Source organism: Hylaeus volcanicus, chromosome 1, assembly GCF_026283585.1.
Source record: "Hylaeus volcanicus isolate JK05 chromosome 1, UHH_iyHylVolc1.0_haploid, whole genome shotgun sequence".
In the NCBI taxonomy this organism is placed as follows: domain Eukaryota; kingdom Metazoa; phylum Arthropoda; class Insecta; order Hymenoptera; family Colletidae; genus Hylaeus; species Hylaeus volcanicus.
Genome location: NC_071976.1, coordinates 16,519,359 through 16,591,447, shown reverse-complemented (window position 1 = coordinate 16,591,447; position 72,089 = coordinate 16,519,359). Strand labels below are relative to the sequence as shown.

The 72,089-nt window shown below is 36.9% G+C and overlaps 2 long non-coding RNA genes across 3 annotated transcripts; one reads left to right on the top strand and one right to left on the bottom strand.

Moving 5' to 3' along the window:
- Window positions 1-15,949: 15,949 nt before the first annotated feature.
- LOC128873962 (uncharacterized) lies at window positions 15,950-19,446 on the bottom strand. 2 transcript variants are annotated; one of them, XR_008456533.1, is made up of 5 exons: window positions 17,996-19,446; window positions 17,757-17,910; window positions 17,427-17,624; window positions 16,558-16,661; window positions 15,950-16,457 (listed from the first exon to the last, which is right to left on the bottom strand). It is a non-coding gene; the product is annotated as an uncharacterized LOC128873962 (long non-coding RNA). The 2 variants fall into 2 exon arrangements; XR_008456532.1 differs by having other exon boundaries at window positions 15,950-16,661.
- Window positions 19,447-43,997: 24,551 nt separating this feature from the next.
- Window positions 43,998-48,908, top strand: LOC128873438 (uncharacterized). The gene is made up of 3 exons (XR_008456417.1): window positions 43,998-46,917; window positions 47,030-47,255; window positions 48,421-48,908. It is a non-coding gene; the product is annotated as an uncharacterized LOC128873438 (long non-coding RNA).
- The last annotated feature ends 23,181 nt before the right edge of the window (window positions 48,909-72,089 follow it).

The window sequence follows — 72,089 nt, the reverse complement described above, 5'->3', positions numbered from 1 at the left end:
AATTACATGAACATTACTAACAAAATTTGTATTTATTTAAACTGGTTAATGAATAACTGTAAACCATTTCGTAATGATATGAATGAAACATAAGTATTATGCATTCGTTATTTCGTTAATCCTGTTTTTCTGCTAAAACAATTGGAACCAAAATTTGAATTACCTGAAAATATAAAATTATTGGTAAACAGAAACGATGATAATAGATTCTGTGCTCGTTGAAAGATCCGTACGGAATTTATGAGCTTTCAGTTTATTGTCGCACACCTGTTCACAAATACGAGCGTTTAGTTCGCGCAATAATTTCCGAAAGGAAACAAAGCCCCGCCTGGTCGCTTTATTGTAAACGAAGTTCATGCTTCTATCTAGGACCGTTATTGCGCGTACAATGAAAAAAAACAAACAAAAATAAAGAATGCGGTTTAATATTTGAACGAATATTACTCACATACGGTGGCCATTGTTGTCCACGCCAAACTCATTTGTTGTCTGGCGGTCGGTATTTTCCCGGGGCCTGGCTCACCGGGGACGCCATTATTAATATTTTTAATTAAAGCCTCAACAAAGAGAAAGCGCACGCACCACCGGGGCTCACAAGAGAATGAGATCTACGCGTGTTCTCGCTTCATATCTTCCCAAATACGGGATTTCATGCGTGGTTGGATACGAATTCTATAACAAAAACGACGGACCGCCCCTCTACAAAAACAGCGAATTCATTGCAAACGGATTATTAATCAGCGGGTATTGACCGAAGGTTGAAAATCATACGAAAATCGAGACAGAAAATACCGTCGAATATTCTGTTTGAAATTCTCTTACTTTTATCTTCGGCTTCAATGATTCATTAATTTAAATTAATTGATCGGGATTGCGATTTACAAATAATTTCACAATTATACGCGAGAGATATCAGACAAATATATAATTTTCTGTGTTAAATTAAGGATGAAGTTTTCTAGCGTTTATAAATTAAATCGTTGTTATTCTCTTGATTTCGGTACCAGTGGTAAAATGATTTAATCCAATACCTTGATTCTAGCTTTAATTCTCGTCAGAAATAATTTAATAGTTGCAATGTTAATGGAAGAACAAGAAATATAATTTACGAACTTGAGAAAAAGTAAGCCAAATAATTATTAAATATAGAAAAACAACAAACAATATCGTATCATAAATAAAGGGAATGTGATCAGTGTCGAGAAATTTTTCCATACGATAATTGTTAATTGCAAGTCTTCTACGACGACTGCTTAAATATCAGTACGACTTGCAATTCATTCTAGGTTTGTTCTTTCAATTTTCCTACAATATATTTGGATAAAATTTAGGTTTCGAAAGTTAATCAAAGTAGAATAGATTCATATAATCTTTCATGCGAAGTAATTTTTCTTTCACTTTAAGTATGACTCAAAACATCACAAAAGATTAAGGTCTAACTGTGCAAGGAACTTGGTTTACCAACGGAATTATTAAGAGCACGTTTTAATAATTAAGATATATATTAAAGATTAGTAAGAATACACAGACGTGCGGAACTCCCCGCGCCATCTCTCCAGCCACAGTGCTACCAACATAGTGTATTAACAATGAAAATAACCCTACACTAACCACATGATATCCTATTATGTAAAATGTCTCTTGTGCGAACACTTTTGTCGCTCGACAAGTTCACATAACGGTTCTACTGCAGTTTCGTTACTGCCAGTCACTGCGCTATATTTGCTACATAAATCCATCTATATTTTCCATTGTACTGATCCAAGACCAGCGTAAAGTCTATCAAAAATACGATCCATTTGTTATATCCCCATCTTATTTAATCACTCGCTGGAAACAAGAAGCACTTTCATTTTCAGAGAGACTATTCGCTACTTCCATGCAAGCTCCGTAACCGTTCGAAGTTCCGCGAGCTTAGAAGCGCCATTACCGGACGTTAATGGATTGTAGTTTCATATTAACGACACCGATTTCGGATCTTCCGTATAGGATCCGAAACTGCCATTTCGTCGTGGAAGCGGGAAGGAGCGAAGAGCCTCCGTTCCTCGCATTCGAGGAACAGAGACCAGCGGAGATCTGGGAACGATACCGTAACGCGGGTAGGATTATAATGCGGCCTGTAGGTCATAATGAGGTGCGTGGTAGTCTCATGGCTGGCTGCGGGAGATAGCGGCCTCCTGTCCACTTAATTGACCCCGACCTTCACCCCTTCTCGCGTTTCCACCCCTTACCGGAACCCAGCGACAAATCCTGCGAGTCTCGTGACGCTTACTGAATTCTGCACTCTGAATTTCCCGTCGAATCGAGTTTTCCGCTCGCTGGCGCTGGTTTCGTTTCGACGATAATCAGTTCAGGTTTCACAGACTGACACGGAACGATAGATTCATCCACAGTGTTAACGTCGGCGTCGGGAAAACATATCAAGTCTTTCGTAGAAGAATAGATTTAATTGATTTTTGTACGTTAAGTTTTTCGAAATGTGATGTATATGTAGTTACCCCATCAGAATCGCTGACCAACTTCTCATCTCTACAGAGTATGCGTCATAGATTTTTAATACTTTTCCTTCTAAATAATGTGGCGTTTATCGAAATGAATAACAATCATAAATCACATGATCTATGGCGAGCACGTTGAATGCCAAGAAAACTTGTCTCTTGGTAAGTACAAGACATCTCTTCGATTTCCAACGATTTACGTCCGTACTAGTGCAAGAAGACATTTTCCATCAATTCTTGAGAATGCTGACTCGAAGTGAATTCTTGTCTTTTTAGTTACAAGCCCCACGTCTTAATTATACTGCAACTTAAGGAGATTCACTGTAACGTGTTAGGAAATATATCGACAGCGGCTTGGATCGTGGCAGCGACATTGGCTAATGTCGATTGTTTTTATCGTTCCTTATGCGTTCTATGCGTACGATCACGGCAATAGTCGAGGTTCATTTATATATATATAATAATAATACATGTATATAATGCATATAAAATAAAATATTAAAACGACTTAGCTGATCACAACAAAAGATCGTACTGGCTAATTCTTTAGTTTTCATTAGTCAAAAATATATCATGCCAAAAATATTCTACGATAGACAGAAAAAGAGCATGATAATGATCTTCTACAAATGTTGGTACATTTTGCAGATCTAAATTATCACTGTGAAATTTCAAAAACCAATCTTCATCTATCTTCATATGCAGATAGTTCATCTACGAATCATAGACGTTTTGTATCCTACTTCTTGTGCCACTATTATAAATAATTATTGTTGGCATGTAGCAGGGAGACAGAAAACACATGGTCGGTTTTCTGACTTGGGACTCTTCTCCAACAACCACTTGAAACCTCCAGGCTCCACAGTCAATATCCACAGTTTTCCATAAAATATCATGATTCATTATTTCACTTATTTCCATTTATTCTATATTCATCGCCATTTTCGATAATGTCTTTTAATAAATATTGTACTACATATATCACAAAACATTAACAAGTGTCCACTAAAATATTTTAACCTATAACCAACTATTATAAGATTCGAAAACTAAAATAAGAGCCATGCAATTGAGGGTAATGAGTATTTACTCGACGACAAATACTTTCACCTTTAATATAACCTGGCCTCGTCACGGACAGAAAAATTAATCAAATCACCGATCGAGTGCTCGAACAAATGGAGGTCCATAACGAATTGCTACCGAATCTGACAAATGGATTGTTTGCTCAAAAACTGGAGAAGTACGCCGAGGACACTTCGCGTTCATTCGGAACCGAAGCACCAGTCTTCGACTCGCCCTTCCAAGGGGGAAGAGTTTCTTCATTTTCTCCGTAAGAATGTCCAGAGTTTTTCGGGGTGGAACGAGTTTATGTCTCGAACGGACATTCGAGGAGGCAAGTTGATAAGAGGGCGCGCAGAGCAGGGAAAAGAAGGGGACAGGGACACGAGTTCGTGCTCCCGTCCACGACAACATCGGAATGCATGCATCTCCCGCTTTCTTTGCGGCGCTTGCTTCAGGAAAGAGGAGAAAACGCGAACAAAGCAACGAGCAAAAGGCCGAAACTGCGAGGTAAAAATAAAAATGTCCGTCGTCGGACGAAACCGCATTCCGGATTGTCGGGTCGCTGGACAAAGCGGCTCGCTGCTCGTCGTTCCCTTGGCTCACGACTCGAATCCTCATCCTCCGTGCCCCAAGCTGTTATTCTCGCTCCCTCCCCTAGGTCGTCGTCCATTCGCGTCCCCTTTCTTCTTCGTTCCACTTCCATCCCTTTGGATCTTTAGTTCCACTATGTCTTTTGCCGGGTGTTCCTGTTATCAATCGCTGACAATTCATCCGCCTATTTTGCCGTCTGTTGCCGTCTGACCATGAATTTTTACTACACATATAACACTTAATACAATACTGTACAAAGTCTCAGATCACCATGTTAAACTTGTATTATACTTAAAACACTGTATTATAATAAAGTAGAAATGATGTTGTTTGTTATTACGTTTTATACGTGTATACATATACATACATACTACATATAAATACAGGACTTCCAAAAAGTAACGGGGCCAGCCCTTATCTCAGAGTCTATGAATTTTTAGAAAAAAACTCGACACCAATGTTAAGGTTCAGAAAGTTCTATTTTCCAGTAACTTCACATTTGACCTTGATCTTATGTCTGCCTAGCTGGCCCCCCCCCCCCACTTAAATAAAATTTAAGGAAAAAATTGCATAAAAATATACTATTTATGCGCTCTTCAAATCCGTAAAAAAAAATTTTGCGCTCGCTCCGTTTAATGCAAAAAAATTTATTTAAATGGGGAGGCTGAGTAGGCTGCCTTCTTACGGATTTGAAGAGCGCATAAATAGCGCATTATTATGCCATTTTTTCCTTAAATTTTATTTAAGTGGGAGGGGGGTGGGTTAGCTAGGCAGACGTCTTGATCTTGGCCATTCGAAGATCAATTTTCACTTTTCAAATGGGAATCCCTATTTTTGAGTCCAGATTCGAAGAAGGTGGAAAATTTTAAGTTCAGATATGGTCTCGTTTTGGACGTCCAAGTAGGACGTTGTGGATTTCCGCACAAGTAGGTCATGAGAGACGACCGGGGAAAGGTTGCAGTGGTCAAAAGAGGCCGTAATGTGATGTGAGTTTTACTTCGGGATCAATTTTAGGGATCATTCTAACGTTAATTCGATTTTTTCTCATGGACACCCCTATTGATTACACCGGATTCGGACAGAGATGTAGGAACTCATGTTATACGAGAGTCTACTGTAGCTACAATATTAAAACATGAAATGTTGGTCCTGGATGGGGTATTAACTAAAGCGATTGATTACAAAGAATAACAGATATTTAACGAGATGGATCATCAGAGATTAAAGAGAAACATGTTAAGTCTAACTCTGGAAGATAATAGTCTTAGATTCACATTTTATTTTCCTGCATTTACACTTTATCAATGTTTGTATGAATGTACGGTGCAACGCTACACGTGAGATTTTAATTGACCACTCTTTTTACGAAACTTTAAACACGTTTTTCTCGAACTGTTGTTTTTCGCAAAAACCACAGTGAGATTAAATTGAAATTGTACAGACATATAAAATGCACTTCAGGCTAAGTTCGATAGTAGAATATTTTAGATATTTCAAAAATTACTATTTTATTAGGTCACTAAATGTATAAATTGTGTGAAGAAATCGAAGACATAAGTTTAAAGTGACGCCATATTAATAATTTTCTTATAATACTTTTTTCTCTAGTTCGCGCCTTAACCACATTCGTAATACATAAAACAAAATTATTTTTTATTCATTCCAGTCATCAAGGTAGACGTAAGGTGGAATAATGTACGTAACTTTGAATCAAATTGAGCAGGACAGTTTAAATTTAACAGAATTTTATATTTTCGTGTATAAATATGCGTATCAAATTTCAGAAGTTTGTGTCAATTACTTTGGGTACAATAAAATCGTGATAATTAGCTCGAAATTGGTAAAAAATAAAAGTACGGTCTAACTGGACACATTTTTGTATTTTTTTCCATAACAATAAGCCTTTACTTTTCTTCCAAAGCTACCGAGTTTTCGAACGTCCACAAACCATACTTTGAGAAACACTGATCCAAAGTATAGGTTTCATAAAGATGACGTTATGTATGCTATCTCTTGCTTTCTGTTTAACTTTGGTTAGTTTCATATTACATTGGAGATGTGTTTGCTCAAATGGCGTGAGGTGCAAAGCGATAGAACCTGAGAAGATTGACCTACGATATGTGATAACCCAGGGGAAGTCTAGGTAATTGCACGATACGAGAAACTTTGGCTCTTCTTTGGTCACATAAAAATAAATTCATTTACACTCAAGAGTATATATAATCCTTATTAAATGAGCAACATATTAAATGCCATATTTACTCAAATAAAGTAGGCACTAATCCATGCTATACTCCCCTATATTAATATTTACAAGATAATTGTCTTGTATTTGTACTCTAACTAAGTTATTTCCAAGATAGCGCAATCACATATAAAAAAAAACTATTTAATACAGGATTGTAATTGCATTGGTCCTATTATTTATGTTTAACTACATGTTTAACACCATATGCAATTAAGTGATTATTAGTGATAATCTTTCAAAAACAATATTATTTTCTTATATAATATTAAAAATATTGTCTGGTCAGAGTTATTTTACAATCATATATTTGTGAGTATATTTAAATATTGTGCAGCATTCTATTTCCTACATTTCACACCTACTTCGCATCGTCCAAAAGTTCTGCGAGTCTCGTTTCAATCCCGTATGTTTCGTCTATTAACATTTCGATTAAATTAACGCGCGCAGGGGTTGTTATATTCGCTATGGAACGTAAAAGTTTTACGTTCGCGAGGGAATAGCTTCTACAATTTCCCGCGAAGGAGCCCGTTCAGTGGTAAATGCACTGCAGCCTTGGTTATTCTCTACCTCGTCAAATTTTCTCGCTCTTTTCATTCGTCATCTGCCCTGATCTACTTCGTTATTTCCGTCTCGACACCGAGTGAGCACTAAATCCCTCTATCGACCAACTTCCTCTATGTTCCTTCTACACGATGAATGCGCATTTTTCATCTTCTATAGCAGTGGTCATCGAACTTTTTGAAAATTTAAAGAAAATTCTTTTTACCCTCTTTCATAATTAATGTTTCTCATCACTTATTTCTCAAGTGGATTAATTTTTGTTTAACCGTAGGCATTTTCTTGAAATAAGTTTAGATATGATTTCCTAAATTCAACTAGTGATTTGCTATTTATTTGAATTATTAATTTCTATGGTAATGGTATATAATTTTTCAAAGTATTCAAGATGTGTCAAGCACACAGTTGAAAAGGTATCAATCCTAGATCCCAGGTTTCTCTTTTTCATTTAGCATATTTTGGCGGAAAAAGGTATAAATATATCTTGTGAAGCAATTCGATGTCCTCTATATTCCCATTACATAAAACAGCAAAGTACAAATGAGAAATCTGTACTGTCCGATAAACACGTAGAAAAAAGAAATTTGTGGGCACAAACCGTAAATGGGGGAACTAATTTTTTCCGTTGTAAAACACTGAAGGTTTGTAGAAACAATGTGGAAAATGCAGCAATTAGTTTGACACATTCGTCTAATTTGGAAGTCGTTATTCAAAGAACACTGCGAACTAGTAACAAATGTGCATTGGAGATACCAGACAATTATCGACAACCATGACGATCGGACGTCATACTAATGTAAATGCGTCGTAGTGCTGATTTACTAATAGGTATACGTGTATTTGTTTCATTTTTTTTACAACAAATGAATTTTAATTTATAGCTACAGTGGGTGTAGAATGTATTCGTACACCGATCAATTTCCTAAAAAACTTTTGTGTGGAATTGTAGTTTCTTAACTTCTCTTTTTACAATCAATGATATTTTACATATTCTCGGAAGTTTCTAAGATAGATATAGTCCAAAAAACATTTACTAGTTAATATAATTTGTGAAATTAACAAAAAAATGCGAAAAGTGGGTAAAAGTATAGAAGCAATAAGTATTTGTGCGATTCTTATGACGAACCATTTACAGTAGAGTTTGTAACGTAAACACATTAGTTTATTGCTCCGTACGAATGAGAAAACATCAAATTTTCAGTAAAATACTTTTAAAAATGGCTCTAATAGAGGAATTGAAGAAGATCCCACTTCGAATAACTAATAATTTAGTTAATTTAACGTTTAGAAGAGTTACAATAATTATAAAATCAAAAGAAAATCTCACGAAGGAAGTATTATATTCTTGTAAATTAATGGAAATTTCCTTTTTTTTTAAATCAATTTTTAAAAATTAAACAGTTGTGTGAGTACTTATTGCTTCAATATTTCTATCGATTAATTGTTTTTTTCTTGTTAATTTCGCAACTTACATAAATAGCTTTTTTTTGTAATCTATCTATTTTAGAGATTTCCGAGAATATGTAGAATGTCATTGTTTATCAAAAATAAGTTAATAAATTACAATTGTACATAGTTTTTTTGGAAATTGATCGGTCTACGAATACTTTCTACACCCACTGTATCACGCTCTTATTAAATAGAGAGTATTACAAGCTAAGAATACGCTACGAACACACCAATATTATACTTCCATTCGTAGCAAGTCTCTACCTGAATTAGAACCTAATTTTTACTTGTGCAGTAAGGCTACCTGAAGAAATCGCATTATATTTAAAAAATTCTAATATCTAGAATAAACTGGTTTACCATGTCAATCCACACAGGAAACTCGTCACCAGAAACGTCCTCGAGGAAAGGATCGATACGCTCGAGTACCAATCAGCTCGTTTCCGCGCGAATCGGAAAATTATTCGAGCGGTGAGCAGAACATTCACCGACGGGGTAACGACTGGGAGCTCCGTGAAACTTTCCATCGCGAGACGCGCGCCGGAAAAAGGGCGAATCGAACGAGTAAGAATAAGAGGGAAGAAAAAAGCCTCGATTAGAAGGTAGACGAAGCGAGAGGACGAGAGTAAACTTCCGCTTCGTCGCCCCGTGGAATCAGCGGCCGAGTCTGGATGTTTATTCGCCGATAGCTCGCTCGATCGTGGAATTTCGACGCAAGAAACGGGCAAAAAGCTTCCAAGCGCGAAGGCTTATCGTCGTCGATTTCTCTCCCCTGCTAGCCACACTTGCTGGGGTGAATCTCTTTTTAAATTAAATCTATATCCCATCGGTGCACTGATACAACCCTAAGAAATCACATATAGATCCCTAGGACAAGCGAAAATAAGTTTTGTGAATTTTTTTGTGGGTAGAGAATTTGTTTCTGTTATGGAATTATTGTATATGTTTGAAACTTTATATGTTTATCTAGTCAATTGGAAGCTTCAGTTTAGAATCAATGTAGCATCGGAACTGAAGTTATTTCTTGAGTCCCGTAATTCAGATAATAAAATTCAAATAAACATGTTAGTAAATAAAAACAACCGTCTGTTGGAGATACTGTTTCAAGCAAAAATTTAACAGGAATATATTAAACGTTTCAAGCCACCATTTGAATTCTTTTTGGTCACTAAGTTTGACCTAATAATAGAGTAAAGATTATGTAAAAACATTTAATTTGTTGAATTGCCAAAACGACCCCCAACGTGGATCCTGAATTCGCGAGGAAATGTTGCCTCGTGGTTCTCGCTACGAACAGTTTGCAGCAGAATTATGTCAGAACGCGCTCTCTTTGTGCCACGGATGATGTCGCGGTTAAACCAACGAGGCAATGTGCCCCTCGCTCGAGCGGGCTTAACGGTTTCTTTAAAGGGTGGAACGCCACGCCCAAGACGATTTGCATGCCACGAACGCATCCTGGAGGGAAGCGTAAACGAGCATAGTGCGTTACTTTAGGGCAGAATTTGTGCGGAAATTGTGGAAAGTTAGGCGTCCCGTGCACAGGAAAGTCGATAAGCTACGAAATTGTGACGATTGTCTCGTTCGACCATGTCCGTTAATCTTTTAATTGCTTTAGTATACATATTCGTGCTTGGGTAACAATGCTATTTTAAAAGTACGATTTAAAAAAACGTACGTAACTTTCGTGGACAATTCTGTCAGATTTTTCACCTCTTTATTTCATTTTGTGCATATATACATAAGCATAGATGGTGAAATATAAATTTTATATTTAAATTTTAATAAATTTTAAAAGAATATAATCTTCCATGAGTATTGGAAATGCACAATTTAAAAGAAGTTCAAAACATAGGATATATTACCTTTTTATTAATGTGAATTTAATTTCGCACAGAGGCTTTCCTTTTATTGATTACGTAAACAGTGAAAAGATTAAGAGCTCGTAATGGTTTTGTAATGCATTTTCTGTGTAGCAGTTCCATTTCACTCATTTCTGATAAGAAAATTATGAAATTCTAATTAATCATATGAAACTCCCATTCGCATATAACATGACAAATGATATACGGTATTTGAAAGTCATAAGAAAAATTTCACTCTTAGATTAGGAATTAAATTAGGATAGCGAAGCTGCTCATAAATGGTCATTTATATTCGTAAAAAGCTTTTTTAGATGAATTTTTCTAGATCAGATGTGTTCGAAATATATCCGCCTGAATTATTTAAGTATTCTGATGGGATTCTGGTTATAGTATTGTTTCATTTTGACTGTTCATGATATAACATGGAATTATAAGTCAACTATGAACTGAAGTTCAGCACTAATATTCTATTCTATTAAAGTATTAATAGTCAGATTCTCGGACATATGTATTTACTTGTCTTTTACAGCTACGTAGTTTGTCAACCTAATGAGTATTTAATTATGATGAGGCTATTATACATATCTACCGAGTCATTCTACAATGCAAAGTAACGGCTAGCGGCGATTTTAATTAGTCTAAGTCGCAGTACTGGCTTTTTTCGTCATGTGTCGAGTAACCATTAATATAAAAGATGTTTTGCAAATCAACTTGTGGTGTTCTTATAATTCGTATTGTATTTCATTGATTATTTGGTGTTTACAGACTTATGGAAAAATTATAATGACGTAGGCTAATACACGTAGGCTAGACAAGACAAAGTAGAAAATACAATTTCTAATTAGTGTGTTTCATACTGACTCGTCAAAGACCTTCCTGCTTCCTTCTGTAAGTCCTTCGAGAGGGTTGGCAACTGTTATAAGGTGATCAAAATGGCTTAAACGTTTTCTGGCTTTCTTGAATACCGTTTGAATTGGTGTATAGTATGTTGCCATATATGTTGTATGTATCAATAACATTGGAAAATATATTCGAATGTTACATTGATCTCTGTCTTCTGAAGAAAGCCTTATAAGTAGGCTAAGACAAAACCTATCATCATAATAAACTATCAGGTTGTCCCAAAAATTTCTTTCGCTATATTAATAAGTAATACATGCACAATAATTTATGTTTTATGTTCCATTACTGAATTGTGCACAATTCATTTTGCTCCATTACTGTTACACCATGAATATCTATGAAATTAGATTGTCTATTTATATAAACACGACCACATAAAATAATTGAGTGCAACTCGCGAAAGAAACTTTCGGGACAACCTAATACATCCATACTGCTGATTAGACAAGAGATCTAGATTTGTTTATTTTTTAAATTATTCTATGCATTAACCGAATACTTGAAATCGTGCATGGGACCTTGCATATCGACATCGAATTCAAATCATTCTTAAACTGCATTTGACCTCGTATCGCCTAACCGGGAGACTCTTCTTCTCCCTAAGCGCTTACAGTTAGAGAGTCTTCCAATTTATATCCATACAAATTGGCGTACAGCAAACAGATTTCGTGAAACTAAATTATTCATAGCTTCCGTGGGTGACAACGATGGTTCCCCCGAAAGTTGAAGTTCCCATACGCGTTAAGGTTCCATCGATCCGACGCTCACAACGGCAAAATCCCCAGCAGCCATAAAAATGATTTTCCACCCCCTCCCCCTCATATACGGGGTTAGAAAGGGAGAACGAGTGGGGTGTGCTTATAAAACATAATTTGTAGAGGCAGCTTGAAGTTGCATAAAGCAAGACGATATTTACGACGTCGTCTGCTTCGAGCCGTGAACGACAAGCGGCTGAGAACGGGGGCGACGCTTTGCATCCTCCTTGCGAGGGAGGGTTGTACCCTCCAGTGAACACGATTCGGGTCCCGTCTGGTCACGACAGAGTAACAGCTCCAATTAATCCTTCGAACTCGAGTTACGAGCCAGCGAAATGAGTCGTTATATAATGTGGACCGTTTTCCCCAACCCTCGTCGAGGCTGGCCCGTTCTCGCTGCGTGTTTGCGCTCGTCGAAGCACGCATTTAACCCCCTCCGTCCGCATTGTTCGCGCTTCTGCCGTACCGTTGATCGTAAAACCTCCATGGCTTGGCAATCACTCCACCAGGATATCTCTCTCCCTCTCTCGGGGTGATTTAATGGAATTTTGGGCGAAAACGATTGCCCCGCGTGGCTGGACGTAAGGAGATCCCGCGGAAGAGGACGCGACGGGTAAACGGTCGCCTCGTAAAATTTACTACTACCGTGGGCATAAAGTGTATCGCGGGGAACCCAGCAATTATTTGTCAAATAATTTATTTTCCGACAAAAAGAGAGGGGGCGACTCGAGGCCAGGGCGACGTTTATACCACCCTGGAAGTAATGCACGGTCGATGTAACGGTGATTTAGTGGTAAACGAGCTAGTATAAAGAGAAGAAGTCGTCGGGAGTGGCGCGACGAGGACGGAGGTTTGGCCGCGGCTCAAAGCGCGTATCACGTCCACTCGGGGAAGCAGCCTTTCTCTTGGAAAGGCTCCCCAGCCACCCTGGCAGAGGTGCAACGAGCGTGTAATGCACCTCCTGCGGTTTCTACGGGATCAAGTATCCAGATGATTCGGTCTAGTCTCGCGCGACCACTCTCGTCTCACCGACGCGGTTCCTCTTCGACGGTCAGCGCCGGGAGTTTAGGCGGCGTAAAGTTATCTCGAGCTTAGGGTCGCGTTGGCGAGTTTCCCTGACTATGTTTGGCGACATGTCTTCTATCGACGATATTCTTGTTATACGCTTATTAAGCGAGTAAACGGCTGGAGTAACTATGACTCGCTTGGCAGGATAGATCAGGGTACGCTCGGCAGGTGTAAAGGGGTGCTAGTACGAGGGTCGATCAAATATAAACGAGACTTTTGTTTCTGATCGCGTAAACTTAAAGGGAGCGGGTGACCGCTTCTACAGTGTATTGTTTAGGATGTCAGGAGTGGGGAAAGCATTGCATTATTGAGTTCAGACAAGTTTGACAGTAACATTCACAATATCAGAGCAACAAGTGCAATTATTAAATTTCTTACCCATGTAGGCGTCGAATCAGTTGAAATTTTACAAAGATTGATGGTACAGTTTGGGTATCAAACGCTATCAAGGGCTCGGGTGTTTGCCTGGCATAAGAAATTCAAGGAAGGACGTAAACAAGTTGAAAATGTGGAACATGATCGCCGTCCTCAAAGCAGCATTACGGAGGGGAACATTCGCACGATTCGAATCCTTCTTGAAAATGATCGACGTCTGACACTTTCTGAAATTACAGCGCAGGTTGGAATAAGTTATGGGAGCTGTGAGCTTTTAAGGGAGGTAAAGGTTGCTTATCGTTTCAAAAGACCTGACCAACCGATTCGAGACTTCATTCTCCTCCACGACAACGCTCGGCCCCATACTGCAGCTCTAACTTGCAAAACATTAGAGGAAATGAAGTGGACGCCACTTAACCATCCTCTCCCTACAGCCCTGACCTATCGCCCTGGGATTTTCATCTCTTTGGACCACTTAAAGAAGCACTAGGAGGACAACGGTTCCTAGACGATTCGGCGGTGGAGGCCTTTGTGCGCAATTGACTTCTAAAGCAGCACTCTTCGTTTTACCATACTGGGATTACAAAGCTTCCAATCCGCTGGGAAAAATGCATTTCCAAAGCAGGAGATTATGTTGAAAAGTGATACGTGCTTGGATATTTTATTACACTGAATAAAAGTATTTTAAAAATAAAGTCTCGTTTATATTTGATCCGCCCTCGTAATATGTATACTACAGCCGTGACTCTTCGGAGTCGGAGCTCCCGATTGGGGTGAGGGTGGTGATTACGGTAACCAATTTGCCCCAACGTAAGGCGGAATCGCTCGGTGCACGGTATGCCGAATTATACGTATTTATTGGATGAGTAATCTAGTTGCTCGGACGACCAAATCGGTATAGCGATTGTTGGTCTGGAAGTAAAATATATGTTTCTTGTTGCGCCGTCCTTACAACGGAAGAGAAAGATAGATGGAGGACTCTGGTATCTGCCTCGATGAATCGAATAACGAAGAGAGGGCTAGTTATTACAATTATGGATTGAATTCTCAATGCAGAACGGTACTAATGATACGCTTATTAAGGAGGGATTCCAGTGAAACAGCTTTAAAAATAGGTCATTTTCATGAATTTTGTTTGGAAAACAATTAATAATGTCTGAATAATTTTTGGGGGATATAAAGAGGCATCCATGAAATAGTGAACAAAACTTTTACGAACTTACATTTATCTATCTAGCGCTGTCCGCGCTAGGTTGCACACTGCACCGTTTTGATGTCTGACCGGTCTCACGGAATGAATTGTAATTTCATTATTTAAATCTTATTTACGATGCTACTTTTGGAATATATTCTTGGAACATTATACATTATTATTTATTGGAAAAAAAATTCGATCTTTTGAACCTGTTACACTAGAATTTCCCTATAAGTATTCTCTGACGCTGTTTGTGCATAGTTTCATGAGTAGAATAAGTACGTCTTTTTAGATTTTAACTACAGACGGGCAAAACAGTGTCCCAATCGACAACACAACATTCGCAAATAGTATTCTTCTCTACGTTTGATCTGAATCGAAACAACCTAAACGTGTATACATATACTTGTATCATATCCAAAACTCGATGAGGGGATCGTGGCTGGCAAATGGGCTCCAGGAATCACAGTAACGAAATTGCTCAAAAACCGTGTAGTCGGGATTTGGCTCGTGAGGGGACCTCTCTATTACATACTTTGAATTCAAACGTCTCGCAATGCATTCATGGTTCCCGTATGCAAAACACCCGACGTTCGAGTTCGACCGTCGAGGTTGCTTGCAAGGCGATGGAGGCAGCAAGTTTAAAGTAGGTACAGAGAATACCAGAGTTGGGGCACCAGGAGGTGCGCGGGAAGGGGATGCATTTAGCGCTTAATTCAGGCCACGATGGTTGGTTTCCCGATGTGATTCAGTGGAACTGCGCCGCCCCTACCCAACGCCTAATGAAGACACATGCTTCGAACGGTGCAAGCCAAATGATACCTGGCCCATGCATACGTTTCGCATGTCGTTGCGTTCGGTTCCGTTCCATTGTACACGCTAATGGCGTTCCGCGTACAGCCCGCGTACCTCCACTACCTGAAAATTCGAGGGATTTCGTTGATCGTGTGTGGCGTGCTCCTTCTGTGCTAAGAAACGAGGGAAAACTCTCCTGAGTCTCGAGATCCTCGTTTCGTGATGTAGAAAAATTCATTCCATGAGAAATTTATTTTTAAGGACTGAATGGAGCTGCCATATTTGTCTCTAGAGTGTCCCTTGTCACTCGTAAAATACGTTTTCACATTAACAATGCCATCAATCGTTGAACTATAAATCCTGATCAAAATCTCTAATTGCTAAATCTGAATTCCATTCAAGAACTTGGATTTATCTTCTATCCATTTTCTCACGTCCAAATTCCTAGTATTAGAGTATCCATAAGTAATTCCGCTTTTCTTAAGTTTTAAAAACATTACCATGTACTGATAATAATTTAACTTAATATAACATAATCTATATTCTAATTAAATATATCGATGTACAGCTTGTTTATTATAGTCGTTTGTATATTTACTCTGGACTTACAGTTTTGAGTATCATTAAGAAATTATTACTCTATCCAAACTTCTTTTATATTCCAAGTCCACAATACCTCTACAATGTCACCTTATCTCAATACTGTTTGAACACAAGGCGTACACTTTCTGGCACGGTATCCCGTCAGTAAAAGCGCCTCAGCGGATTAATGTGCCACAGGGAAAGGGTTAAGAATAGAAGAACAAACTAAGAATAAGTTTCATATTAGACATTTCATGCTGTATGAGTTTCAAAAGCCTAACAATGTTACTAATGGCATAAATGCTATTAATTTATCCTAATGCCGTAGGTAGCAAAACATGTTAGCATCAATTTACAAAATTTAAGAACAATGTCAAAATTTAAGAGGAAGTGTTGCTCTGAGAATACAAGGCCTCGTAGTGACAGAATCAATAAAGAAAAAATAAAACGTTCCGTTAAGAAGTACTTTTACATATGCTTGATTTCACTGTGATATCTACCACTTTATATCACCTGTAAAAGACAAAATAATTTGAATAACCTGTCCAAACTTTAACAGCGTATTCTTAAATATATTTTTGTATAAAAAATTGATTTTCTAAAAGTGTCACACCAGAAAGACTCCTTAAATCTGTATGAACTCTTTGCATGCAAAGAACGTCTCACCAACGTGGTGACAAAGCTTGACGTTGTACTCTCTGGCACACCAACATTATACTGCAACAAAAACAAATTGATGTAATTTAGAATTAGATTTCGGTTGCATGTGATTTCATATTTTGTCAATTTCAGTATTTAGTCCTTTGCAGATAAAGCCAACCAAATTCGAGTTGCTGTAACTTTTAGCCAAGAAAAAGTTCAAGAGCAAAGTGTTATCGCTTATACAAAATAAAATTTCTTACATTATCAACAAACGACATTGCTTGTCACCCTTAATATATACCTGTTTTTTTAATTCTTATCTCTTCTCGTAGTTTAGATAATTTTAGTGGAAATTAGCCAATGGTAATAGCAAGCGTTTAGTAACCGTAAGGCGTTTCCTTTATTGTTCTTCGCGGAGGGTGACTCTTTCCACGGATCGGTTCGTTGCCATGCGGCAACCCCCTGTCGAAGGGCTCAAACGACAAGCAGTCAGACACACGATCGGAGGGTGGTTTAATTTACAGTTCGGAGATCGGAGATTCTGCAGGGGATTACCACCAAGGAATTTCGCACTCTCAGAAGGTACGAATCGGGGGAGTATTAGATAAACGTTTCGGACGAACCGCATCGAGATTCCGTGGGGTTCATTTCCTTCGAACATGCTCGGTGTTTACTTTCCACGGCACGAGACAGTAAAACCAAACAGCGGGACGAAACGCAAACAAGCGAGGAATTTTAAATATTATCAGACAGATGGGTTCCTACTGTTAGGTGGGCAAAAAAGTTTTAAGCTGTGGATTTCATACAACCAAAACTACTATTCAATTTTATATTACTTACTCGCCACTTTACGGTTGTAAAGCATTGACATCCGACTATTTAAAATGTTATGCAGTTTGGAAATAACGAAAGCGAATATTCGACTATCCATTCTCATTTCATGTGTTATTTGAGTATATTTCCATTTTGTAGTTCCTCTTGCTACTTTATTCAATCCGACTGTCTAAATCATGCATTGTGCTGATGTCCAACATGCACCTGTTCGATTCGATGACATTATTGAATTTCGAATACACATCGTTTCAAAGTTGTCAAAAAACGTTTCAATTAACACTTTGAATCATTTTTTAAAAGTTTCATCTCGATTTTCTAATAGAATTTTGATCTTACCTGTAGCTTTAAGTTGTTCTTTAATCATACTTCACACAATTCCTTATTTAATTAATAATGTTCGATCAGATCTAGCCAGGTTACTCTAAGGCTAGCTACAAACACATGTTTACATGTGATTTAACGTTAAGTAGATCCCAACGAAACCTAGTTCCTAGAAAAACCACCCTATAAATATTGCGTTAATTTATGCAGTAAGCAAGCTTTCGTTCTCGCGATAAAACTTGTAAAGTTATTACAGCCTGACGTAATCATCCTCATCAGGAAGTTTAACGAGGAACAGGAAAACTCGAAGAATGGAGCAGCTGCTCGCACAATTGTGAAAAGAAAAACTGAACGTCTGGTCGCCATCTTTTATCCCAGGCACGACGCCGACGTCTTGCGAAAGTCCCGTCAACGTAGCCAAAGGCTCCCCAAGCTGTCTGCCAGCCGTCTCACCCCTCGAGAGGCCACGTGAGGTTGTTGGAAGTGCGAGAGGACAAAGAGCGTGGCGCGAGCAGGCGCGGCGGGGAGAATAGGACGCGCTTGGATTGACGGGTCGACAAGGCGAAGTTGCGACTCTGTTGGCGCAAAGAGTTAATCCGCTGCAAAGTCCAATTTCAATTTGACGCAAGTGGTACCCCTGAGACGTTCTGTTGTAACTGGTCTACAGTTACACCTAGCTTCCACCCCCCTCTGCTACAAACAGCAGGGAGGTTTGAACGATATATAGCAAACGGCTGTTCGAATGATGGCACCCGCGAGACCTTACGTTTCTCAGGAAATCACGATATTACCACTGACTTCGACGTGCACAGATTAGACAGAAGCATCGATTGTTATTAAAAGCATTGTATTTTTTTACTTGTAGTCCTAGGTATCTACAGAGCCCTGGGTTAGTAATACTTACTGAGTACTGTATAACATGCATTTAAAAGTAATTAGTAGACTGCGGAAGTTTATGCACGATAAATATGTAACATGCATATGCAAAATATGCACGAAAAATGTATAAAATGTAGTATAATAAGTAATATATTAGTATGTTACAGAATATTCGCTATGTACACATATATAAAATACTTTTCACAATTATTCTGGTATATTGTAATTCGCGTGACAATAAATTATGAGCATTTTTTCCAAGTTTAATGGTGTCAGTTGGTGGCGTTTGTCTGTCAAAATTAATTTATACACGGAGAACGATCGCTCTACGTCACACGAAGTAATCGGTATCGTATTTAAATTTAGAACAACATTGTTCTGGCACACTTATTGGTCCTTGAATGCCCTCGTTATTTAAAATATTAGACATTTTCGATAATGTAGGAAATCCTTCTTTTACATTTTTTTCTAATCTTTTTACCGCAATCACTAGGAATACTTTTTAGATGTATTATACTATTCATACGTTCCTCTGTTTCACATGAATTACCAGTTTCTTCGATTTTCTTCTTATGTGTGTCGGTATTTATGTGTTACTTTAAATGCGATTTCCTTTCACACTTCACATTTTTATTCCAAATTTTGCAATGAATGCTTCTGTCATCGTTATCATTATTGTCGTTATCGTTAATAACAAAATTGAAATCGTTTTTTATCCAATTTAGCATTAATGCTTTTCTACTTTTCTACTTTGATAAGACACTTAAATATATTCACTTCTTCACAGAGATCACATTAACTGCGATAATTGAACTGAAGTATTCGAATTCCAAATACAAACTGTCACACCTAACGGTCGATTAGCAACACAAGGTTACAGAAATATGGTTTCATATGGCCTGCATTTGTGTAAACACTACACAATTATGATACGAAAGTTTGGCGATAGACGAAATTAATTTGTCGAGATAGATATTTCACATAAGCACGATAAATAACATATGCAATATATTATTGCATATATTTTTAAACATAAATATGCAAAATACCCAACATAAAAAATATATTTTTGTAGCACTCTAATTTCAAAACAAATTTCTGTCTACGTCCCATTCTTTGAACTATTTCCTATAAAAATATTCTTTTGCATAAACTTCCGCAGTCTAGTAATTAGTTTCTTTCTTACCTAATTTATTCTTTATGTGTGTTAATTTCTGGAAAAAAGGTTTCAAAAACAACATACTTTTACGTGTACACAGAAAGGCCTTCGGTTGTATCTCTTAAATTACACAAAGAGAAATATCAATTCGCAGAATACTAAACAAAATTTTCTTGGTACCACCAGCCGTCCCTGAGAAATTAGGTTGTCACAGTTTGCAATGCTCATCCTATATTGGGGTTAGTTTGCCGTGGTTTGATCTGTGTTTAACCAAACAATCCTATGAATTATATATTAGGTTAGTCAAATCAGGAATTATCAGTAATGTCGAACATTTCTGGAACTATGTTAAACAAAGGCCAGCATACAGGTAATGTAGTTTATTCGAAAAAACTGAAATTGCTAACTTGTTTGCTGACCATTTCGAAACAGTTTATCAACCAACTAAAATTGACAGTTTCGATGCTCTAAAATGTCTGATGTTCTCCAGTGGATTTAGATCGATTATTGCTCATTCTATTAAGTTGTATAATGAGTCCGTTCGCGTTTTATCCTAACACTATTAAATACTGCCTATTTTATATAGGACTTAACTAATCAAATACATATATATATATATCATTTTGTTTTATGACCTGCCATCACTGGATGACGTAAATATTTTGTTACCATAAAACTCTTCATTTTTGTTAATAAACAATTCAGATAGGTGTACACTTACTTCCTCGTTGATTTTGAACGATTTTCGATTGAAAGAGTTATGTAATATTCAAAATAAATAAAAATCTGATCTACATTTAAGTAAAACCATCTGTTGAAAAATAAGTCGGCCATATTGGATCCACCAGTTTATATTTTGTCATTTTTACATCAAATTCGGAATCATTGTCTTGAAAAATCCTGATATTGTGAGGCGTGTTTTTGGGATAGGTATTAACATAAATTCCAGTTAATGTGACTTTTATTTCGACCAACTCTCGCTCAATCTACCAAGCGACTGTCTGTTTGTCGCCGGTTGTCGATGACGCGACACTCTCTTAAATGTTTTTAAACAAAAAAATGACAATGCTCATGTGTCGCCCACGAACGCTGACCAGCTAATTATTACAATATATAAGAACTACAATTAAATCCAAAGACTTTTTCGACTTTTGATTAGCTTTTTGATGATTCAGACCACTGTGAATTGTCGCGATGGACTTGTTACACAACTTGATATTTTTAAATGATATTTCTAACATATCTCTCAACAACAAAGTCGTATTATTTGCAAACGTTCTAAAGCTTCAATAGTAATTCATTCTTTCATGAATGAATCCTTGTTAATTTCATTGTACTGCATGGTTAATCCAGTTCATAATTGAAATGCATAAATAAATATTCACTAGTAGTCAACGCATCGCCAAATCCTCTACCTGGGCCACCGTACTAGGGGATCGGCATCCGATAATATCTCACGATACGGAAGTGCGATAAGGTACCATGAGGAGCGTACTCGATGCACGCCCTGGCCGCGGCGCTACGTGGCCTACTTCGTCTTTTCCAGTTCGCGAGTATTTCTTTGTCGCGGGCTTTATAAAAATTTATTGGTCTGGCCAGATTTCCCTGGATTAATCGATCCCTCGGAAATGGGACACAAAGTGCTCTGTAAATTACAATCTGGAAGGATTGATGGCAACGTACATTTACAACGACCTACTTATCTATGAAGTAGAGAATTTACGACCAGTGGTTTGGTTTTTATATCTTCCGTTTGTGATTGAATGTAGGAATGCACTTTTCTTCAAATTTTGCATTCCAAGTACTAGACTTCACTTTGGCGCATTTGCTTTATTGTATACCTGTATTTTTCTGACTAATTTATATTATCCTTAATGGTAGTCGGACCACAAACTAATATTATAGATTGGGAAGATATAAGGAATCTTTACTATATTCTATTGGGAATTACGATATGAGATGAGATAATTGATATGAAGATACTACACTTACTATTCTTAAACAAATAACTATTCTGTGAATACAGAGAACTTTATGTGAGATCTTATTAATCAATGTTCAACCTTGTTTATGTTTCTTGCTCTGAAACACCAATAAGGATGGAATGGTTGTCTTCTCTTTAATTAATAGATATATTTAAAAAATCGTTCATTAAAATCCTTTTTCATGTATCCTAATAACATGAATCTGTAATATTATTTAGAATTTAAAAATATGTTTATGTAGACCTCATATCCTCGTTCCGACTGTACTTGATCCGAAATTCAGTGTTATCATTTCTATCTCATCAATATAAATTTTAAACTTTAACAAATTACTCAATTGCCATTTTAGATCAATCTCGTATTATCGGAGCAATACGAATTTTTTGTCCGATAACTATTTACATCTACATTCCATAAAGAAAGCAGTTCTTTTCTAGGAAAGCAAACACCTTGCAAACAAAACTGATACAGCGATTTGATTATATTTGGTCGCAAGAAATCGACACATTTTTCACTTTACCGCGACTTTCACAGCATGTATACGATACGTGGAGTAAGGTACACGTCTCGTTGGTATTTCGAACTTATCCTATCTATCTGGGTACACTATGAGCATATTCGAACCCTTCGCGGCGTGTTCGAGGAAAATGATGAAGCAGGAGCACATGGTTGGTTCTCACGCACGCGAGAAAGAGAGAACGCATCAAAAACTTGTCGAACATCGACAGACCGCCCTAAGTAAGCATCGATCGTATTCCATAACGCGCCTCCCCGCTGTGCGTTACTTCATTCCGTTAGGGCCGCCTTTCGCGGAGCCGCGCACCCTGACCTCTCATCCATCAAACCACGTCCCCGTCCATCTACTTCTAACTTCATACATCACAATTATGCCGTTCTCCGTTCGACTCGCCATTTGCATCAAGTCGTCGCGCCTTACTCGGAATCGACGAGCAAAAATTATGATATGGCTAGGTAACGTTACTCGATTGGGCCTGGAACTGACGCTGATTCAAAAACTTGACCAGGTCTCACCTGTTCCCGTGTGCTCGACAAAGGTCAGTTTCAAGGCGAATACAAGAATATGAGAAGATTTATTTATTTAGATCTATTTACACATATCCGTAAATGCCAGTTCCGAATACGTACAGTATCAGTAACGTCATGGAACAACAACAGAACAACAAGTTCAAAAACAACAGAAGAATATTTAAAATCAATGACACTAATGGAACATTACGGAACTGAACGGATACGGAACTGACACGTTACGGATATGTGTAAATAGACCTTTAAACGTATAAGATGAGAATTTCAGATACACTTATTGTTAGTCAGAAAGTTTGTCTAAATGTTTTTTGCTTTGATAAGGAATAAATAAGATACCTAGTGTACTTCTAGTCTGAGGTTGTTTAAATAGGACCACTTTTAATATTGTCCCAAATTGCAGTACTTCTAATAAACACATTGAAAATATTTTGCCCGATTGTTACTTTGTATGTTTTGTATTCTGATACAATCAGAAGAAATATTGTCGATTTATTCATTAAAAAATGACATCAGTGGCTTTCGTAACTCGTAAGACTTCCTATATGTCCAATGTATCATTTCTCTATTTCAAAATTTAATTTCGGAGATTTCTAGACTGTCTTTTTTACTACCAATAAATGAAAAATTTGTGCGTTTATTAGCTGGCACTGCATTAATATCAACCGTTATAAATGTGTGAGATATTTTATCCCTGAAAATTGTATTTGACCGGCTACATGGTATCCTGTTCGAATTTTTTAAAATAGTATTATTTATATAACTCTTCTTATATACTATACTCAATAAATTTGAGATTCTGTAAAAACTCTACTCAATGTATAAATGTAAAACTATTACCATAAAAATAAGGGATATTAATAGAAATAACATTTCTTATTCTTGATGAGAACTGCTGAAAATTCAGACATAATAGGTGGATTGTCCAGGTCACCTTGTCTGACAAAGAAAGTTCGTCACATAAAAAATGTTTAAAAATTTGAACTTTTGGAAAAATGTAATTAAACTCGATAATGACTTCTCGTATCATCGTGAGCCATCAATAAACTTGTAAAAGACATCGAAAAACACTTCATTTCCTGACTAAGGCTTTCTGATATCCCAAAAAGGGAGTTTCAAGAGAAAGCCTTGAATTGCATCTGAAACCTCGTTCCCTTAGGCGCCGCGGACGTCAGAGGCTGAACTCTGTACACATTTTTATTGAAATCTACCGCTGAGTGGTTCTCCAAGAAAAAAGACAACCAACAACGCTACGCAGGAGGACAGAACAATGAAAAATAGGCAAAGTTCTCCGCACGGCGCGTTTTCTTTCCCAGGCATCTCGCACGACATCGAAGCGAAATTTACTTAGCCTGGTACACAAAGAGCGCTGAGACACGAACACGGTTGTTCGACTTGTCAAAGTCGCTCGCATTCCTCGTCGTCGCGGGAACAGCGCGGTTTTATTCGGGAAAAGACGGAGACCCCGTTCCGCGGGGGCCTTACAACGATAACGATGCAATCAATCTTATTCCCAGAGAGATATATTCCGACTGATACATTAAGCGCTCAAACTTTAAGTAGCAGAAGAAAAATTCACGACGTGCATTCAGATTCTTCCCGTCCCGATCGTTAAGGCAGCCCGATTCAAACCGGTTTAATGGGATTTCTGGCGATCGCTGAAAAGAACATTTTAATACGGCTCTACCCTTCCTCTTCTTCGTCTTCTTCCCCTCGCTTTACTCTTCTCTCTTTCTCAATCACAGAATTGCGCTTGTACGCCAACGATTGGATGGAAGAAAGATGGCGACGTTGGTGATGAGCTTTTTCGATCACTCACCTCGGTTATTAACGTAATTCTATGATATAGAAAAAAATATAGTGCTCTTTGCAATCGTATCTCCTCATTCATTTTTTGTTAAATTTAATGGTATCAATGTTCCATATATAAAAATTACATCCTAAAAAACTATATGATCTACTGATATACTACACCTGAGATACAAAGCGAGGATCAAGCCAACGCATAATCACACTTAAGGAATTATTTCAAGAATTTAATCACATCAACTACCGCAGATAGAAGTTACCACAGCTAATTTTATGAATTTCTTACAGACAACATATCCGATGTACTAACAAGTAATATGCAATTAGAATAGAATAGGGACAGCGTATATTATATACGTACATACCTGTACACACCAACACTTTAAAACAATTTAATATCGTCAATGTGTCATGAATATTCATAATACTTAGAAAGTTGAGTAAATCTTTGAGATAACAATAATTTCAGCTGTTTTACTTAGAAAAATAATTATTTACCAAAAATGATTCTTCATTCTGAATCGATTCATTCAATTTATTTTTGAAACCACTTCAGATCCTCTTTTAGTCTACCTCGATATTTCACTACAGAAAAATGGCCAACAAATAAATTTAATCTAAGCGTTCTAGAATAAAGAATGCAATGCTTGAAATAACATTTTTGTTGGATATTCAATGATTTTTCATAAAGGTAAACAACTCCACTTTACTGTAGTAAAAAAATTGCTATATTTCGAGAAGAAAATCGTATACGTCACATATGTATATGAACCGTTTGTATCGTCTTTGTACCATTAATATTGGAAGTTTGATTAGAAGTACCACTTTGCTCGATCCTCGCCTTTTTTATACAATTATTACCTGAAAATACATGTAGAATAAAGATACATTTAATAATCTTTATGAAAAAAGACGTTACGTAAAATTGAAGAGAATAAAAATGGACTGTCGAAGTTAGCCCTACAAGTTAGGATGCACCCTGTACACGAAGGATGTCGGAAGGGTGCGTATTATCGTGTTTGAAAGTTGATGTATCCCGCATCGCGTGTCGAACGAACGTACCATAACCTCTGGCCATTACGAGCGTGTAATTTTCAGTCAATTATAAATGTAGAAAACGTATCCAACGTCCAGAGATAGAGGAAATAAATGGTAGAACGTAAAACGAAAATCATAGTTTGTAACGAAGCTGAATACTTTACCTGCATTGACCCCTTCGACTCTAATACTCTCACGAAAAATGAAAATTGTAACATAGTTGCTTTCTCGTAAGGGTCTGTCTGACTACAAGCATAACTGAGACAAATACTAGCATAAATGATGAATATTCTATTTTATAAATTATATATATATATATATATATTGGAATTTTTTGACTAAGTTGAGGATTTTACAAGCGCAGTATTAACGGAAATAATACTTGACACATATTTTCTAGCTCTAGAATCCTCATTTTATGATGGCAAGTGAAATTAGTACATTTGTTTGTATTAGTGATGGCTTTTTCTTATTAAAAAATCTTAGAGATCATGAATAGACGTAATAAAGTAAGTAAAATAAGATTTTAATATGTATTTAAAACCGGCCTTTGAATTAATGTTACGAAGTACAACATAATTAAGAGAAAAAATTGGATAAGTAAGCAGAGGTAGAATACAGTTTCATAGAGTAGGGTAGAGATGCAGTGATCTACATGTATGTCAACTATACAATTTTACATATGTGTTTTTGCATAGTTAATATTCCTACCCATTTTACAGAGAAACAGATAGAGTGAATAATATTTGTTCTCTTTGATTTCTAGTAACACACTTTTAACTTATCAATTTAAACTTAAACCAATCCTTGCAGCATTCAAATACTAATTCCCCTCATGGTCTGCTTATTGTAAATAATAAATGGCTACTCTCAGGTTCTACATTGTCTATTTACTCCAAAATAAGTATAACTATGTGATTGTGCTGAATAATTCAAAAGACACCGGCGTACATAGACACAAGTAAGTTACTTGAAAGATATATGTATACAACAACTGGTGCATCAGGTGTCTCGCACTTAGGTACTACTACTTATACAGCAATGTCTGTCGACTAAAGTCTATGAGATCCTACTGAGGAACTCTAGGGTCAACCTTTTCCTAGGCGAGAATACAATTATTGTAATTGAACGATCCAAAGTGTATCGATCGCCATTAGATGGAAATTATGGTGAATACATAGCGCTAGGTATCCGATGAAGCCAAAGGAACCTTTAATTGCTCCTTATCCAATTCTCGGCTCGCTATTGAACCCTATTATTACGTGATATAGGCACATTAGATAAGCTTTAGATCCATTACGAGCTAATATGTGGAAGGACCGGCGGGTATCCCCTCCATCTGCTAGATTGAGGAGCCGGGAATGTCGATAATTGCGGTATGAACTGCCGATTACCGGCACTCACCGATCCCGCTTATCATGGATCTCACTTTGAAGTCCATTTGATCCGCCCTGTCTGTCAGACTTTCGAGACTGAGCGTCTGTCGACTCCCGTTCCTGCGGTCAACACCTCTAGGGATCTAGACACTCGATCTCTCGGTGAAAATTCGTCTCCCACAAAAGAAAAGACCCTGTCATCCCGCCAGCAGAATTATAGAGCTTCAATCGCTTTTAAACAGAACTGTCCATCAGGCGTCATCAGTCGTCCGCTCTTCCACTAATCAGCCATACTCGTGAACCCCGCTGAAGACCCTCGAAACGCAACCAAAGATTGTCAACCTATCTGCAGATCTTCCCGTATCCTTCGGTGTCTGTCATGTTTTCTAGAATTACTTTTTCTCTGGAATTATTCCTGCCTTGTAATAGAATGTCTTGGAAATCATTGCATATTTCAACATTCTTATGTCATAAATGACAGATGAGAAAGAATATCAAGTAATGTATAATCTGCTAACAGTTTGAAAGCAATTGTTCATTAAGATCTATAGATGTAGTTACTTGTGGTATAAGAAGTACAGGGTTATCCAAAAGTACCTTTAAGATATTGAATGAGAACATCTATCAAACGCCATGTTTATTTGTTGTCACTTCCTTTTATTTCTAACCTACAATGATAGACAATTTTAACTATGGAGTCGTATACGATTGCAGAGCGTGTTAAAGTGATTAAAATTTATTTTGAAAATCAGTGTTCAATAAAAAATACCCATCGTAAGTTACGTGATTTTTTCGGCGTACATAATCGTTCATCAGAGCAAACAATTAGAAAGGTTAAAAAATTTGATGAAACTGAATCTGTTCATGATAAACCAAAGTCTGGCAGACCAAAAATAATTCGGTCGAATGAAAACATTGCTGCTGTTCGTGAAAGTGTTGCCAATGTTCCATCAACTTCAATTGCACGTCACAATGAAAAATCCAAGAGCCATTAAAGAACAATCACTTCATCCAAAAAAGGTTACTGTTTGGTGTGGATTTTGATCGAAAGGGGTAATCGGTCCATTCTTTTTCGAAAACGAGAATAAAGATGCAGATGCAAATGAAGTTACAGTAAATGGTCCACGTTATAATGAAATGATTATTGATTATTTATGACCGAAATTAAATGGAATCGACATAAGCAATGTTTATTTTCAACAAGATGGAGGTACGCCATACACAACGCGTGAAAACATCAGTTTATTGCGATTGAAATTCAATGGTCGATTAATTTCAAGGAACGGTGATGTGAACTGGCCACCTCAATCGTGTGATTTCACCCCATTGGATTTTTTTCTTTGGGATTATTTGAAGAGTAAAGTTTATGCCAGCAAACGAGCAACAATTCATAACCTGAAAAACAACATTAGAAATAAAATTGGTGAATTAAACGAGCAAATATGCCAAAATGCTATCGAAAATTTTGATTTTCGAATTGATGTCTGTAAACGTGGTCCTGATGGTCATTTGACAGATATCGTTTTTCACACGTAATTGTCATAGATAATACCTGATAATTAAATAAAAAAACTAATAAAATTAAAAAGGGTATCTATTTTATTTAAAAAAAACTTCCTATAGTCTATTTTGGATAACTCTATACTTGTATATGTAAAGTTGTGCAATGACAGATGTGCTTTCAAACAATTTTCTTAAAAATACTCGCAACGTTTACTCGAACTGCAGAGGCAAAAATATTATATAAAATGAAATACTATATATATAAAAAATTATACCTTTGCAGTAAAATCCTAGAATTGCATTTATTTCATATTTCATCTTTATAAGAGCTTTTTAAATCCGTGAACGCATTCAATATCTACCAATTACAGGGCACTAGTGAATGTTTTTTTTTAACATTATACAGTACATTCTGCTTAGAATACGTGAAAGGTCCCTATCAATGGAACACGTGGTTATCCCCCTCCCCATTTCTTGAAACTACTGGCTCAGAGCGAGCCACAGCGTTGACCTCTATCCCTTATTTCTAAAGTGGAGCACAATGGCTTATAAAGGGATCGAAAATAATCAATACATAATATGAAGAGACCCTTTTAGAAATTTTTATTAATTGAATAATAATTTTTCACTAACCTCCTCCTCAAAATATTAGGTTAATGCATAATTAGCTGGCGTGTTTTAAAACCTATATTTATCCAAATACTGAACATGTTAGGATGATTATTCTGAAGCATATTCGTCGTCTACTTCAAAAACCATTTCCAATTTGCTTTGCAAATGTTTGATTTTATGGCTAAAGATGTACTGGTTCTTCGAGGCTACCCACGCTTTGAAATCGACCACAAGTTCATCCAAATCGTATGTCATCCTTCAGCTCTCTTCCACAGGTGTCAGAAGGGTTTGTTCAGTTTGTTGGTACCAATTTGATGGTCAGGCTCTTCTTGGCTTCTCCTTGAAACTTTTACCACCAGATTTGAAGCGACCAAATCATTCTCGACGTTGATTTTCACTAATTGTTCCTCTGCGATATCATTCAGATCACAGAATGACCGGGCTACGCTCCATCTTTTCTCAAAGCGGTAGTGCATAATCTAAATAAGTACGGTTGTCGACACGTACGTTGATGAACTAACTTTTGAACAAGTTTGTCCTCAAAATAAAGACATAAACAGTAATTTCAAATGACAGAATGGTGCGAAAAAAAACCGCCGGATAGTCATGCATCAGCCCTAAGCATGACCTAAACCCGAGCGGGCAGCTCTTATATAGGATTTACCGTAGTCCCTAGAGATAAACCGCCATTTCTGCGCAACAACTGGATTGTGTACACGGCCTGTCTAAAAAGAAACCGAATTTTTGCTATTAAAAGAAAGAAGTACAAGTAAAGTTTTTACACACACGTTTATTTACTCAAAATAATCTCCCTCTGCGTCAATACAGCGTGTAGACCGCGTAATTAACATTTCGAAAGATATTTGCAGCTCCTGTTTTGGTACCCCGTTTAATACGGCGGTTACAGCGCCCTGAATCTCCGAAATATTGCTATAATGTGTCCCTTTCATTGAAATTTTCAATTTTGAGAAAAGAAAACAATCGCAGGGAGACAGATCAGACGAGTAGGGTGAATGATCCAAGGTAACAATGCCAATTCCAATGAAAGGGACACATTATAGCAATATTTCACTTGTAACCGCCGCTGTAACCGCCGTACTAAACGGGGTACCAAAACAGGAACCGCAAAGGTCCTTCGAAATGTTAATTACGCGGTCTACACGCTGTATTGACGCAGAGGGAGATTATTTTGAGTAAATAAACGTGTGTGTAAAAACTTTACTTGTACTTCTTTCTTTTAATAGCAAAAATTCGGTTTCTTTTTAGACAGGCCGTGTACACAATCCAGTTGTTGCGCAGAAATGGCGGTTTATCTCTAGGGACTACGGTAAATCCTATATAAGAGCTGCCCGCTCGGGTTTAGGTCATGCTTAAGCGTCTCTCTCCTAATTCTCGAATCGTTCCACTGCTTTACATTTTCCATTTCTCTCATCTTTGTTGATCGCTGCCTTTCCGGCCCGTTCTTTCGTTTAAATTCTATTCGCCTACCTTTATTCCTGTCTCCTCTCCAGTTCTTTTGAACTCTACCCCATCTCGCAGAACTCCTCTCTTGTCCTTCCCTTTTTCACGGTCTCTGCAGTCTCCCTCTACCTCCATGGTACCGCCATTCTTCTTTGTCCGCCTCTCCCACGTTCGTGCCTATTTGGCCAGTTTTACTTACTTAGTTACTTACTTGTTCGTTTCTATCGGAACTCGGTACGCCGTACGTACCGCCGCGGCGGTGACTGGCTTCCAGGAGTGGCGGCTTGTCTCCACCAAAGGAGCACAAAACCGACCGACGGTGCTTGGCTGCGCGACTAGTCGGTCCGGCTAATTGGAATTGCATTAATTCCTTTCTTCGGGAGTTGCTTGCACGTTAGCCTAATAAGATCGCCTCTCAGTATGCGCGACAGGTATCCTCCGTGAAAATCTCTGTTTCTTCCGCGTCCCTGGCATTCCCAGCGTTTTTCGTTCTGGAGGCGAATCTATCCTCCCCCAGAACCACTAGGCAAGCTTTCAGCATTGGAAGGCCGCGTAGTAGCTCCGTACATTATTCGCGTGGCCGTACGCTTTTTGGATGCTCAATTTTCCTGTAAACATAAATAAATAGTTAATTAGATTTAAATTATGTTTGGTAGTAGTGTTCTTAGTCTCTAGAAGCATTTAACGTTTTTTATTTTTATAACTGAGTATATAATCTATTTACGGAACCATCTACATCATTTTCAATTCAGGTCTCAAATTTGGGTGTATTTAATCCAATATATACTTTTAAAATTTGTATCAATCTATTAACAGTTATCGTAAACAATTTTAAACATACTAGGAAGAGAACTGTCTTAGGGTATTCGAACTCGTTAAATGCTTGGGCAGACTAAATATATAAACATAAAATTGATTAAGAAATTGTATTTTTAAGAACTCATAAAGTGGCATAAGTATTCATTGAAGAAAATTACGTTAATTCTTTTCAAGGCTCATTTAAAAACATTTTTTTGATAATTCTTACAAATATTAAGTTTCTAAGAATAGAAATTTGTTAAACAAATTTCGTGACCTCAAGATTTAGAGTTCTCGAGCACAATTGCTGCGATAGTCGCGTGATTTCGAAGGACGATGAACGGTGGTCGTTGAAACTCGGTAAATGGTGGAGCAATTTTTGATAGCAGGGCGAACGGGTATAGCAGCTAACGTTGGCCAAACGAGAACACGAAAATTGACGTCGATAATAAAGTTACGTTGAAATTTGGCTTCACGATAAGTTATGCTTAAACGACTACTAGGTATGCTAATATTTGTTGCTCCTTCGATAAACTAAAACTACCGATGAATTACTTTTTCCTGAGCGATGAAGTTTTTGTTGAAATTCAATATTTCCATTAATTTGATTGCCGCGGCTACTGAAGGAACGAGCTCGGACAATTTCATTGCGGTTAGTACATTAGGAATAACTGAATAATAAGAATTACTTAATTAATGATTCGTGTGCTAGTCATAAAATTAACAAAACAGCCGGCAGTTTGTCACGAGCAATTTAATTGATACGACAACGTCGTGGCTTTTCTTCGAATTGACTTTGGTAGAATGCATACTACTAATATATAATATTCCTATTTATTATTTCGACTGACATTTATAGATCAATGCGTGTAATTTGCAACTTACCGAAGAAATTTGAAGGCGAGGTGTTTATTAATGAAATTGTTTGCAACAGATTATTAATTATGTTACGGTTTTAATATATGCGTATATTTATTCTCAAAACGTTGCCTACAGACGGGTCGAGACAGACAAACAAAAGAATACATATTTATAAGGTCAAGGCACGCAAACACGTACACATACTTCTATACCCAGGCACACAAACACGTAATTAAGAAACGGATACATATATATTCTCAACAAATTATTTTCTTTTGAAGCAAATTTTTAATAATTTGATTGAAGAATAATTTAATAGGATTTATTATTGAAGAATAATTAAACAGGACCTGGTTAGTAATTCCTGACATTTTGAACGTTCGCACGGTAATCTTAGAGCATTTCTTTAGCCGCAATTACTAGATCGTACTCGCGTGTTGCATGAATCAATATTTCGCTGTCTTGGCAATTACCGAGCTCCACTCGCCTGCTGTAAAAATCAATATTATGCTATGCCAGTTCTTACGAGTAATTTCACGTCGAGCTATGGAAGTTAAAAGTTTTACGAACCTTCGATTTTTATAAGTACAGCTTGGCAGACGATGTGCTAATAATTCGAAATTAATGGTTTAAATCAGTAATACAAGATCGAAATGTTGAATTAATTTTAGGAATATTTTGTTCGAGAAGACCAAATGATACACAATTTTCAATTACCTCATAAATCTTATAAGAGCAAATAAATTAAAAAGATTTTCATTTAAAATAAATTCGGGCCATTTAGTTTAGGATGGGAGAAAAATGTTGTAATTTAAAGTAAATTAATGTTTCTTAATTTAAAAGAAGCTAGACATTCGTTTGTGTCAAATAAATTACAAATTTCTTTCCGAAATATCGATAAATCATTTCATATTACCAAACGTGCAATCGAAAATCTGTGAATTCATTTCACTTTCAGTAGACGAACCCGCTAACACTTCTCAAGATTGTATATACATACAACACGTCCCGTTTTAAAGAGGTCGTATTCTCGGGCCTTTTTATCCCTGAGAAACGTATTATAGTTCCGAATGGTTTCGAAGAGGCTTCTGTCATCTCTTCAGGAACTTGCGCTTTCATTAAGATTTCTCGGAGCGTGTACGCGATTCCCTTTCTTCCGATGGATTCTCTATTCTCCCTTGAATGCATGCCATTTAACCGCCGCTCAAACAGCGCGTACAATGTACACGAGGTATCGTTTGTCCCATATTTTTCCCGAGTTCGCTCCATTTCTCTTACGACCCCGTTCAGGCGCTTCAACGAATCGTTCATACAGAGTCAATGCACAACGAATTCGTTATTTCATTTTTGTATACGCGCGACAAGTGCAGACTCGTTCGAAGCATACACGACGAAATATGTATTTCCATTAATCGTGATGACCTAGTTTGCGTGCCCATTTTCGTCAAACAACGAAGTGGCACGGACACGTCGCTCTATTTGGAGAACAGCTGTTGGATCGTAATCGGCAGGCTGAGATGCAGATCCATGCAAAATTTCATTCGAATGCCTCCGTGCCACGGCCAGAATTGCCTTTCAGATGGCTGAACAATATATCAGAGCGACAGAATTTTCTGACCTCGTTGCGTCAAATCGTGCAAATAATGCGAACGGTTTTCGCATTTCGCGAGAACTTACGGGAATTTCAGTTCATTTACGAGCGAACGGAAACCAAAGGCGGTCACAGCCCGCTCGCTGATTATTTAACCATTTCGTGATTGCACATAAACGCAGTGAATGTTATATTTTTCCTTTTAACCTGATCAGTTATCTTGTTCCAAATATAGTTACAAAAAAAATGTAACAAAATTGTAATGAAAAATCGTGGTGAATATGATTACAAGCAATGTAGCAACCATAACCCTCTTCTACGTGAATTTTATTTTTGTTTTTGAAGCCCATTGGATCCTGATTATTTATACCTTCATAAACTAATTAATCTTTTAATTGTTATGCTTGAACTACTCGAATAAGAATATAATTTTAGATGCTTAGAGAGTGTACCAGATATATAAATTGTTCTATTTTAATGGATTCTTTTAATTAATTTTTGTACATAAGTATTTATATATATAAGTATTTATATGAATTCATAGCCATGACTCTTACTTTTTTTTTTTAATGTTTCGCCTAATCCTTATGTAATCCTTCCTTTCCTCTTTCCTTTTCCTTTGTTTGTTATTTTTGAATTAATTTCTTGTCTTTTCCTTTTTTTATTTGATTTCTCTTCAGCTAATTCATTTTTTCTGGAGTATCAATTATGATAATTGACATTCTGACACGACGCTTCGATCTTGTCTGGCTCGGTGATGCTTTTGGTAGAGGACGTACAATTTTAGGTAAAAATGTTGTTATTTCTTTTTATTTTTTTTTTAAGTAGTCTTATAAATGCAGTTACACCACGTCCTTAATGTTATTAGATCCATAAGAACAAACTAATGAATGATATTAATGTTAAATAATCTAAATAAACTAAAAAGCAGAAATTGGAAAATGTTTACTTACATGTTGCTCGAATAGATGTTTGTCATAACAATACAATCGTTTATGCAAACGGTACAGAAATTAACGTTACAGTAACGTAATCGATTTTCGAGACGAGCTAAGCTCGGGCGATATCATTGTCTCTTTTAATTTTCAAGATAAAGCTACCCTCGGTTTCTCTTACATATAATACAAGCTTGACTGCGAATATTTTTCGAGCGACACTTGGAAACAATATATTCTATTTTCAATAAAATGCCATGATATTCTGTTTCAACGGAATGGAGTGGATTTAAACGTGTCATACAAATGGAAATTAAGGAAAATTGAGGTAATACTCTCGCGTCACATTTGAATAACGTGACTTTACATAAGAAGAGTCGCACGGTGCACATTGCGTATCGAGATTGTATCCGTGGCTGCATTTCGCCGATATCGGTTCTCGACTTACCCAATTCAAACGGATTTTGAGGGATATACGCGGTGTCTCGCTTTTCCATATTCTCTTTTATTTTCCCTAAATGGAAAAACATTACGGACGGACCGACTTGTTCGAAACACGAAGCCGTGGGGTTACGAGAGTTTCGGCAAACTTTTTCGAATTGACTAGCAGCCGCGAGCTCATCTCGAGAATTTAGTCTCGATCCACTGATCTACCTTCGTAATTAATTATTCATCCTCAAGGTAATAATTCGACTGCACTATTGCATCCTTTAATCTTCTATTCCTTTTTCTTGTATTAATCTGTAATGCTTTTAATCAGTGATATACTCTTTTCTCTGTGAAAGTCTTAAGAACGATAGTCTTTAGGAAATTATTCATATTTTTTCTAATATTTCAATTCATATTTGCTAAATTATAACAGTTTTAAAACTCATTTCATTTGCGACAACCTAATATTTATTGTGGCAAATGAAATAGCCAAATCCTTGACTTTCTTTATGTAAGATATATTGTGCCTACGGGATACTTGAATAATTATTATTATTTGTACAATCTTATATTTTTGAAAATCTTATTAGAGATATCAGTGGCATACTATTATTTCGTTAAATAGAAAAAATTGATGCAAAGAGCTACTCAATGAAGTTTCAAAATTTAGGATGAATTTCAGCCGAAAATGACACATAAGAATAAGAATTAAATTCTTCAATTATTTTTAGTACTAACATACTACGTCTTGATACAAACGAAAATTATTTTACAGTACTTTCCCATCAAAAATACCAAAGTGCAAGCTATTCTTATATTTGTAACGAGGACCGTTAATACATATCCAGTAAAGCCATAAATATCTATGTATTTAATTTGCTATGAACATCATGAAATTCTTTCACAACTATTAAAAATATAAATAACGACCATCAAATCAATAAGGTATGCGTACCAATGGAAGAAAATTGGGAATTGTGTGAATGGATCACGTTTCATTTAACAATATATCGTAGGCTATAAGAAAATTAGACTATTCAGACTCTTCAAGAATAATACATAGTCGTAGAAACAAATGGAATTTCCCATAGTTTCATTCCCCATTTGCTTCAGCAATTTCCTTCCCCACTGGCTTAAAGTAGAAAGAATAACCTCTAGGCACAAAAAAATTTTTGCGCCGTTTGAATTCCGTTTCGAATTGATTGAAAGTCAGTCCCGTCATTGCGACTACTGCTTGTGCTTAAATCTCCAGAATCTTGTTCCAAATAATTTTTAATAAATTTACATTTCTATTTATCTGGAAAATGAGTTTTAAATATTTTGAGATCCCTGGTGCCAGAAGACAATGTTTTGATATCTTGAGATATAAAGAATATAAACCTATATTTATTTGTACAGCTGTATAAATTAACATTTATGGCTACGCAATTATATTTAGGTAAGTGGAAAATCAGTAAAAATTTATCTGTTTCCAGAATGCTAGCATTTCAATATGAAATTAAACGACAAATATGAGTATTCTCCTGTAAAACACCGACATTGTGAACTAAATAACGAATATTAATTTTGCTTTCGAAACAATGTAGTCTGCATTTATTTTAAATAATTAATTAACATGTCGTTCTAGACAATCGCTGTATTCTAATGGAGGTCCATGTTCCACTATAACTCGACAAATTAATATTTCCTACAATGTACCCGAATATTGAGGTCGGGACGTCGATAAGTAATTATAAAAGCTAACTTTAAATTAAACTACTCTATATGGTACAATAAATACTCAGTTAACAACAAAGATCATTTGATGATAACCAAATGAGAAATATAGTCATTCAATTTACCTTTGAAACATTAAATTATTCAAGCAGGATTCTCGAACTTCAAAACGCGAATGAGAATAAATGCAGAATTTCCCAATTTTGTAAAGCAAACAATTATTTGAAAACATTATCATTATGGGATATTTTAATGTTTTACTATACCTTAATATTTTTTTCATAACCCTTTGGCTTTAATAACATCTTCAGTGCGTTGTGGAATACTGTCAATTGATTTTGTACAGAAGTTCAGCCGAATTTGATTTCACTGTTCTTCGACACGAGCATGTACTTACTGTAGATCCAAAAAGAATTCAGCAAATGTCCATCACAGTTAACCGGCGCAGACGACATCAAGATATAGTCCAAGTCCATATCTACTCATTCAGATTTAATCAACTCGATTAAACACAATAAATCCACGAATGAGTTAATAAATTTCGCGTCTAAACTATCATACTCGTAACCAATTACTGCTGCGTTAATTATTTATCGCACCGGAGCCGGAGATTCCCCGTAGACTTTGCAAATATCGGCGAGCATCGAGTGCCGGAAACGCGAAACGGCCGACCATATTTAATTACTCGATATATTTGTACAAATTATTACCACGGAATTAAAATCCCCGCATCGATACATTACCTGGATCGGGTTTATACGCTGCGATATTTGCGTTTCCCATATGCCCCTTCGATTTTATTATCGCTCCCTAGATTAACACCGATAAATAGTTGCGAGTCATACCTTTCCTCCACGGTCTCGTCGCAACCATGCCTATTTTTCACAAGTTTGCTTTCATTGTGCTGTATTTTACATTTTTTTTAAATTGCTTTTCTAGAAATTTGTTATTTCTGTTGAACGTAACTTCTTGACATTTGTTTACATTTATTAAACAATGTTCGCAAATGAGGAAAAATACTTGAAAGAGGTGATTGTTACATAATAAATTAATTCTTAAAGGAATTTGAACTACAAGAAAATAAAATGAATTCAAATTTCTCTAATAACTTCTTTTCAACTCTGCACCATATTCAAAATTACACAAACTTAAATTCCATTATTTTATACTATTATTATACCTACATTGCACTACTATATTACGTATAATCAATTATACCGGATTATTATAAGAAGAAGAAACAGCATGTTGTATGCAAATAAATCAATCTGAATTTGTTTATGTTTCCATAAATTTTGAAAATTATACATATATCACTGTACTAACATTATTTGTACACTATTTAATTCGATGTTTCCTGCTTTGGTTTTTGTGCCAAAAATCTGTTTCGTACACATGTTTTTTAATTTTATACTTCTTATAACTCTGTGTAAATCTGAAGTCACATCAGAATGTACACTCAAAAGCTAATTTTTATTAAAATTCATCTATGAATTCATACTCAACTATCGAGCTCCATCAATATCTTCTTATACAATTTATATCAGAAACCAATAATAATGTATAGACGTAAGTTACCATTCTCAGTTGCATTTCAAATTTCTAACAAAATTTCATTTACATCGAGGATGACTCAAAACACAGAGACAAAAATACATCAGGATAAATAACTTGAACCGTCGAATGTCTCAAGAAATTTTTTCTCCTTCACAAGCATTAATTCTAGTTATGTATTTTTTGTCTCCATCGTGGTGCACACGAGTACAACCCTGTGGAGTGTGTATATGTATAATACGTACTAGCTAGTCAGTTTGCTGAGCGACAGCCGGGCTAATGGACCACCCCCCTTCTTTCCTCTCATCAGCGACGGCTATTGTTGACTTCGCATCATCCTTCGTGACGGGTCCAACACAGATTGTACCCACACGTCGCCACAGTGTCCTGGCGTTTGCCGTGGAATCGTCGCAGACCCTCTCTGGAAATTCCTTTTATTAATCTAACCGTTGTGGCGCCAACCTGGCCGAGTCGATATCCGCTCTAACTCTACCCTTCAGCTTCACGAGTGAAGCGACTGCATCGAATGCGGAGTTGAAGAGAAATTTTAGAAGTGGTCGATATTCAGATAATTAATTTAGGTTTGGAGCTTGTTTGTGTTGTGCACGAATCCCTCCTGCACGAAAACAAACGCTTAACTCGGATGGTTAAATAAGATCCCCGGATTCCATTCGATATCGGTCCTTATCATTTTTTCATAGTCTTCGAAACCTTTTAAAAAGTACATTATAAGTTACTTCACCTATTATGGGATATCTTTACACTCAGATCTAGAATAGATTATTCCGCCTTTTTCGTATATAAAAATGTAATCAACAGGAGAATTAATGCAAAAATACCGTGTAAGATGCAAACTAAACTCGGTTGATGATATCAAATGATATTTGATATGTAGCTCACTATGCTGTAGTTCCAGATGATAATCTGATTACCTTTTATCTTTGTTACTCACTTTTCCATGCTGAAGCCACTATTTCAGAGATATTATTAAATTTGTTAAACTGCAGAAGCATGACGTTTCTTGCGTATATTGTTATGCTTTCAATGAAAAACTGATGATTACAAAAAATATCGAAATGGTAAGGCCTGGGATAACGAAAAACCTATTGTATTCTGTTGTTCATATATTCACAACTTATTTCAATAACGTAGCATTAGAAACTAACAAGTTGTAAGTTAAACGTTTCTACGACTTAGAAAAGTTCTTAAGTCAAAAATTTGGGGACTAAACACCTATAAATGCTACCTATTATCTTCAAAGGAAACCGTCTAGATTTATTAAACAAATTCACTGTCAGAACATACATTTTCATTACAAACGATGAAAAATAATTTTACCGACAGGCGAAACACTGCTGACAGGATATTCCAATCTAAGTGGCGGTCTCGTCAACGTCGACAGGATCGATCCGTATCTAGGCTTATTGACATCTACGTTGAGCAAGCTTGACAGGTGTAACCGTGTCGAATAAGGCAGTAATCCATTGACCTCCATTCGTCTAATTAACGTCTCACTCCGGGATTTACGTTTCCCTGTAGCGACAACGTTCACAGCCATTGGACGACGGAGAATCGTCGAGGAGAACAACTTCAAACAAAGAGCTACTTCTCCCGACTTCTTTTCGCTCCTTCCAGCTACTCCGCCGCTGGAACTTGCCCCCCTCTAAACACATTTGCATCCACAACAGTGAAATCCCTAATTTAACCTACCGAAAGGTCATTCAACCCCTAAAGGAAAGTCGTCCGTTTCCCCTAAAATTCAAGTTGAATTATAAACCATTAACAACCTTTCAGTTTCTAGGCCTTGCGACTTCTCTTCAAGGCTGAAATCTCTACGCATAATCTCTTCATTAGACTTTTGGGTATTTAACTTAACGGAGGGAGATATATTACACTGTGTCCAAACTTTCCCTTCACCCTCAAGGGTATTTTACATTTCTTGAAGTTTCGAGGTAGCCTGAGTATATGTATAAAGGCAAAAGCAGTATGTAAATGTCGTGTGATCGTCATATTGAATCTTTTCTGTAAATAAAATCATTATTACATTAACAAGAGAATCATAATCTTGTAACAACACTAAAATTAGAATATCTAAACTATTGAACTTTGGACATAAATAGATTAATTTTATAAAGAATATCAAGCCGCATTGACTAGTTCGGTAAAAACTGTACGATTCCATTAAAAAAAAAAAAAAAATTAGCAACCTTGATACGTTCTCTATATGTCCACTAACACAAATTGAGTAACATCAGAATGTACTCTTCTTGAAACCACTCAACTTTATCTGAAACATTTTTCGCTATACATGGTATTTATACGTAAATACTATTTACGTAAACCTATCAATAGTATTCAGTGAACCACCCTGTATAGTACATTAAGATCATTTAATTTTTGAGAAAAATATCTATATGTATGTAATCGTAGAGTTATCAAACAGTTTCCGAATTGATTTTCTGGAATTTAGTATCAAAAAAGTAGATCAACCCGAAGTTCCAGTAGCTAACATCTCCTTCGAAGTAGTCCTCTTTGGAACTGACGTACCGTAAGGTTTCAGTGGCCACCATTCCCTTCAAAGTAGTCCCTTTCTCCATACTATTCAGCACAACCCTCTTCTTAAACTTCCTCAACTGTGCCAAATCCCCAACCTCCGGAACTCCGTCTTCGTTTGAAGAAAGATATAAAAGTCACAGATAGCCAAATCAGAAGAATAGGGAGGGTCATCTTCCCTAGAATAAAAACGTAGCTCAAGGGCTAGGATTTGGCATGGTTGAGGAGATTCAAGACGAGTTGTGGATTGTGCTAAATAGCATGTAGAAGAAAGACTTTCAGCAATGACAGAATCATTGGGACCATTACATCATCTCCTGAAAGAATTACATGTGGAAAATGGTGCCACTAAAATCTTAGATTATTTTGTTACTTTTTATTGTCCAGTACAGAAAATTGATATCCCTACATCTATAGATATGTTAGTTTCCTTTCTGCTTCACATTTCAGGATGATAAGAAGACTAGATCTATTTTGTAACATAGTTATATTGAGAAACTTAGCGACTTTTTCAACCCAAACGAACCAACAGCATCCATCTCATAGATCAATAATTGACTTGAACGTCTAGTAGTGGCTGCGAATAGATTAACACCTGGAAAATCAGGTTTATCTGGTTGCTAGCTTTTCCCTGCGTTTCAACTGACGTCCAGGAACGATGTTACGCGTTTCGACTGCGTTTAGAAAGGGAGAAAGATCGGTGTTGCCGTGTCGCGGCTCGAGATGCGTGAATATAATGATAGAGACCGAATGAGGCGCTGGAGGGCCGCGCAGGAAGGACGAGGGTGGCGAATAGTAGATGAGGGGAAAAGAGTCGAGGAGACGGAGAGACGTGCGCCAGCGAGGGTAATGTACTGTTCTCACCTCTGACAGGCCCTCCGGGCTTCCTCGGCTATCCTACGGTGGTGTATGGTCGACCATGCACCACCTTGTGCATGTGCGTGCACACGGAACCGCCGACGGACTTGGATGCACGCACGCGTGCACCGCGTAGAATCGCAGTACGTGCGACTGGAACGTTCTCCCCGTGGCTGCTCATCTGCGTTCGTATCGTGTTTAGAGGAGACCAGCCACTTGCTGCTTCTCTGCATCGAGATGTCTCTTTTATCGCTCCCGTCTTTGTTACATCTGGCCCTGCCGAATGGTGCCCCTTTTCATCGACCTATTGACCTATCGACGTATTGCACATAGCAAGATCGGTAAATTCTTAGGAATGCGCTCGATACAGCGCAAATCGGAAATCGTTTCTCGAGAATTGAATGATACAAACCGCGAGTCAGCAAACGGGCGTCAGCGATATTAGGCTGTTGCACACGAATTGACCATTGGATTTGGGACTTGCTCCAGATTCGGGAAGTGGGGCAATTAAGATTCTGAAATTACGGGTTGCGCAGGCAAGGATCTGGGGTTTTATAAACCAGTGGTCACGACCACGGATAGCTCATTGTATATTGATATTTTGCAGTTATTATTCTGTAGACCCGGATGGGTTAATTTTTCGCGATAGTCTCATTTAGGTATCGCGTATCGTATCCTCTAGCAAAGTAAAGAGTACGCGTAAGTGAGAGCATACGCACTAAAGATAAAGTCACCGCGGAGTTACCCACGAAAGTCCGATGTTAATTCAATTATTCGCCAATTATTAGAATCCCGTGTCGCGAGTGTTAAATCCAAACCGGATCCTCGCCACAGCCGATCCCGGGACAAGTCTGACAACGCCGCCGATAACATAAGATCAACGATTGGTATCGTTAAAACCCGTTTTCAATTATATATTATATATTATATATATTATATTATATAATTTATTTAATTATATAATAGTTTTTGTTTCATAATTATATTTGTTAATAATTAAAACTTAATAACAATCATTATAGAATCCTAGAATTCCTTCTTTTCCTAGTAAATACAGATAAGGTGCGCTTTAGCTCGTTAACTGAAGATAAGAATCCATAAAAAAGAGTCTCAAACTAGTTGGGACGTAACATCTTCATAGAGTTTTTTTTTAGTAATCGATCATTACCTGGTCGTTGATCACTTTCTTAAGACTCGGGTTAGAACAAAGTTCAATGCACCATGTATGGATTATTAGAACTCAAGAATATGAAAGTTCGAAGATTAACTCGTCTATTAAAACTTTTGCAGCATTTTTAATTAACTAGTTGAAAAATGTGGTAAACATGTAAAATTGTTCATTGTGACAACTTGTTGTTTTCCTTCCTCACGATATTCTTTGTTTACTAAATAATACTGCCTAACAGGTAATTGAGTTAGCTCAGCGATTGGACAAATATTTTTGGATATTTGATGAATTATGTACTCCCTTTGTTTATAATGTAAGAGGTACTTTTAATTAATAATTCTTTTGATGAGTTATTTCTCAAGATTTTTTATAAACTTGACCAATACAATCATAACACATAAAGGAAACTTCACAAATCAAATTCAACAATACTTTAAACACTTTATTATGTTTTGTGCAAATGTAGTAGATCCAATAAACATCGATATTGATTTTCTCGAAATCAAAGCACAGTACACAAAAAATTGATGGTATGTTTTCAATTTATTTATAAACATAATGTTCCCTGCTAGTACACCATGCACAACAAACCAAAATTCTACCCTAATATTGATTTAAAATTTGTGATTTCGTTTTCCAGAACATATTGGGATGAGCAAACCTCTTTTTCATTACCTTAATTAAAGTCTAAATATAAAAAAATTGTGCATCATTTATTACCTATTATTGAATTTCTGTTAAAAATAAGACTGGAAAACAAATTATATTGGACCTTTCGTTTACAATGAACTAATTATATCTAGAAATTACGTATTTAGTTAGTGTTTCTTAATACCATTCACTAAAATAATTAATTCGCTGTTAAATAGTATGAAATAAATTCCTATAAACCCATTTAAGGCTTCCAAGATTTTTTATTTCTTTTTTCTGCATTTTACAAATTAAAAATGGTTACAATCGTTCCGTACTTCTGTTAATTCCACATTGATACTACAGATCGAGATCGCACAAGTAAAAAAACCTGTCATTTTATTTTCATAAAATGAGTATCTGTAACTAATAATTCACTTCCCTTGCCTCTTCCAGTATGAATTGTTAAAAGGTTATTTGTCCCCAGTCGGAGGACGACATTGTTTAACATTATATCGATGTTTTCAATTATACCGAATGCAGAAGAAAATGGGGTCACATCTGAATGAATTCCTTGTTTATCCAGGATGAGATTAAGTAATCCCCGATTGACGCTTGAAAATGGAGCCTTATCGTTCATCTGTGTTCACGAATCGAAGAGTGTTCCCATATTGGTTGTTTTTCATTGTGTTCCGTCCCCCGTAGCGAAACGCCTGAGGCAGAAGTCGTTGCTGATCGCTATAACCTTTGAATCGTAAAGACAGTTTCGAACGAGCCAGACGAAGTACTCTTATACTTGCTAACTATTTGAAAATGTCGAGATATCAGTAAGGACGGGAAAATTCTCGATTCATCGTGAAGATAGCAGTTATGTGTGGAGAGCACGGTCTTGAAGAATACATTAGTGCACTTCGACGAACACAATTTGATGCTACGAGTGCTTTTTGGTCGTTCCAGTTAGACTTTATATCCGCTACAGTACAACAAGTTGTGTAATAACGACAGAAATGGAATTCATGAAAGACTACCTCTATTCTTCAGTCATAGAGACTGTTATATAACTGTGGAACGAAGAGAAGAAGTTTATTGTAACAGAAAAATAATATACAAATTGTGGAACGAAGTGATTTTAATTAAAATTTTCTCAAGAATCGAGAACAAGAAAACGTATTCACAATATGCACAATAATAGCAACTTATTTTAAAGAAGTTTATGTACTTGCTCAATGTACCTTCTACAGACTCGTTATATCTTTTGAAGAAGTAAAATTTGTATTCTTTTCTTGAGTATCTCAAAGACACAAAATCTCAAAAATCGTATCACTCAAAGCCTTGTTTAGATCAAATTGAGTAAATAGAACCTTAAGGAGCTTGCAAAAAATTCTATACATATTTTATACTGTTTGATCAACTTAAAAAATTTGTTAATCCTGAAGGATTCAATGTATCATTATACAGCATAAAATTATAGTGTTTGTAGAAAGTTAAATTATTATCAATTCATACTACTCGAGGTTCTCCCATGTTTATTAAATATGAAAAGTGTACACCTTTCTACACTTAAGGGGTTAGTCGCAGTCAGGAAAATGAAAACGGACACGTTCTTGTGTGTTTTTTTTTAAATATTAAATAATAATTTTTATTAATAAAATTTAAATATATGGCAAAATATATCTTAAAAAACTATAAAGAAATTTTTGTTTTAAAAAAAGGTTAATTACTTTCGTCATAACAGGCGATGTTGTGGGTGGCCATTTTGTTTGCGGTGAGCAAGATTTCTTCAAACTGGTATACCTGAAAACAAAAATAAAGGTAGATTTGGAGAATATATTAGACTAACGGGTCCCTGATCAAAGGATTTTGGAAAAAATTAATTTAAAACAAAATGACGCACATTTGAAGTTGAAGTTCAATTTCCATTATAAAATTAAATGATTAAAGAGAGAATAAAAAGAAAAGTATATAAGAAAATTAAAAAATCCTTCGATCAGGGACCCGTTAGTCTAATATATTTTCTAAATCTACCTTTAGTTTTGTTTTCAGGTGCACCAATTTGAAGAAATCTTGCTCACCGCAACCAAAATGGCTACCCACGCCATTGCCTGTTATGACGAAATGAATTAATCTTTTTTTGAAACAAAAATTTCTTTATAGTTTTTTACGACATACTTTGTAATATATTTACATTTCATTACTAAAAATTATTATTTAATGCCTTATAAAAAAACACACAAGAAAGTGTCCGTTTTCATTTTCCTGGCTGCGACTAACCCCTTAAGAGAATTGCCCATACCGCTAAACGAAATTGGAAAAATTGGCCGATTATTGATTATAATTGGTTACATAATTACTTATTATTGCTTAGTACAACAAAGTTATGTTCATAAGACTCATTCATAATATGAATGACCCACTTTCCACTAGAATTCATTTTTATAAGCATTTTAAAGCAAAAATTGAAAGTTTAGTTGCAGATTTTAGATCAGGTGTACCGACTCTTATCTACAAATTTATTCCACGCACAATTCGATTGACCTATTAAATAAAGACTTATGCATATATGCATACTCGAGTCCGTGAACTATGGTAACCAGAAACGTACGTTCAGGAGACGAAGGATACGCAAGAGAGACAGAGAGGAGTCTATGGCAGCTCAGTCAGAGCGGCAAACGAGGGGGATGAAGAAGAGAGAAACTACGACAAGGGCTGCTGACAGACAGTGACGGGTACCACTTTATCCGCGACACGATTCTGCGCTTACCACAGCCCACCCGTTCACCATCGCCGTCACCGATGCCACCCACGACCGATCTGATCTGATCTGAACCTACTCGATCCGATCCTTTGCCCGCGCTCCGTATATCTGTTGCCTCCTCCTTCGGTCTATGCCTCCACTCCTTTTTCCTCGTCCCGTGGTCCCCGCTCGATCCACTGTTTACTCTGCTTTCGTGTTGCTTATTTTTATCGGGAAGACAGACACGTTCCGTAGCGGTAAAAAGAGGAGCAAACTAGGATTCGGGTATAGAACACCGAACTGGCCTCATTGCTGCGCGATCGTGCTTTAAAGATGCACGCTTCATGTAGAAGTACACCGTGAATTCGGTGGTAATGGAAGTTGGCGGTAGACTCGAAGGAGATCTCGTGAGAATTGATGTGGCGGGTGTTTAGATATTTTATTGTGTCATGGAAGAAGTGCTTTGCAGGAACATGATCGGAGGTAATTGTTCAGATCTTTTTCCAAATTAATTTCACGGTTACTGATTGGTCTTGTTAGAAGTATAATTGTATAATATAAGTAAGATTGCATTGTTTGTGTTTCAATAAAATAGTTCATCAGCTGTTAATCGTCGTCAGTCAGTCGTTAAGAGATCAAAAACTGTAGCGAAATGTTCATTCAAGTTTACGACATTCAGTAACTGAGAGAAATTATGATACTCGTTAAATGATCCTCACACGTTACTTAAAGGAATTACTATTTGAACTCCTAAGTCTTTAAATTTTGCAATATGAAGATGCAATATGAAAATTGTACCCATTGGAGATACAAACAAATTGGTACGGATGTTAATATCAACGTAAAATTGTTATTAATATAATTTTTTACATACAGGGCGAGTCTTATAACGTGACGATCTCAAATAAATCGTAAGGTATTTGTTGTACGACAAAATGTTTCAAACAAAAGTTTCATGGTATCTAGGGGGACATACAGTGCTGTAATCTGTTTTTCATTACCTTACTTTTTTATTGAAATATTAGGGTTATCTTCAGTTTTTTAACTGGAATGTCTAATATTTTTTTCGAATTCGGATAAATAATCAAATTTTGCGTAAAAAAGTATTACATGAAGTGGGACTTGTGAAAAATTACTGAGATATTTCTAAAAGAAGTTTATGAGCAATAGCTGCTAAGGTTGAAGTACGACATTCTTCATTATTCACAACTTTGTGATACCTTTTACGTTTCTGTACATTAAAATTGCCATGTTCTTTGAGTCTTCGACTAAGCCTTAAGAAGGTAGAATGCGATGACTGATTTCGATCAGGATACTTAGCTTGGTACAAGATCTTAGCTCTTATAGCATTTTCTTCATACGCACCATAGACAATTATCATAACGTTGTTTCACTGTTACTGAACATCGTAAGAAAAATGTAGCACCTTTCTCAATACGACTTTAACGCTTACCGAGATACTAAATAGGCATTTCGTGTTGATGATTATTAATATTTAACAGGGAACTTGTTTACAGACATGACCTATCGACGTGAATAAAGTCGTGCTAAGAATCACGTTGACTAAGCGTATTTCCTAATAGAAGATTATTAATTTGAAGATATCTCAGTAATTATTCATTTCAAGTCCCACTTCATGTAATACTTTTTTACGTAAAATTTGATGATTTATCCGAATTCCAAAAAAAAATATTAGACATTTCATTTAAAAAAGCAAAGGTGACACTAATATTTCAATAAAAAAGTAAGGTAATAAAAAACAGATTACATCACTGTATGTCCCCCTAGATACCATGCAACTTTTGTTTGAAACATTTTGTCGTACAACAAATACCTTGCGATTTATTTGAGGTCGTCACGTTATAAGACTTACCCTGTATATTTCTAAGATACGATCAATTTAGTAGAAATTAAAATTAATATATCCATCCTGAAATCCTCTCACATATGTTTTTTGAGCACGTTACTTATTTTTATTTTTCGTAGATTCCCACGTTTCGTAAGAATCCTCACAGGAGACACACGAGTCAATTTCCGCGCATGAAGTAATCTGGTGCATCGTAACGTGGATCACGTTTGCCTCTCTAGGTACTTGCACGAGTATTATGGATTTCTAAACCTTTACGAAGCGCACACACGTGTCATGTGTGCGCTATATATTTCCATGCATCCGCAAATGGTGTGTGCACGGTTGCCTCGGCACATCAGCGTGAATCGAGCGCGGGTGAAGGCTGCAAGTGTCTCTTCCTTGCGAATGGCGGCAACGAAACGAGCGAAACTTCTCCAATCGGCCTAATCTTACGCCAGCGAGTTCACCATTTCATAGAAACAAGTTAAATTCGCAGTATGTTGGTTTATCATGGAATTCAATTAATTGTAATTGATCATAATCGCTCAATACACGAATATGTATAGATATATCGAAGTATCATCGGATTGGTGACAAAATTGAAAACAATTAGAATTCCGATGAGATATTTGAAGGAATGTTAACAAACAAAATATTAGCTTGTCCCGAAAGTTTCTTTCGCGAGTTGCACTCGATTATTTTATGTGGTCGTATTTATATAAATAGATAAACTAATTTCATAGATATTCATGTTGTAACAGTAATGGAGCAAAATAAATCGTGCACAATTCAGTAATGTAACATAAAACATAAAATATTGTGCATGTATTACTTATTAATAAAGCGAAAGAAACTTTTGGGACAACCTAATAGTTTGAAACTTGTAGTTTTACACATTGGTAATTCGAATTTACTTTGCTTCCTTTTGTTGTTTCTTTAATTGTCATCCTCTTAAATCCTCTGTTTCTAGATTCTCCAAAGTGCGATGAACACTTTGTTTAATCAATTTCCTCAAATCACGTAGACCGTAAATCCTCACGTTTGAGTAATGATAATCGCATGGGTAAGTTAAACCGACCGCCGGCGCCGCACCGTCGATAAATGGCAACGCGCTAATAGCAAAATTAGTAACAATAAAACAGGCATAACTCGGGAGGAACTCGCAATTCGCAGTAATGCACGCCGCGGCTGTTCGTATCTTAGCATTTATTCAGAAAGCTCCGTGCAAATCGCCGCGGCGTACGAAGCATCTGGAGAGCCGCGATCTTATCTCTCATAAAATATTATCGAGGCACCATCTGCCAGTTACGCAAAATCCACCGTGGAAACATTGCGTTTATCCATTCTGCAATGTTGCAGCCGCGCGGAAGTAACCCATTCGAGAGATTAAAGAAAGTAATCGCTTAGGAGAGTGTACATCCCTGTCCATAAATATGTGGACAATTATCACTTTCAATGAATAATTGATATACAACCTAAATTGTTACTATACAATTATGTTTGCTAGTGAATTCTATTTCGAATATACATTTAAACTTTTTAAATAACTAAAACTTTCGAATTGTATATGGTCGTTTTTTGAAGCTTTCTTATCTCGCTTCACGATAATTGTATTGCTCGTACGTAGCCCTCACATTTCACTAGAGTAATGCATATATTTTAGTTCACGATGAACACAAAACAACTTTAGTTAAGAGCATAGGACAACTCTGTCATTTAACGAAATCGGTTTTACTTGAGCAGGTCTAAGAGCACTATGGGTACGAAACAATAAAAATTAAACATAACAATGGTTTCTCAAATAGTTACGATATCAAAGGAAGAGTATTCCATACGGGACCATGCAGAGAAACTGAAGTTGTCAAAGTCCTGTGTCAGTTATGGTATATGAAATAAGATGCTACAAGAATTTATTCATTGATTAAGTGATCAAGTGGGCTTAACCATTTCAATATGGAGGAGCTGGCCGCGGTTATTCATTCGTGATACGAGAAAGTTTCCCACAAGAGTGGTTGCACCGTACAGCAACGTAAGCCGCGAAAACGTGTTTTCCGGCATTCATAGAAATCTCGAGCGTGATTGACACTAAACTTTTGTAGTTTTGTAATGCATACTACAGAAAGGAATCATCTCGTTTCGTGGTTACCGCCAATAGGCGGCAGTTGAACCCAGAGAGCGTTACGTGTATGTCGCCTATAGGCGCCAGTAGTACCGAAAGGGTTAAAGAAACTACTGCAATGAAAGATCGTTTTCTTTAAAGTCTAAATAATTCAAATATACGAAGCATTGCTTCTAAGATAGCCGTAGAAAAAAACAACACGAGTTGTCTCGCTAAGACCAGCATTCAGAGTTGTGCAGTTATGAAATCTTTACTAAGCAAACACAATGAAAAAAAAGAGGTTTTAGTAAGTCAAAAGATGTGAAAATTGGATTGAAGAAAATTAAGAAAAGAAACTACGGTATCTTTTAAATGAAAAAGTTCGAAAAAAATATCCAATATTTGAAAAACATTTTTGAAAAATATTACAAAATAAATACAATAATATTACTTCGGATACAATGAAGAAAGTAATAGCTAGGATACCAAGATTAGTAAAAGAAGTTTTTAAGGGTGTAGGGTGGATACATCAATTGTAAAAAGGTCAGTGCTTTTTAGTAATATCTACTGGTGAGATTTTAGATACATTATTCATCAAATATATTCTTTAATGCAGTATAAAATAAAGCAAAACCATAAATAATACTCATTACTAGATTCGAAACTTGGTTTAGATATTTTTTCCAATTGAGAAAGTATCCACATTCTTATGGACGGGAATGTGTACATCTTTGAATCGTTTCCGCTGATTCTGTCTCGCTCCGTTTCCCTGTAGAGAACGGCGGAGCGTTCCTGTTCACGTTCAGTGAAAAATTTACGGATTAATATTCGTCGGATGCGAGCGGCTCCGTATTTAAAAAGGAAAACTTCCACTACTCCGCAGACCGGGAAACGAAGACACGGAAAAGACGACGATTTTTCCAACTTTCGGGATAATGAAACTGAGCAAGGGAAGTAGAAAAAGAAAAGGAAAAGGAGGAATGAGGGGAATGGGTAATCATCGCTTTTCTCGGACGGATAGAGCCTGACAAGTTTTCTTCGTTTTTTTCTAGCTATGGCGCTTTGGCTGGCAGCCATGGTTTTCGTCTATTTCGATTGCGCCGAGTGTGCAACTAATATTTTGGCCGTTTAGGGCAGGGATTCGAACCGCTGCTGAACCCTAACCAAAACCCGGGTAATGAAGAGAAGGTTAATGTAACCCATACTAACCACGAACGAACGGTTCTTGAATTGTAGGAAGAGCGGGTTAACCTGCTCGGAGTGACTTACTAGTAGAAGAAGACATCCTAGACATCCAGACAAGTCAAAGATATGTGAAGTTACAGGCAATATTCAAATCAAATGAAACTAGATTGTTTACAATGTACGAGTATATAATGAATGTAGGACACACACGTTCACTACACGTTCTAAGGCAAGACTGACGAATGTTTATCATTCGCCTGATTGTCACAGTTGCTAGTGTTGGGGTACCCAGAAAACTCATAACATGTCCGGTCAAAATAGAGATTCCTTCAAGTGACTGTTTATGCCAATACATGTACTATTCGTCCGCAAGAAGAAGGCTGGGCAAGTGTTTACGTCCCTGTTCTGCTACATAAGTACAGTAAACGAGTAAATGTAAGCACTTGCATGACCTTCTCGCGGATGGACAGTAGAGTAGAAAACAAACAATATTGAAATAAATTTGATTACCGTTTAGAAATATGGTAATAACTATGGTTTTTACTGTATTATTCTAACGCGCATACAACCGGGTTAACCGGGTTACTCGGGTTACAGATGTCTTGTATTACCTGGTTAGATGGGTTATTCTACATATAATACGAAGTACCGGAACCTTTTACGGGTTAGGGTTCGAATTCCTAGTTTAGGACCGTTTAAGGCTATTGAGGTCCAGTGCGGAAGAAAGTGATACAGTAAAGACTGGATAAGTGCATGAAAATCGGGACTCAAACATTGCAGTTATCCAGTCGAGGCTTCTATTCTGTGTTTACATTTGCCTCGAGTCAAGCGTCGGACGTAGAAAAGGATAAAGAGTGAGAGAGAAAGAGGTCGAAGGAAAGAAAGCAGTCTGCAGCAATATTTGTTCGATCGTTTTCGCCCTTTAACCGAGAGAAGGGTTAGCGAACGGGTTCACGAGCGAATTTTTCCGGCGTGTGACCTCTCCGATGCGATAGTCTCCACGTTCGCTTGCGAAGATAGAAAAGTTTAGCTACTAAGAGCACAAAGTTTCGTCCACTGGATTATATTTAATAAAAAACTTGGTCTCTAATTGCACAGAATTGTACTTTCCTTATGGCCCAAAGCACCGACCTCGACAAGTAAAACCGAAGCACGAATTCGTAGAAGCGATTTTTACTATACGATAAGCCGTACAAGATAGGACGTGTATATGTATATTTAAATATAAACAAAGACGTTGGATGTACTATCATTTTTCCCCCACTATTACATACTCGTATGTACATGTATTCTTCTGCCCATAAAGAATATATTTGTAATTTGAATTATCTTCAACTTCAAAGTAAATCTGTCGTGGTGCTTCCTGATATTGTTAGTATTTGTTTTCTTATAAAAGTTTACAAATGATTGCATTTTAAATATTACTCTTTTCGATAACAAAGTTCCATGTTCATCTTAAGTAGTAAGAAAATATTCAGATCTATAATCGAATAAAGAAATATGTTATGAGCATATTGTTTTTAATTAAGTAAGTAAAAAACTTGTAGAAATATATAGAATTTCTTATACTAAACTGAAGAAAAGAAAACTCACTATTATTTATTAGATTTTCCGAGCGATTTTCTTCGCACAAATTTTATGAAATATATTTTAAATTTATTTATACAGAAGTAGACTAAATATCTAGTAAAGAATTAAAATGTTTTACATATAAATTGAAAATGTTAGTCTACACCAAGCATAAAATATTTTATCGACAAAAAAATGACGTTTCGTCCGGAATCCATTTTTTTAATACACAATAAACATTTTGTTCAGTTTGCAAAGACTAAATAATTCTCTTCGTAGAAAAATATTATTTAACACACCAAACAAACTTTTTCTCACTATACTATGTAGATGTACCCAAACCGAAGCGGGACCTCTAAATGGCGAGTGGTCGCAGATTTCTCTCGATCACCGAAAGGCCTCGCGGACTCTCCATACACAAAAAGTAAACCCAACTCAAGGAACTCCAAATTACCAACATTTATATCCCACCTGGGGGAAAGGGAAGGGTGGCGTCGTCGCTAATGTCGACTTCGGAATAAACGTTTCGGAGAAGTAGCGGCTCTTAATTACCGGCGGCCCACCACAAAACTTTGTCTTGCTAAAATAGTTATGAATATTTATAGTTTAATTGCGAACGGGAAACCCGTAAATGCGGTAGGGCCGTCGCAACCACGATCCCCCCCCCAACCCTTTTGTTTTCTTTCACCCCCACAACAAAACCATCCCCGCACGCTTGTTACTCAACCGGGATTCATGAAAACATATTTTCGAGGGAAAACGCAACTGCGTTCTGCCCGCCCAACTGTACTTGCACGGCTTTAATTACATCGATGAAATTTCGTACGCGTACATTCGTGACCTGGCCTTCCCTCGGTGATTAAACGTCACAGGCTCCTCTTTCATCTTTTGCAACGCCATGATTAGTTTCGCGGGTAGAGAAAATGTTCACGGAAAAGGTGACCCAAAAGTGGGATAGGTAATCGGTCGCTTCTTTCCGCGAAAACGACCATGAATCGAGACAGGCCGACAAAGGAAGTAATTAATTCGTCGTTCCTTCGACCCTTAGCAAACAACGAGACCGAAAAATGTGGAGTCGCAAACGTAGTTTGCAATTTGTAATTCATTTGCGTTCAAAGTAACGTGCTTGGCTGGTGGAAACGTTTTTTGACGAGGTAGAGGAAATAGTGCGGTACTGCCTCACTTTTTGAACAAATGTGCGGTACGAATACTTAAAATGAAATCATTTTTACCTTTGTGGGATCGAATTATGCGCCAGTCACAGAAATGGTGCGCGCGATTAGGTGTCCATGGGTGTATGTTTGAAGAGCGCTAATCAGGAAGCGGAAGAGAGAGAGAGAGAGAGAGAGAGAGAGAGAGAGAGAGAGAGAGAGAGAGAGAGGGAGAGAGAGAGGGAGAGGGAGAGGGAGAGGGAGAGGGAGAGGGAGAGGGAGATGGAGATGGAGAGGGAGAGGGAGAGGGAGAGGGAGATGGAGATGGAGATGGAGAGGGGGAGGGAGAGGGAGAGGGAGCAAGGAGAAGCGAGCGAACGTAGTTGAATACTAAAGAACAGTTGTAAAATCGAAAAAGGGTTGGACATAGTTCCCGGATATTTCCTACGCCTTTTTATTTATATTTCTTCAGGGTGGGTATCGAATGTGTTTATGTTTCTTCAGCTTTGACAACTTGTTGAGACGAGTATTACGCTGCTTGTACAGACCGCTGACCGTGCTTCTAAGTTGTGCTGCACGCATGTCGATGAGAGATATAACACTTTTATTTTACAATGGCGATTCTGTATGTCATTTGGAAAGGACATTTTGTTGAAGTAGAAATTAGAAACATGAACCAATTAATCAGTGACAGAATAACTTGCTTTTGATAGGTATCAGCGACGTCGACAAGTATTTTGTTCAATGATTTATAATTTAGTTTTAAAAATAGGTACATTTTGTCAATAAATGGCTCCAGTATTTTCGTAGCCAAGTATGAAATTTTGTCTTTAAATTCTATACGAGTCTACTCAAATCTCCTTTTGAATACGAATCTACTACATTTTCATCCATTTAAATTGACAACATCGCCTCCAACTGTAAAACTCTGCTTAGCATCGTATAAAATATAATTAAAAATCCTACGTACGAAAGGTTCAGACAATTATACATTGCTTCAGCAGATGTCACATTAACAAACTTACTACATTTCTTTAATATAAAAACACCTAAGTGTCAAATTGTACTACACTATAATTTCATTATACACATTATACGTTACAATTTGCTCCTAATTCTCTCCAAACAACCCTCACCATAATCGTAAAATTTCTTTAAAAATTGAAAAACGATCAACGTCCATGCGCTTTCCGTGTCGTTCGAGACTCAAAGCGTAGTCTACCCATGGAAAAAGCACTTTCATTCTTCTCCCCATATTCCAGCCGGGTTTCTTTCGTGTAAACAATAATCCTACCGTGTAATCAGTTTGATAACGAGAAGAGGGTACGCCCACCCAGCACAGCTCTTTCCACCCGGACCAGGAGATCGAGAGACGAGCTCAAAAGCAGACAGGACTCCGGTACGCACGCGCCGTGGCGCGTTTATTTAAAAACATTGCTTATGTAAAGCGATGCAAATTCCATGCTCTCGTATTTGGCGTGCAAACACGCGGCACGCGGCTAATGACATTCGTCTGCCGCCTTTTCGGAGCCGTCACTCAGGTATTTCCAGCGATCTGCAGAGACACCAAGCCCTGCGTGTACATGGGAAAATCGGTGTAACTGCTGGAGAACTGCTGGAAATGCGCGTCGAGTAGCTTCCAACGACCCATCGAAGTCATTGAAATCGAGGTCCATGGGATATGTTGGAATTCGTGTATATTTTAGTGAAGAATTGCAAGAAAATTCTCGCTGGGAACAGATCGGTGTAGACCTGTGTATCTAGAGAGAGTTGAGAAACTTTAACATAACGATAACATCGGGTACGTGATACAGTAATGAAAAAAGAATTTATCAACTATATGAGCTGCGAATAATATGGCGATCCGCCGAAGAAAAGATGCATAAAGGTCCATGTAATGTACACATAAATAAGAATTATTTAGATTTATGTTTCTTTGAGGAGGACTACAAACATTGATGCAATCAAAGTGGTGTATAAACATTTATTCAAGCATCAAGTAAGAATATTTCTTAAATATATTCTATTGAGAATGAAACAAATTAATACAATATAATTTTTAATAAAAATATGATATCATTTGTGATAAATACAGTTCTGCTAAATCACTGAGTAATTTAAAAATCCGAGGTATGTCCAAAGATGTTAACCCTTTGCACTCGAGGCCTTTTTCGCTTGCACGCACCAGCAACTCCAGACGATTGCGGCCAAATTCGCCAAACACTTTACAAGTACTTTAAAAACATTTATAAACAAACAAACGTATACAAATAATAAAATTCCACAAGTTTATTCATTTATATGTCGAAAACAACAAACTTCGATAAATATTACACTCTGTAATTAGTTTTGGTGTGATATTTTGGAAAATAATATCCAAGATGCATCCTAGGTTTATCAGGACACGTATCACAGTAATACAAAATTTCCAGCCTACCTCCGAGCGTGTTACAGTCAGAACAAACCTTGCAGTCCCTATTTGGCCTTTTTAGTATTACGTAAAGCTTCCCGCTTAGTCGGATTTCATCGGAATACGACGTAGACGCTTGCTCTCGTTGCTGGCGATATAATCTTCTCAATTGTTCGACAAGTGTTTTCAGAAATCGCAGATGGCTCAGTGGCTTTTCCTCTTTTTTGGTCTTTTCTAGTTTATACAAAATGTATGAATTGATCAGGGAAATTTCCATGCCCCCTTACGCCAGTAAGTATTAAAAAAACCTTACACCAGCATTTAAGACTTCAAATCACTCGGGGACCGCAGCACCGCCGCTCGAGTTGACAGTTCAAATCGGCTGGGCGCCGTATCGGCGCCGCTCGAGTGCAAAGGATTAAAGAACATTTCTGGATCAACAGTTGTTGGGTCGCAGCAATAAGAAGTAAGAAATATCCATAACCTGCAGTCCCGGAGTTTAATAAACCGACTTTTACAATATACAACTTGCGTGCCAACGGTAAAATTTAATGTCGAGTTAACCACTAGTTGAACCGTCATTTCTCGTAGCCTAGCCGTAAACCATAAAACGATTTAGACATTGCAGTCCCGACGTTAGCCGCTTACCTGAGGGTCAGAGAAAACCAAGGCACTAGTGGCCTTTTAATTTCGCCCCTTCCACGACATAGTTTTGTATCCAGCCCCAGGTCCACCCTAGTCTCTCCTTCACTAATTTTCTCCTTCCGTTCTTCTTCGCTCCGATTGCGCATAGAAAATCTTTGTAACAGCAGAAATACATATAATAACTGTCGTGTCCCTCACGTAAATCAATTGTGAGGAAATAACAACAGTAGAATTGAAAAAAGAATTGTACACAATACGTAACATGCAAATGTGTCTATAATCGTATCTATGAGATATACTGTTTGATTTGATATACATATATAGTACTAATAATATTTAACATATTAAATTAATCAGTGTTTAAATAAATAATGATAAATATATGCTGATGATTATCTACTAAAAATTTATAATCTACGTAAAATATTAGAATATTAAAAATAGCAGGAATTCTATGCTTGTTTAATATTGTTATGAAAGTTCTTAATTAGTATGTAAGTTTAAATGGAATGTTTGAGCACTGTATCGAAACGTATAATTTTATACGCACAATAATCAGGAAAATTAGATCTATCGCAGATTAATAAAAGCATGCAAACAACCTAATTAAAGACAAATTATTGCAGGGAATCTTCCTGTATTATTGGAATACCTTTGTGCAGTCCACACAATATTACCTATTCTTTGAAATACATATATGCAGCCATTCCTATCAATGCTCTCGAATTCCTCTGATCTCCATTTCCTCTCTTGCGTCATTTGTGAAATGAATAATTGGTTCACTCAATAATTGCATTCATATTTCAGCAAAAACTTTCTTTATCTGCGACAGTATTATTTGAAGTTCGTTGAGCTGAAGTACATTTACAAAACAAGAATGTTTAATCTTCAGACTTAGTCAGACCAGATTCATGTAATTCATATGATCATAAAGAACAGAAGAAATATTCTTGATATTATAATTAACTGCTCACTACTATAGTGCAAATAGTGTTCACTACATGTTTTCATATGCTTAAACACTTCGGTTATCAGTCATTTTGTTTTATACAGCATGTTGAAATAGATAATAAAGTATCAACTTTTTGTGTTGATAATTTCGAAAAGAACCAGACATATGGTCGAAATTTGGATTCATAATGTTAATTTTCCAACATAAACAAGTCTGTAAAAATGTTCTACAGATTTAATACAAAAGTTGTCATTTATTCACTGTATCCAAACTACTCAGCAGAACAAGGAATAAATCTTTTTTTATTTTATTAAAACAATGTTCGAAACACAGATTATCCCATTTCAATGAGTGACTCAGTACTTTGCGCCGTATGCTTCAGCGATACAATCTGAGCACGACGTTCCACGGTTTATTTCCTCGTTCTCCCCAGTTTCATCGCAGTCCACGAAGACCCTACTTTGCGTGAAAATACAGGATGTTGAAATCCACCGCCGTGACGATGCTCCCTTGCTCGTTACGGTCACCCTCCCAGCGTATCATCCTCGAGAAAGTGTTGAGATTATCGATTCCTGCTGACTTTTGATAAAATGACAATTAAACCTCAGGCATTCCTCAGCTCCAAACATTAAATTCACGATAAAGTATAACCTTTCCAGCTGAAAGATCATGTACATATTAACAAAGTAGCAAAGTATTCGCTATCAACGTAGAACTAATTTCCTATACAAGGGTACTCGATTGAAGAACAAAGCGGTGAATATTTCAGAAAATTATCATCTCGAAATGCTTTTGAAGGGATCTCGGAATGTAGATAGAAACATGGTAAGGCAAGAGAGCAATGAAAACCTGGTAACAAAGGCTGAACAAGCAGGTCAAGCTTTTAATCTCAAAATTCGAGGTCTGAGGCACTCCAGTTCATAAGTCCAACAAAGTGAGAGGAGAAACGCTTTCTTAAATAAAGCCGTATGCTTCGTGGAGCTGGTTGGATGAAGATTCTAGAGCCGAAAAAAACGAGTCGCTCAGTGGCTTATACATAGCAATTTAAAGTCTGCTGTTTTCCATTTTAATTCATAAATACATAATCTTTTTTGCGTCACTTAGGTATGGCGCATTTCGTAAATAAAATGTGGCTTTATCTTCATTTTTAACGTGTACTTCGCATACCAGGTCCTTCCCAAGTCTTACTATTCTTTTTGTAAATTTGAACATGAATAGAAAACAAATAATTGATAGAAGAAAGAAGAAAAAAGAAGAAAAGAAAAGAAAATAAACTAACGAACAGAAGAGATTAATAAAGAGAGTAGGGAGGAGGGTCTTCCTCCTCGTGGCAGGGACGATAACTTTGGTTGGCCCAACAGCCAAATGACCCAAATAGAATCCACGGAAGAGAAAAAGAGTAATAAATATAAGTACATAAATTTCCCTGTTCTGAAAGACTGGAAACAATTTTACCAATTTATAGAACTAACAATAAGTAGCAATGTGCCGAAGGTCGAGCTGTAGAACAGTAAGAGAAAGAAATAACAAAAAAATTTTGTTTGTGATTATTTAAAAATTGTATTCAAACAAAATGTGTACACATGTGTTACAATGAATTTCAATTAGTTTTTGGGAAAACAAATGATGTTGTCTAAATAAAACATTGAACGTCGAGCTGTAGGGATCAGTGTTGTGTAAAGGGAAAATCCTTTAGTAAATCTTAACATATCAATGGGTCATTCCTGTTTATTGAAATAAATAAATCGATTTGCCAGAGTACTCATCAGTGTTTTTCTAATTTACCGAACCTACTTGTATTTATTTTCTGAAACCAAGAAAAGCATCGAATCAGTTAATTTCACGATAACGCGTCCCTGGCGAGCAATTTACCCGCCAAAGTCTGTTTCGCCGACGCGAGGAAAACACCAAGTTCGAGAGCGATAAAACGTCGTGGTGTGTGTTGGTGGTCGAGATTATCTCAATCGTCGGTACGACACGAGTCGTCCCGATGCACGCTGCTGCGCTCAGAATTTCCCGGATAATTTGGCCAGAGCGAACCGCCAGCCTGTGATTTGCGAGCTCCCAATGGATATAGACGACTCGCTACGGATAAGACGTCCGACGCAGACAGTTGCAAAGAGCGCGGCACGGAGATGGAAGGGGACAAAGGGAGGAAACTGGGGGTTGAAGGAGGCAAGACTCGACAATTTGCCATCGAGTTTGCGAGCGACTTCCCGGCAGCCTGAAGCTCCGTCTCCTAGACGAAGCGGAACGGAAACTACCTGGGTTAATCTATGTGAGAACCTAAGCAGCTGCCTTTGATAGAAGGAAGCCTGTCCTACCCTTATTTCCTTCGGCATTGACGCGATGAGAAACAACGGGGGCGCACCGTGGCGCATTTTCTTTTACCCCCCAGCTCGATTACAGTTTACGTGGAATGTCAGGTGTTTGTATATTGCTGCTGCAAGCAGTTTAGCTAGAAATCGATTCCGCCGTCTCGCGGCTCTCGCGAAAGGTAAACCGAACGGCTGCGAAACCGTTTGTTTACCCCGCTTGTCGACTGATGTGACGACACAGGGGCGGAAATGGCTTCGTGTTGTATTAATAATCGAGTGATTATCCTGTCGACGGAGATTTGGAAACACTTTTCTTTTCTCTAACTAGGGAATGATTCTTTTGCACTCTTCTATCTTCATACTTACCGGACGGGTTGTTCTTCCTTTATTTTTCTCCAGTTTCGGACATTTTTGAGGGAATGAACAAGCGTATGCAAAGTTTTAAAACATTATTTTTCGACAATCTACGTGAGAATATGATTTCTCTGAATTCCAGATAATGCATTTGATACATCCTTTTTTGGAGTTCTCGAAATGAGTCCAATTGTGTTACAATGAATAGCTTCTTCGAAATCGAAATCATTTCTGTTTTGATTAGGAAGCATTGTTCTGGCTACTTCTTTGAGAAAATTAATTGAAATTATGTGTACGTTTGGATTTTACTTTTTTTAGATTACACATAAATTGAAAAGAGCGTAAGTAATTATAAACAATACAATTTTGGTTATTCTTATAATGCTGTAATATGAGAAATATTAATCGCATCGAAAATTTAGATTTTTTCAATTCGTCACTTAAAATATCAGTCATTTTGTATAAATTTAGAAGAGGTTTGGCAATTATGCTTATTTTGCTTATAATATAAATTACTTTATTCTGCCATTATGTCAATGTTTAGCATACGATATAAAAATATATCTATAACCTATGCTGAATATATCATAAATCGAAATAATAATATTAATATATCGTTTTGCTAAATTACAATGCATAGTCTTCGTATATCCAAAAATCCCACGAATCCATAATCTGTTGCTTGGAAGTTTAATATTAAGAAGTCGTATGAATAAACGATTAGTCGCAATCAATTCAGAGATCTTGTACCACTGAAAAAGTAGCCTTAATGCTGTAAATAAACGTACAATTCATCGATGATATCTCAAATTTAAATAATCACATGAAAGGTTTTTGAATGAGTCTACTTAATAATTAACCGACCTCTTTAAAGATACTTGGATAAACGTGTATGTTCAGTTTCTAAGTTACTTTGACCCTAGAACCATATCTGCCGAACTTAACTTCGGGGCCCATACAAGATCTCTGTAGAATTTGAATTTTCTCAAACTTGAATGGAATGATTTTGTGGTATTTTTGCCAGAATAGTCTTAACAATTATTAGTTTCCTTATGAGAACCTGAAAGAAGCAATTACCAGTCAGAGCAAGTTGATTTTAATTGCGGGGGTTAAATATTGTAAGATATAAGTAACCACTAAATATGCATATGGAAGACCACATCAATACAAAATCTAAACAACACCTTTTCTTTTCTGTTTCAGGTAAGTGTCACTGATGCAGTTTCACGCAGACCGCTAAGAATACTGCAGCTACACATCTTATCGCCTCTAAGCTACCGGTCACTGGACGAATAATCCTTTCCCTAACGAAGCCAACCAGGAGTGCAATGATTATAATCAGTCGTCTTCTCTTCGTTGTACAGTTCATTCGGGGCTTAACGCTCCATCTAACTTTACTCTGCAGTGATGTTAAAAACACTTTCTCCTGGGTTATTTCTTACTATCAAAGTTGAATGCTAAACCATCAGAGGTACAGCCCTTCAAGGTAAGTGTCAGCCATTGAGTCGACAGCAATTCGAAAGCATCGGTTGCAGGGATTTCGTTCGATTAATAAAATTTCAGTAAAGTCCACCGGCGCGGATGCCTCTTGACAGATAGCAAATGCAGATGCAAGATGAGGTAGCTGAACGAATCAGACAGAGGAAAAAGAGTGAACGATAATTGTTAAAGACTCTCAGCGCAAAGAAATTTCGCGGATATAAACTCCTGGACGAAATTCCTCACTTTTCGCATTTTGTCCCGTTACATTGGATCCGCCATTTAGAATTTCTAAATTCTGAGTTCAGATTTGAAATCACCGACCTCAAAAACCCTTGTATACCAATCTCATGCACAAGATGCAACAGGTTCCATTCCGATTGGTTTACAGACCTTAAAACAGACTTAAAAAAAAAAAAAAAAAAATATACATATCGAATTGAGTAACCTCCTCCTTTTCGAAGTCGGTTAATAAAATAGGAAACTTTGAGGTGTCATAGCTCAGCGTGGAATTGTCCGCTTCGATTCTACCGAAATTCAATTTAAAGGGCACAATTTCTACTACCTAATACGTAGTTATTATCATTGTCAGATACTTTTAAACAATTGTTTTTGTTTATAACAATGTATGTGACTTTGAAGTGCCTAACTCGGCGTAGAATCGTCCAATTCGATTCTAACAAAATTCAAATTAAAGGGTGGAATTTCTATTATCTAATAGGTAGTTACTATCATTGTTAGATAGTTTTTATTTTCAATGAAAAATCTGAAGAAAAGGTAGATTGTTATTAATTACTTACACGAATCAATACGAGAAATGGTTAAAAATCATTATTCTTAATTACTACGTCTCAAACTGAATCGATATTTTGAAATTAATAGTTACCTACCACTTTTAATTTTTCGAACTTCTCATATATGTATATTTATTTCCAGTAAACATATTCAAAAACAGTCTCAATATATCTTGAAGATAATTAAGTTCTGCGTACAAAATTTCACAGATTCTTTTTCTCTATTCTACAGCATGTGCCGTTTAAATCGGAATAGTTAATTATCTCATTAGGAGATGAAGCTATTAAAAAACTATTTCTACGAAAGTTTGGGTTCAAAGAGATAAATTCCATGCAGTAAATAATTGAAGCCTTAAATTGGAGGTTATATTTAGTAGATTGAACGCAGACCGCCAGTCAGTTAAACAAGGACAGGGCATCTTCTTTCCTTCTTTCCCTCTTCTATTCTTGTATACATATAAAACACGAAATAGGTAAATGCAATCTTACATTTTACCGTACACCACATACATTTTAATTAATATATGAAGTATTATTCGGTCACGTGGGTCCATTCGGCTGATAAAATTTCGGTGACGTTCAGTCACGCGGACGCCTTCTGACGGATGGCAGACGAAGATGAAAGACGCGGTAGCTGAACGAGTCGTACGCTCAAAAGAGAGTGAGCGACTCGCGGCAAATTGGACGCCTGGATGATGAATCGTCGCGGTGGCCGTATGCGAAATTCAATTAGGCTGGGTTCACCGGTTAACCCGCTGTTGCTGCCTTCAAACGAGCCCCGTGAGACTACGAACGGAGTCGATTCCGTCGCGCGATCACCAACGAGCGATCGATGCTGCTCGATCGACGCCGCGGAACGACACGATCGTTCCGCGGGGCTCATCGCTCTTCGGACGTTCTCGTTTTTCTCTCCTTGATATTCTCCAACTTTGAAATATTGACAATCATGTTCCTCCAGCGTATAAAGGATTGACCGAATGATGCACAACGCTCGGGGACACGTTCCTAAGGCCTATCGATGGGATTGTATCGACGGGACGTATCGGCCCGCAGCAATTGGAGTATGCAAAAATGTAGCAAGGAAGTGCAATACAAAATTAATAAATAGAAACGGGTCAAGGTATATTCGGCACTTTGCATGATTTTATTTGAAAAAGAAATTATTACATGATGTGTTTTGAAATAGTTTATTAAAGTCGTTTAAACCATTTATGATGATGACCCTTTTCAGTATATTAATTTGTTTAGTTGTTTTGTACGCGCGAGCACTACCGAAGGGATTACGCGCAAATCGCGCACTTCGCTATAATAATCAGAAGCTGCGTTTTCCACACGATGTGTTCTCTTCAGAAGTCCGCTTTAATTTTTCGTCACGTACATTTTTCCTCGTCAGTATAGTCGCTCTTGGGAATTTCATAAGGGTGGAGGTGGTGGATGGTGTCACGAAGTTAGGCACTCAGGTAATTTACTTGTTGGCCTGCGAAGAACCTAATGATTTTTGCAGGCCCGAAATCATTTGGTCGCTTAGGTATAAGTACAACCCCGCAATAAACTACTTCGAAGACCCGACGCCGACGGTCACACTACGCGACATTAGGTATACAATGCATTACGAATGTTATGTTTTGAATGTTACAAGAATTATTCGGACATTTTTTTTTTTTTCAATAAAAAATCTGAATAAATAGAGGATTTCTTTTAATTACTTATATATGTATGTTGATACAAGAAGCAATTATAAAAATTCTTATTTTTTAATTATTTGATTCTTTCGATATCTTAGTATACTGTGTAGTTATCAAATTTTCTTTATTTTCAATCAACCTTAAAGAGAATCAAATTTTGCATAAAAATTATAAACTTCTTCTCTATTTCATCCATAAAAGAATTATTAAATTAAATCTCATTCGTTGCACATTTAAATTGAAAATTCGATGATCTTGATACCTCTGTAACAAAAGTAGCTAGTGAAAAATCGTTTTCCACTTGATACGATTTAACATTTGTATGAAAAAATGCCATAAAACGATGATTGACATACGAGCTACTTGAGACGGTTTCGCTCGGTAATGTCTTCCTCAAAGATCGCATTTCTTGTTAAGTACCAAACGGACCAAACCTCGTCATACTTACAGACGCGATTGTACATTGCAATATTACACTGTCCGACACTGACAATCGATGAGATTCCCATACCCACACACTCAGGTCTACTCGTTTGAGAATTCATCTCGACTCGTACTTCGTCATTGTGCCAGGTCACTAAAGAAGTTTTGTGAAATATGTGACGAAGCATGATAGGTGTATCTGGAGTAATCTTCGTGCACAGGACAGGCCAAGCGGTGACAGTGGAGCGCGCATTGCTGTCGATGCGGAAAGCACTCTCGCGGTCGAGCTTAATAATGGAATAGTGTCGGTGGTGCGCGCAAAGTCAGCAAAAGGGAGCCTCCGGAGGAGATCGTTCCCTTTGCTTCTAAGTCGAGCTACAATCGCTCGTTTAGTTTGATAGGACAGCTCGCAGCTCGTGGAGTGACTTCCAAGTTCAAGTTTCCACGTTACAAAGGAGCTGTTCGCGAAACCTACACCTTTGGAAACTCGACTCGCTTGCACGCGACTGAAGCGTGTTGCTGCGAAGTGTAAAGCACGGTAAGAGAGACCCGTACGTGACCGAAGTTTCTGTTCGTACGAATGCGACAGGAAACCGCGTCGCGATGTATACGGTCATCCGAGGCATTCGTATGCATAGAGATGGTGGAAAACGGGTACATCGTTTCGTGTATCGTTCCTGAGAAGCCAGAAGTTGTTGCATTATGATTTCACGAAGTTAACACCCCGATAAATTGCGATGAGTACGAGCCAGAAACGAAATAATCGTATGCAGGGAGTAGACTGGTTTCGCAATATGCAAGGTGAAGCAAGGTGTTTGTATTCGGAGTTAGTCCGTGCGTTGAGATTGGTTTACTAAGATAGTGATATTTCCAGAAACCGTATATCGATTGCTTGTGAGAAATGATTAAGATTGTACGAGAAAGAAAAAATACGTATTTATTGGAATAAGTGAAATACAATGAAATAAATGAAATTAATGAGATGTAATAGTATCCTTGGATTATTGAACAGTTTATTTTAAATACTTCATGTTTCGTCTTTTGGAGAAGTTACTTTTCAGAAGACAACTGCTACATTAATACATATATCGATGTAATAGTATTATATGCATAAATATTAGGTAGCATAATGTGATGATGATAGGGGACAGTTATAGGGAGTAACTTGAACAATACATGAAACACTTCCATAAATACTTATGTATATATAAGTATACAGGCTGAGTCTTCTAATATGACTACCTCAAATATGCATGGTATCTAAGGGGACATACAGTGCTCTAACCTGATTTTTATTATCTTACTTTTTTATTGAGATATTAGGGCCACCTTCAGTTTTTTAAATGGAATGTCTAATATTTTTGTTCGAGTTCGGATAAATCGTCAAATTTACGTAAAAAAGTATTACACAAATTGGGACTTCAAATGGATAATTACTGAGATATCTTCAAATTAATGATCTTCTATTAGGAAATACGCTAAGTCAACGTGATTCTTAATACGACTTTGTTTATGTTATGTGTCTACTTCGGCATCTCCTTGTCTTATAATGCCTTTATACAGAGTGTCTATGTATAAGTTCGGACATACGCAGAGTGTCAATTCTACAACAAATTTCCAACAGAAAATTACTCGTAGACATTTTCTTTGTGTCCCCTTATTCTCGAGTATTTTCACTTTTAATATTTTTTCTGCGTTTTCAACTTGACACTCTTTAAATGGCCATAACACCACCAAATTACAGTGCAAACTTGAAAATAAGTATACCATTCGAAAGAGCGTTAAATTTCCCATCTCTCTGATGTCAAAGCAAAATTTATTACCAAGATTTAACAAGCGAAAAATTAAGTCAAACTTTACATTGTGCAAATTTAAAAAAGTTTGACTTTTTCTGTATTCGTTTTTCGGTTTTAAACACATAGTTATTTGGCGGGCACTCTTCGGTAAAAACTTTCACGAAGTCTCAGCTTTTGAATGGTATTGTCAAAAAAAAATGTACGTTGGTATTTTAGGGAGAAAATGATGTTTAAATGCAGAAAAGCGTTCAGAATGCCCGCCTACTACTAAATCAAAACTTATCGGTTCTCCTGTGCCGAAAACATCGATTTTTTGCTTTGTGAAATCGATCGTGTTTCAATCTCCATATCATTTATCGGTACACCGAGGTTGATTTTGATTAAATAGTTTCTAGAAACGAAAATTCTATGGATACATGTTCAAAAACAATTATCAGGCTCTACACACGGCTAGGAGAGGCTTGAGGTGTCAAAAAGTCAGTTTTTTGTCTAATTGGGGAGGCTCAGGAGTATCGCTAAAAAATACATCAAACCTGATGTCAAGCTAATCTTACAGTGACAAGTCGATTTTTATTGAAAAATAACGATTTTCACCTAAAAACCCACGCTTTTCTGGATTTAAACGTCATTTTCTCTCGAAAATACCACCGTACAATTTTTTTGATAATACCGTTCAAAAGCTGAGACTTCGAGGAAATTTTTCCCGAAGACTGCCCGCCAAACAACTATGTCTTTGAAACCGAAAAACGAATACAGAAAAAGTCAAATTTTTTTATATTTGCACAATGTAAAGTTTGACCTAATTTTTCACTTGTTAAATCTACGTAATAAATTTTGGTTTGTCATCAGAAAGATGGAAAATTTAACGCTCTTTCGAATGGTATACTTAATTTTAAGTTTGCGTTGTAATTTGGTGGAGTTATGGCCGTTTAAAGAATGTCAAGTCGAAAACACAGAAAAAATATTAAAAGTGAAAATACTCGAAAATAAGGCGACACAAAGAAAATGTCTAAGTGTAATTTTTTGGTAGACACCCTGTATACTCTAATAATTGTTGTAAGTAAACGCTACGATAAACGTACGTCTGAAATATTTTGAGGAAAATTATATTTGACATCTGCAGAACAATAATATATTGGTATAAATGGACGCGCATGTAGCATGTTCCTCATAACGCCGCGAACGGAATCCGAATATAACGACGGACGACACAGTAGGGAGATCGAGTCGTCCGTGCAGCCAGCTGCTCCACGGGGCCCAGAGCTAATTATTATAATTCCCGCGACAACGGTCGTGCATTAAAAACTAATATCCCTGATGGGAGCTCAAAATTAATCATCACTGTGCGAGACATATCCGCTGACCCACTGAGACCTCGAACACGGACCAGAAATAAGTAACTTCTCGAAATGCCATCGGTCTCCGCGACGACCTGCGGTGGTCTGCGAATATTCCAGAACGGTCAACTGGCGAATTGAAACGCGGGAAGTTTGCTAGCCTGAAAAAGGGGAACGCTTACGCTGTGATTAATGACGATCCGCTTGTGGCGTTACTGTCTACGGGATAGCTATTTATTTCGGGCGAAATTGATGTTCCAACGTCGCGATTCGTAAAATCACTCGAGAAGTTACGCGTGATTGTTGAAAGGGTGTTATTTTAACCCTTATCACTTCAACTGGCAGTAATCATGCCAAGCTTAAGCCAGCATACCACTGCATCCAGTATTATTAATAGGATTTTTAAGTTTTATTATTTTATTATTTTAGTTTTAATGATGTCTCGGTATATAAACGTTTATGACTTTGGTAATTTTGAAATTAGTTTAATATAATTTACTAGAAATATTGTAAAGAATATTATAAACCAATAAGAATATAAGATAGCTATTTTTTGGCATAAAATAAAAGAGTACATCCTTAAGCTTTCATTGACTATTGTACAGCTTTATTAAATCGCATTACAGTTAAGACGAGAATGGAATGGCGGGTGACTTTCCAGCGTCAGCTTCGGCAAAATTAAAATTCTTTCAGCGGAAGGTCGTAAAAGTGTACGCTAATTTCCTGGGACGATCGCGCGCCGTGTCACGAGATAACGATCGCGATAACCGATTATGGGTATGAATTATGAAGGAAGTTTTAAACTGCCCCGCCTTCATTGGCAAACGCAATTAATTAACGAGAAACCGCCCGCCTATGAATTATTTGCCCTCCCTGCCCATCCTCCCTCTGTCCCGTGGCTCACGCTCATAATGCGTCCGTGAAAGAGAAGGCTGACGATTCGAGCATCGAAACCGCGGAACCCCATGCCACGAAAGACAAATGTCCTTTTGAAAATACGCGAGCAAAAATCGTTTCGTCCAACTCGGCCCGTCTTTTTCCAAATGCCTCCGTCGAAAAAACATAACAAATGTCTGCGGCCAATGACCACGTACACTTCATGAGGAAATGATGTGACATACCTGTGTCGGTTTTTACTTTCATTTCTTTATTCAGTAATCAATTATAATTTTTTAATATTTTATTCCTTGTAACAAGTTTTTAGAACTTAATATATAGGACTGTGTTAGATGAAACGAATAAAAATTCTTTGACTTTACTGATTTTTATGTATTTTGTCAACTGACTTTCTTTATGTTAAGGATTTGAAAATACTTAACAACGATACAAAAACGGAATTATACACTATCACTGTAATTATAAATTGAGGGACAAAATATTGTAATATGACTATTTTTTGAAATTTCTACGTTATTCCTTTTGATTCTCTCATAGTTTCATCAAGTAAACCTCTTTTTACTTTTCATTTGGTATATTTGAATTCAAGCCCCATTTAAAATGCTCAAACTATCTTTTCTTTTATATATAATGATTTTTATAGCTCTTAAGGAGTCAACTTATGATTCTTTATGGAATGAGCCTAGGAAGCTTCCTTGTTAATACATAGAGCAATAATATGTTTTCCTATGTGTTGTAGTGGTATATCGTTTCAATTAAAAATTCTATGTATATGTCACTACAGCACTTTTGTAAATATATTTATGAAGAAAACTAAATTCGCTTCCTTGAGCAATCATAATGACTTTTGTTTAATACTCGTTTCGTTACATACCATGTTCCATTTGAAAATCGTTAAACTATTATTTTTAGTAGAATGACCAAACTACTGAAACTGCAACCTTTTTCTGATGATAATTTTCCCTAAATGTTACTGGTGCTCTATTATTTTAACCCATAGATAAGTCAAATTATAAAAAGCGAGATACCTTCCACGTTACCAAAGAAGTAATAATTTCCAGTCTAAGGCTATTCGAAAGTTCTATATTGTGTAGTAATTGTAGAAAATAGTAGAAATCCAGATACGGTCTATCACCCTGTTTCGGGTTATAAAGGAACGTTTTAACGTTGGTTATCTCGTACGGCTGACAGATCGTTATGACGTTGTTGCATTCAATTACCCTACATTTCAGGGAAACGCAGCGTTCCATTACGCAGGCGTAAAGCAACTGCATTAGTAACTTTGAACTCGCTTTACTGCTCCCCATTGGAACTAATCCGTTTTCCTCGTCTGTATCAAAGGAAAAATTGTAACTACTTCGATAAATGGAATTTAACTACGTTGTAGTGGAACTGATTTCAAAGTTTTAATAATGCATCATAGTACAGAAAAAGGAGTGTACTAGTGTAAATAGATTTACATCGTTTCTGTGATCATAGAGAGAACACTGAAAGAATTTGATTTGCAAAGTTCAGACCCGATCAAAGAAAACACAGTTTAAAGAGGGATTCCCATTAAGAAAGCAGTTAACTCCTTGTTAGGTAATTATCGACATTTTTAAGGGAACAGTTTTAAAAATAGTGATACGGATTTTCGCATATATATTTATTGACTTCTAAATAAAGAACTTAAATTGTTTTAACGCCTTGTAATAAATGTTTTAGTGTTCTTAGGAAACAAACGAAACAAATAAATTTTGAAAGTGATGGCCGCATCTTTTCAGGATTAAAACTATAATTTAACGACATGACAGCATTTTGAAAAAGTATTTCGATATAGAGGTCATAATTACAACGATGATTACTTTAGAGAATTCGTAATGGAAATCCTCTCAATTTATGACAGAAAGCAGAAGTACAGTAGATACTCCATAATTCGCTGAAACTCGGGACCGAAAACGACGAATTATCGTGTAGATGAACCGAAATTTTAGACGAAGCTAAAGTAGTGGGACACTACTAATGCAACGACAAAACTTTTTTATTTTTGGCTTTTTGGAAGTGAACATTGTACCGTTGTATTTGCGTTAATTTTCTAAGTAAAATGGTACCAAACACGGTGTTCCGTGGCAATCTCGCGTCGACCGATTGCCCGTCACGATAATTCAACGCGAATTGAATTCCTCGGCAGAGGTTGTAAGTCTCGGCCTATCCCTCGGACTCGTTGTATTACCGCGACGCGTTGTTTCCGTAAATTAATGCGTAAACAACTGTTTCGACAACAACTCTGTTGACTTCGAAGTATCTATGCGACGTGTATGTTCGAAGAGAACTGACTGTTCGACGTACGGTTTCGAAATTGTCTGTTCTGCGTGCGTTTTCGAAGTTGTCTGTTCGGCGTGCGTTTTCAAAGTGACGACTCGCTGTCGTCTTGACTCCCGCCACGGTGTCAGACTCTCAGGTCACACGCTGATTGGTTTTCGCAAAATTGGAAAATTACCAGTCAGCGTATCCCCGTGTGCATTGCATCCCTTCCTAGCTCCCTTAGAGCGTCTTCGTTTAGGAAGGGTGGGAACCTCGGTCGCTAGCGGGAGAACCCCGAAAGTCCGGCGATGCTGGGGCCTTTCCTCCGGGTGAACATTTGGCGTACCGAATGTACCGTTGGATCCGAACGTGACCATGCCAAAGCCACCCTTCGGAATGACCGAGTTTATGACAGGAAAGCGGCCGTTGA